This window comes from Pygocentrus nattereri, chromosome 5 (assembly GCF_015220715.1).
Source record: "Pygocentrus nattereri isolate fPygNat1 chromosome 5, fPygNat1.pri, whole genome shotgun sequence".
NCBI classification, from domain to species: domain Eukaryota; kingdom Metazoa; phylum Chordata; class Actinopteri; order Characiformes; family Serrasalmidae; genus Pygocentrus; species Pygocentrus nattereri.
Genome location: NC_051215.1, coordinates 50,516,301 through 50,586,391, shown reverse-complemented (window position 1 = coordinate 50,586,391; position 70,091 = coordinate 50,516,301). Strand labels below are relative to the sequence as shown.

General features: G+C 42.8%; 5 protein-coding genes across 8 annotated transcripts; all 5 read right to left on the bottom strand.

The window, feature by feature from the left end:
* Positions 1–15,866: 15,866 nt before the first annotated feature.
* LOC119263451 lies at positions 15,867–18,393 on the bottom strand. The gene is made up of 2 exons (XM_037538327.1): positions 16,936–18,393; positions 15,867–16,831 (listed from the first exon to the last, which is right to left on the bottom strand). The coding sequence occupies exons 1-2, from the start codon at positions 18,368–18,370 to the stop codon at positions 16,809–16,811; spliced, it is 1,458 nt and encodes a 485-aa protein (XP_037394224.1). The 5' UTR covers positions 18,371–18,393; the 3' UTR covers positions 15,867–16,808.
* LOC119263450 lies at positions 15,867–22,255 on the bottom strand. Of its 4 annotated transcripts, none has more exons than XM_037538326.1 (9): positions 22,173–22,255; positions 21,186–21,326; positions 20,612–20,769; positions 20,307–20,443; positions 20,116–20,209; positions 19,690–20,022; positions 19,436–19,601; positions 19,230–19,354; positions 15,867–18,715 (listed from the first exon to the last, which is right to left on the bottom strand). In XM_037538326.1, exons 3-9 carry the CDS (start codon positions 20,759–20,761, stop codon positions 18,392–18,394), a joined length of 1,329 nt encoding a protein of 442 aa, XP_037394223.1. In that variant the 5' UTR covers positions 20,762–20,769; positions 21,186–21,326; positions 22,173–22,255; the 3' UTR covers positions 15,867–18,391. The 4 variants fall into 4 exon arrangements, with proteins under 4 accessions (XP_037394223.1, XP_037394222.1, XP_037394220.1 ...); XM_037538325.1 differs by having other exon boundaries at positions 21,186–21,549; positions 22,173–22,205; XM_037538323.1 differs by lacking the exon at positions 22,173–22,255 and adding an exon at positions 21,449–21,559.
* Positions 22,256–31,626: 9,371 nt separating this feature from the next.
* On the bottom strand, positions 31,627–32,991 carry LOC108415202 (the record flags this gene model as incomplete). The annotated part of the gene is made up of 5 exons (XM_037538674.1): positions 32,726–32,991; positions 32,309–32,487; positions 32,011–32,132; positions 31,794–31,855; positions 31,627–31,681 (listed from the first exon to the last, which is right to left on the bottom strand). Coding segments are annotated over exons 1-5 (684 nt in total), but the record flags the coding sequence as incomplete, so codon positions are not given.
* A 1,153-nt stretch (positions 32,992–34,144) lies between these two features.
* On the bottom strand, positions 34,145–52,415 carry LOC108416335. Its single transcript, XM_037538673.1, has 47 exons — positions 52,343–52,415; positions 52,159–52,231; positions 51,906–52,060; positions 51,666–51,787; positions 51,177–51,238; positions 50,971–51,071; positions 50,787–50,859; positions 50,535–50,689; positions 48,924–49,045; positions 47,065–47,126; positions 46,859–46,959; positions 46,423–46,563; positions 46,183–46,304; positions 45,694–45,755; positions 45,488–45,588; positions 45,304–45,376; positions 45,052–45,206; positions 44,812–44,933; positions 44,323–44,384; positions 44,117–44,217; positions 43,681–43,821; positions 43,441–43,562; positions 42,952–43,013; positions 42,746–42,846; positions 42,562–42,634; positions 42,310–42,464; positions 42,070–42,191; positions 41,581–41,642; positions 41,375–41,475; positions 41,191–41,263; positions 40,939–41,093; positions 40,699–40,820; positions 40,210–40,271; positions 40,004–40,104; positions 39,568–39,708; positions 39,328–39,449; positions 38,839–38,900; positions 38,633–38,733; positions 38,197–38,337; positions 37,957–38,078; positions 37,468–37,529; positions 35,860–35,994; positions 35,458–35,612; positions 35,218–35,339; positions 34,729–34,790; positions 34,523–34,623; positions 34,145–34,356 (listed from the first exon to the last, which is right to left on the bottom strand). Exons 1-47 carry the CDS (start codon positions 52,413–52,415, stop codon positions 34,145–34,147), a joined length of 5,028 nt encoding a protein of 1,675 aa, XP_037394570.1.
* Positions 52,416–52,422: 7 nt separating this feature from the next.
* LOC119263502 (integumentary mucin A.1-like) lies at positions 52,423–66,395 on the bottom strand. The gene is made up of 6 exons (XM_037538672.1): positions 66,264–66,395; positions 64,062–64,094; positions 63,868–63,883; positions 63,119–63,201; positions 59,123–59,260; positions 52,423–52,443 (listed from the first exon to the last, which is right to left on the bottom strand). Exons 1-6 carry the CDS (start codon positions 66,393–66,395, stop codon positions 52,423–52,425), a joined length of 423 nt encoding a protein of 140 aa, XP_037394569.1.
* Between the last annotated feature and the right edge of the window lie 3,696 nt (positions 66,396–70,091).

Below are 70,091 nucleotides of genomic sequence, written 5' to 3'. Positions count from 1 at the left end.
CCACAAGCCAAAGTAGCACCACCTTTAGGAGCAACCTACCGTTCGATGACCATCAGCCAACAGACTGCAGCAAAGTGAGGATATGCCTACACCCAGTACCATCGTACATCTATTTATGCTAAAGCTAATGCTCACACCTAATTGTATCCACCTGGTGCTTCCATAAAAGGCGGGGGGGGGGGGGGGGGGGGGGGGGGGGAGACAACGCATCACCTTGACTATGGTTGCTGTCACAACACACTCGTAGCCAGGCACGGGCTTCACTGGCTACATTCTACCCCCACACTTTGTGTCAGCGTCCCGCAGACAGACCAATCCCATACGAACACAACTAATCCCATGGTCTAAAATATACCTGTGTCCAATTGCTCAAGCCAGACACCTGAGAAGGTGCAGTCCCATTACCCCCCACTGACACTGGCAAATGATAGAGATTTCGGTGCTGGCCGACAGTGGCCCGAGGTGTCCGTCGCCTGGCCTCCAACTGAGGGCTCCATGCTTCTGTCAGGGACGCAGTGGACCCTACAGCACCAACTCCTATACTGGCCAGGGGGCTTACCTCCGCAGGGTTCTCTACAGTTGTATCAGTGTGGGAAGGCCGAGAAGGTCTAGGCGGATCCTGAGCAGTACTAATGACAACCCACTGCCCTGGATCTTCTCCCCACCTTTGATCACTCTCCACCCCTAAACTTTGGTTTACCACCTGAGGAACCACGTGGCCTTGAAGCTAACAGGTGCCCTAAAGGGGCCCGGGGCCTCACTTGTGGGGGTTTGGCAAGAGTACACCTCTCACATTTCTGACACCATTGTTTAATATCACTAGTTGATGTAAAACCTCCTCCTGTAAACTTTCAGGGAGTAACAGCTGAAAAACCTCTTCTCCCCCTTCTGGTTTGAGTATCCTACGATGCAACAGTCCATCAACAACAACTATTCTCTCCCACTGACAAAAGACCTTGCGTTCGAGCAGGTAACCCTTCCCGGACTAATCGACTGGGCAACCTCTGCTCCTGCCAGAAGAGTAGAAATGCACCAATACCCAAATCAGCCTCTTGTAGTTGCTTCAACTCAGCAGGGGTACGAGAGGGAAAAGCAAAGGTTGCATACTGAGCCACTGGTTGTGCCTCAACTCCCCATAGCCTGCTGTTGAAGAGTGAACAGTAAGGACAACCCTCCTGTGGCTGGTTCCAAAGGCACCGCTAAAGCCGATGAACACTGCCGGGATAATGAGTCTGCATTTTTGTTTGCTCGCCCTGGCCGATACCGAACAGTATAATGAAATGCCGACAACTGAGCCACCCACCGTTGCAGTATCCAAATGACTCAACGGATTGTTGTCTGTCCACACCACACACTGCTGGCCCCACAGGTATTCCCTAAACTTTTCAGTCATGGCCCACTTCAGACCCAGAAACTCAAGCTTCATTGAGCTATACCTTTTCTCATTGGGGTGAAGGCTACGACTAGCATAGGCAATTGGGCGGACTCGACCATCCTGCTCCTGAAACAATACTGCTCCCAACCCCTGATTAGCATCAACTTCCAAAATAAAAGGGAGGGAGAAGTTAGCGAAAGCCAGAATAGGAGCATTAACCAATTTAGACTTCAGCTCCTGAAAGCTAAACTTACATGCTTGGGACCAAGCATCTACTAAACACGGCCCTTGGCCCTTCCGACTCTTAGTCCCACCCACCTCGGCTACTAGATGGTACAAGGGCCCAGCCAGTTTCAAAAACCCTTGAATAAACTGCCGGTAATAACTAGCAAAGCCAAGGAAGGAACGCAACTCAGAGACTGAAGTTGGACATGGCCAATTAGCCACAGCAGATACTTTTTCCGGATCTGTAGACACACCCTGATTTCATACAAGGTGGCCCAAATACCGGGCTTCTTGTTGAAAGAAACAACATTTCTCCAAATTTGCCTTCAAACCTTCTTGCTGCAATCGACTCAACACAAGCTCCAGGCATCCCACATGCTGGTCAATGTCAGAAGAAGAGACAATGTCATCCAGGTACAACAGGGACTGACAATTGTGGTCGCCAAACATTCTTTCCATAAGCCTCTGGAATGTACTTGGGGCATTACACAACTCAAACGGTATATGATTAAACTCGAACAGGCCAAAGGGGGTACAAAAGGTTTTGGGACGGTCCTGTTCAGTCACAGGAATCTGATTATACCCACTGGCCAAGTCCATAGTGGTAAACCACTGAGCCCCTGACAAAGCATCCAGAGTTTCCTCAATACGAGGAAGGGGAAATGCAACCTTCCGGGTTTTATTATTAAGCTGACGGTAGTCAACACACATACAGAGGTTGCCATTTTTTTTCTTCACCAACACAATGGGTGAGGCATAGGGACTACAACTCTCTCGAATAACCTGGCTATCAAGCAACTGTCTAATGTGTGCCTTCACTACATCATAGTCAGACGGAGGAATGCGCCGATAACGTTGCCTCACGGGTGCATCATCAAGCAAAGGGATGTCATGAGAAAGTAGCCCAGTGCAACCAAGATCCCCTTCAAATGCAGAGAATACAGAAGCATACTTCTGTAGCAGAGACTTCACCCGCATCTGCTCTTCAGAAGAAACACTGAACAAATCTAGACCCTCAATCTGCTCTAGAATAGGGCTGACTTGGGCTACTTGGGCCTGGGCTAGAGCTACCACAGTAGGGACTTCACTCACCACTTCAGGAACTCCAGCAGGCAAACTCACAACTTGGGCTTGGGACAGCAAGCCCAAAGGAGAGCGGGGATGTAAGGCTACCCTCACCTGCCCCACATTCACCACTGGAACATACACTGTCCCCCGAGCTACCCTAACCAAGGAGGTGGAGATCAACAGGCCATCTGGTAAAGGAGAAGAATTATTAAAAGGTTCAAACAAAACACCTTCAGTGGCCTCACCTAGCTGGCTACAGCATGTAGCAGCAACCATTTTCAGAGTGCCTGCGGGAATGAATATAGGCCTGCGACACCTCAATCTTGCTACTCTGGCTGTTATTATAACAGACCTACCAGAGGTCTGGTGGCAGTATTGCAAAGCCTGTTGCCAAGGATGTGAAGCATGTACTACTGGAGGAAGACTGAATAATGAGGAACCATGCTGGCCAAACAATTTGTGATAACACTCACAAATGACATTCATGCCCAGAACCCCTGGCACTGCACCTAAACCAGCAGAACCTGGGGGATCCTTCACCACCAATCAACCACGGTCTGGAATAAGTTTGCCAAGCACCTCAACCAGTAACTCCACATAACCCACATAGGGAATCTCCAACCCGTTAGCAGCACGCAAGTGTAACCACCAACAAGACCGCAGCTTACCCTGAAGATGCTGCTGAAAGAAACTTTCCGTGATGGTGGACACCATCGACCCAGTGTCTAGCAGACAATCAACTACTACACCCCCCAACCGAACTGCTACTTTTGGACACTGGCCTATTAAAGATGTTACCTGAGAATGACTCACTGATCTAGGTAGCATAGAGCCTATTTGGTCCCCTCCCAATATGTGGCTCTGCACACTGGAGGGAGCTAGTTTTCCGCTGGCTGAGAATGAGAAGTACCACAGGGCTGACGCATTACACCACCAAGACGCCCAGAAGCGCGCTCATTATCACACTCTCAAGCATAATGCCCAGATTGCTGGCACCGCCTACAAATTACATTAGACCGTATAGACCTAGTAGAGGAAACAGGAACTTGTAGACTAGCAATACTCTGTGTCAACTGATTTATCTGTTCTTGCTGTTTAATAAGCATCGTCTTTAATTCTGACATTTCTGATGAGGTAGTGTTAGCTAAAGAAGGTTGAAGGCCAGGTGACTGTCTAGACAGTTGTAATGCACACATGGAAGGAACGGAGTAACTCCTACCTCTACTATTATCACGCGGCCTACCCTCCTGCTCCCACCGGATAGCCTCGGTACGCACCTGCAACATGGAAAGTGTTGGCATCGACCGGACTAGCCGTTTCAGCTCCCTGCAAAGAGCAGAATCATTAACATGTTCCACAAACTGGTCACGCACCAGCACATCAGCATCGGGCACCATGTTAGGAGCACAGTTCTGAATTATATCCATTAAAGCCAAAAGGGCATGTGAATATTCTTGCAGAGACTCTCCATCCAACTGCTTACGACTAAAGAAACCCTCCTGCAAAGCAACATATGATTTAGAACACCCATACAACTCTCTGAGGATAGATAAAATCTCCTGTGGATCTTCCCTTTCTGCTCTTGGTCTATACTTTATTTCATCTTTGGCTTCACCTTCCAAATGGTCCAACATAAAATAACCCTGGTCAAGGGGCCCTAAATGGCGAGCACGGATGCTGGCCTGCACCTCATCAACCCACTCCTCAATACTGATACCGGACCTGCCTCTAAACACAGGACACTTCCGTTCACGAGGGATATATAGCAACCTTTCCCGAGGTGCATGAATACCTACTGGTTCTAAAGGGTCTGACCTAGCATTACTGGGGCCTTCCGCTGACTGCACTGCAGCTTGTTCTCGTAAAAGACGTTCATTGTCTGCCTGAAGTTGGCGCACAAGATCTCTCAGCTCTTCGAGCTCGCTTGCCATAATTAGAATAAAAAAAAGAGGAAGAAGAAAAAAAAAATTTCCCTTCTATGCCAAGTATCACTCCACCCCAGCAACCCAAATGCACACCAAGACCCTGATGAGCCAACTGCTGTTTTGCTTAGATTGGCAAAAAAAACTAGTAACAAACAAAACTGGGAAGAAAAGAATCAAATCAAACCAAAAAACTCAAAGACACATCTCTGTAATTCAATCCTGCCGACTACGCCACAAATGTGGCCCGTAGTAATATAGCAAACCCGACTACGCCACCTGGGGAATTTCACCCCAGGACATTTGTCAATCTAAGCCAATAAAGGCACCTAGACACACAGGTAAACCTGAATAAATATCCAGAGATGTGGATTGAGGTAATCGGAAAGGTTTATTCGCAACCCACCTATAAAAGCATTTGTTTATTAATATTATTTAAAAATTTAAGAAAGACACAGTACAGAAGAAAACAAATATAAAAAAGAAATATGAAAGCTCCAAAGAACTGGGATACTGGGATACTGCTGTCCAATTACAGGTGGCCTAGCCCTGTCTGTATCCTAAAATCTCCAATACACACACCCGCACACACACAAGCAAAAGTGCAGTGCACGTGAACTCACACCACAGCAACTAAGGTGCCAAACCACGAGTGAACAGACAGAAAGGGGGGCATCCAAATGTCCTATCAAAAGATATGTCCTATCACAATTAGAATTTCACAATTGCTCCGACCACTAGACCCACAGGACACCCCATAGCCAACGATGTTTTCCCAAAAATAACAAATAATAATACTTTAAAAAAAACAATCCCACACTAAACCAAACACTGCTACCAAAGTAAATAAAACAATGAGTCAATTAAAACAGAAAAACACGACATAAGGTCATCAATCGATAACCAAAAGCAAAATATAATCTGTTCAACTAGAACAAAACCACCAAGAAGCAACTTAAACAACAAGCAAAAGTAAATAAAAACAAAAAGAGAATGAAATAGAAAAGCAAAAACACAACCAAGCAGCGTAACAAACGCTGCAAAACAGACACAGCAAAACAGCAGTGGCTCCAATTTCACTATGTAGGTATTAAAATATTTCTTCGTTCCAATCACCAGGCGCCACCTGGACTGGTCACTGGCGACGCTCACACAGGACCTTCAGCTGTTGCTATACACAGCTCACACCCTGTTAGCTGTTGCCCCAATCCACATTACACCTACAATGAACAGACATTAGCGGTATAAGCTACCAGTACCCACCAAACTATACGGAATACCGCGTACCTACCTACGGATAGGTGCTGCTCCAGCACAACCAGATTACAGGAGTGATAAAATGCAGTGAAGCCACAACAAACGGCTACAGCGTTTAAGCTGTTTCTGAGAGCTCTGTGCCAACACGCCATCGACAGAGAATGGGGAGAGAAGCTTGCCTAGACCAGCACACCTGCACAGGGACATTACCCATTAATGTTAAACCACAAGCCAAATTAGCACCACCTTTAGGAGCAACCTACCGTTCGATGACCATCAGCCAACAGACTGCAGCAAAGTGAGGATATGCCTACACCCAGTACCATCGTACATCTATATATGCTAAAGCTAATGCTCACACCTAATTGTATCCACCTGGTGCTTCCATAAAAGGCGGGGGGGGGGGGGGGGTTGGACAACACATCACCTTGACTATGGTTGCTGTCACAACACGCTCGTAGCCAGGCACGGGCTTCACTGGCTACATTCTACCCCACACTTTGTGTCAGCGTCCCACAGACAGAGCAATCCCATACGAACACAACTAATCCCATGGTCTAAAATATACATGTGTCCAATTGCTCAAGCCAGACACCTGAGAAGGTGCAGTCCCATTACCCCCCACTGACACTGGCAAATGATAGAGATTTCGGTGCTGGCCGGCATTGGCCCGAGGTGTCCGTCGCCTGGCCTCCAACTGAGGGCTCCATGCTTCTGTCAGGGACGCAGTGGACCCTACAGCACCAACTCCTATACTGGCCAGGGGGCTTACCTCCGCAGGGTTCTCTACAGTTGTATCAGTGTGGGAAGGCCGAGAAGGTCTAGGCGGATCCTGAGCAGTACTAATGACAACCCACTGCCCTGGATCTTCTCCCCACCTTTGATCACTCTCCACCCCTAAACTTTGGTTTACCACCTGAGGAACCACGTGGCCTTGAAGCTAACAGGTGCCCTAAAGGGGCCCGGGGCCTCACTTGTGGGGGTTTGGCAAGAGTACACCTCTCACATTTCTGACACCATTGTTTAATATCACTAGTTGATGTAAAACCTCCTCCTGTAAACTTTCAGGGAGTAACAGCTGAAAAACCTCTTCTCCCCCTTCTGGTTTGAGTATCCTATGATGCAACAGTCCATCAACAACAACTATTCTCTCCCACTGAAAAAAGACCTTGCGTTCGAGCAGGTAACCGTTCCCGGACTAATCGACTGGGCAACCTCTGCTCCTGCCAGAAGGGTAGAAATGCACCAATACCCAAATCAGCCTCTTGTAGTTGCTTCAACTCAGCAGGGGTACGAGAGGGAAAAGCAAAGGTTGCATACTGAGCCACTGGTTGTGCCTCAACTCCCCATAGCCTGCTGTTGAAGAGTGAACAGTAAGGACAACCCTCCTGTGGCTGGTTCCAAAGGCACCGCTAAAGCCGATGAACACTGCCGGGATAATGAGTCTGCATTTTTGTTTGCTCGCCCTGGCCGATACCGAACAGTATAATGAAATTGGTGGCCCCCAACTTGGCAGTATCCAAATGACTCAATGGATTGTTGTCTGTCCATACCACACACTGCTGGCCCCACAGGTATTCCCTAAACTTTTCAGTCATGGCCCACTTCAGATCCAGAAACTCAAGCTTCATTGAGCTATACCTTTTCTCATTGGGGTGAAGGCTACGACTAGCATAGGCAATTGGGCGGACTCGACCATCCTGCTCCTGAGACAATACTGCTCCCAACCCCTGATTAGCATCAACTTCCAAAATAAAAGGGAGGGAGAAGTTAGCGAAAGCCAGAATAGGAGCATTAACCAATTTAGACTTCAGCTCCTGAAAGCTACACTCACATGCTTGGGACCAAGCATCTACTAAACATGGCCCTTGGCCCTTCCGACTCTTAGTCCCACCCACCTCGGCTACTAGATGGTACAAGGGCCCAGCCAATTTTGAAAACCCTTGAATAAACCGCCGGTAATAACTAGCGAAGCCAAGGAAGGAACGCAACTCAGAGACCGAAGTTGGACATGGCCAATTAGCCACAGCAGATACTTGTAGACACACCCTGATTTGATACAAGTTGGCCCAAATACCGGACTTCTTGTTGAAAGAAACAACATTTCTCCAAATTTGCCTTCAAACCTTCTTGCTGCAATCGACTCAACACAAGCTCCAGGCATCCCACATGCTGGTCAATGTCAGAAGAAGAGACAATAATGTCATCCAGGTACAACAGGGACTGACAATTCTGGTCACCAAACATTCTTTCCATAAGCCTCTGGAATGTACCTGGGGCATTACACAACCCAAACGGCATACGATTAAACTCGAACAGGCCAAATGGGGTACAAAAGGCTGTTATGGGATGGTCCTGTTCAGTCACAGGAATCTGATTATACCCACTGGCCAAGTCCATAGTGGTAAACCACTGAGCCCCTGACAAAGCATCCAGAGTGATAAGGACCGACCGATTCGGGTCCGATCGTGGAAGAGGAACCAGAGAGCGGGTAACACCTGTCCAGTAGAATCTCTCAGTCTCACCGAGCGCGCTCGGTGCAGGAAGACAAAACCACTCTCATAAGCAATCAAAGAGTTTATTAAGTCTTCTGCACACAGAAAGAAGGGCACTCCTTCTTTTATACAAACACGCCCTGCCCTGTTGCTTACAAGCAAACAGGGTGGACCCAAATAAGTTGTCTAACAGTCATAAAATGCTAAGCTGACAGAAACACACTCACGGACCACAGGAACTGCCCAAGGGAGTGGGGCTTCTGCTCTGTGTACGATAATCTTACCTTCAAAAGGGAACAAATGGTTCTGGACGGAACGTTTTCCGGATAAGAGGAGCAAGTTGTTTGTGCAAACTGCCAAGGACAGCAGTTATGCTTGCTGCACAATCTGCTTAGAGCAGAGTTAGAGCAGAGTTAACCCTTTCATTCCCCTCTTTTATGCCTCACCAACATACATATTGTTGGTGCTGGAGATGAGAGGCTGGTATACGGGCCGCGGGGGTCGCATTGCAGAGGCCAGCGCGTAGACCCTTTCCATGAGGCATCTGAAAAGACAAGGACCCAAACACAACAACAGCAAAACCATACAGATAATGGGGACAGCCATGGCAAAATAAGGAGTAAGGAAACCAATGGAACCCCAGCCCCACCCTCCATGTTCGTCTAATTGGAGCTGTGTCGACACTTGTCGCATGCGATCCAGGGCAATAGAAATAGACCCATGAACTTCATCATTCGCGGGGATATACGTGCAACAGGAGTCATTGGTGTACTGCTTAGCTGTCCATTTTTTTTTTTCCTGTCTTGTCTGCCAGATTTGCAATCGGAATTATGGTCAGACTGCGTTACTGTGCCAAACAGATTTACTTTTCCAAAATGAGCACTATAGATTATAGGCTCATCTTGTCAGTGTTTCTTTTTCTTTATTTATTTTTTAAATATTTGATTTCATTTTGTTTATACATTTGATATTTTAATGAAAATGTGTTAGCATCATGCCAGACTTGACAGGCCAGGGGAATCTGTAAAGAAGGGAGAGGAGAGATAAGCGGGGGTGGGGGGGGGGGGTGGGGGGGGGGGGGGGGGGGGGGGGTAAAAAAGGGAAATAACATAAGGGCAGAAAAAAAGAAAAACACAGCGCAAATGCCACGGCGATGGTTCACCAACTGCTGCTCCTGAGAAAAGAAGAAAAGTGTACCTGAGATGTACAGCACTTGGAGATACTACACAAATGACTGTGATGTATGTGTATGTGAGTGTGTGTGTTTGTGAGTGCAGTACAGTATAAATTTGTCACAAGATGCACTCAATATCGAGGGCAGAAAGCTGTGACAACATCCCCCCAGAGGCCAGAGGAAGGCAGAGAAAGACCAGGGAATCCCGCCCGCCGCGGCCCCCCCAGGAGCAGTGGAGACCCTGGGTCGTATCTCCCAGTGACCCCTGCATGCCCACCCCAGCGGAAGGGAGAGGGGGACTCCGGACAGCACCCCCCCCAGCCATGGAGCGCAGGTCCAGGGGAACCAGAGGAACCAGAGCCGCCCCCAGGATGCCCCTCCCCATCACGAGGCAGCAGCAAAGACCCAGCGCCTCATACGCCCGAGAGCCAACCACCACCCAGCAGGGCCCCATCCCCGCCGAGGGGCCTTGAGCCGCCCCGGAGCCCAACCACCCAGGGGAGCGGGCCAACCGTCACGCCGGAGTACCAGGCCAGGCCCTGAAGCCCCAAGGCGCCCCCCATCTGGGGGGGAAGTAGCAACCACAGGGGAGCAGCCGGGAGAGGACCGGGGACAACAATCCCCCGACCCAGAACCAGCTGTCCTCACATACACTCAACCTCATATATACATCTACATACCTTCACTCCCTTATATTCCTCCACCCCTATATATACACCTACGCACACATACCTCCACACCTATATACATTCCTACATACATACATACACCCACATATATACATACACATCACCCCAATATGTACAAACACCCACCCATATATACACCCCCCCGTCCCCCTAGATGAGGTGGGGGCGAATGGAAAGGCCAGCCAGTAACAGTTTGTATATGGATGCATACATGGGACGAACGTGCACACGTGCGGGAGGGCGCACACACGGGAGGAACATGCATGACTGCACACGAGTCCGAGGGCGCACGCCAGGGAAGAATGCGCGAGGGCGCACGCCAGGGAAGAATGCGCGCGGGCGCACAGACGCCCACACCCACCCAACCATACAATGCCACATGGCTGGCACCGCCATACCGGCCACCCTCCGCGGCGGGGGCGGCGGGGGCCTGGGCAGCGACCCCAGAACGCCAGGAATGCCCCCGGCCCAGCCCCTGTTCCGCCGTTCAACACCCCGCCCCGGGAGGGAGCAGGAAACGGGTGAGGGATGACCTTCCCACCCTTCCACCTCCAGTGAAGTGTTGAGTGCAGGAGTTGGTGTATATGAATGTGGGGTAGTGTGTGATACTATGGTGTAGTTAAAATTGGGGGGACAGGTGTGTAGGCAAACATGGGCTAAGCACCGGGCCACTGGTCTGCAGTGTCCATCTACACCGTCCCCTCAAAAGCCCTGAATGTCTAAAGTGCAGTAAAAACTGAGGGACAGACAGTCGTCAGGAGACGAGTGAGGCTATGACAGCGGGTCGACCTCATTGACCCCCGGCAACATGCCTGCCCCCAGGATCCTAAATGTATGAGTACTGTGTGTGTTTGTGTGTGTTTGCTTGGGTGGGGGAGTAATGTATGTATGTGTGTGTGTGTGTGTGTGTGTGTCTGGGGGTGGATGGAGGGGGGGGTATGTAGGTCCAGAGGCAATGATCCTCTGGAAGAGGAGAGCCAGCTGACTAGCTGGCTCATGAGGCTCCGCGTTTCACTGTCCCCCCGCTCGAGGCAGGATGAGGTCGGCCCGGGGAGGTCACAGAGACCCTACGCAGCCACCCCGCCCAAGCCCCCACCTCCCCCACCGCAGAGAGCAGCCCGCCCAGCAACACCAACCACACAGCACCACATGCCCATGCGAACGCGGGCGTCCGCACACCCACACACCCCCCCCCACCGCACACACCCCCGGACCCACACACAGCCCCCCCCCCCGCACACACACACCCCCACACATACACACACCCGTCCCACATATACATCTACCCTCATGTGTACCCACACATTCACTTAGACATATATGTACACCTAGACACATTCATCCTCTATATACACCCACACATCCACCTGCTCTCATATATACACCTACACATAGACCCCCACACCTATATACACCTGTACCGAACCATTCCAGTCAAACAACAACAGACATCAACGAGACAGAAGACAAGCTGGCCTGAGTCAGGAACCCATTGCCCCCAGTCCACCCCACACCCCCCCCACTGGACACCGCCCCACCCCCGCCACTCAGGCACCCCAGAACCCCAAGGCACAGACCCGACGGCCCGACGCAAGGTCAATCCGCCCCACCCGGTGGTGCGCCCGCAGCGACGCAAGCCATCCCCGCACGGGCAGGGACCCAGCATGGGGTCGGGCGGCTCTAAGGCATCGGGCCCCGGGTCCCGCCACTAGCCCCGGAGGGGAGGCTAGCTACCCCACCCAGGGCCTGCACCCGCCCTCCACGCATCCCCGGACCTGCACCCGAGGCAAAACGGCGGCGCCCCCCAAGCCTCCACCCATCCACCACCAACCAGGGCAAGCACACAGACACCCCAGGTCAGCCGCCGAGGCCCCCCAGCTTACTCAGGAAGTTACCGACACAAGCAGTCATCCCAGAGTCAATTCCCAGCCACCAACTAGGCCACCCAGGAGATGAAACCACAGCCAACCACCCCGACTAACTAGTGGAGTTGATCAGTGGGAGCCAAAGAGAGTTAAATTCCTCCAACTGGTTTTTAGAGGAAGCAGACATTCTTTCCAGACTAATGTGATCAAATAATAAATTTTTGTAAAGAGTAATATGTATATCTTTTTTTTGCTTCCAGTTAATGAGGATGGTTTTCTTGGCGATGCATAGGGCAGTGAGAACTATGTGTGATGTATTTGCATCCATAACCAATTCACTGACGTCTCCTAAGATGCACAGTCTGGGTGAGGTTGGGATGCAACATTTAAGCCACGTGGACAAGTCTGTACATATCCTGTGCCAGAACATCTGAACAGGCCTACAATCCCATATAGCATGCAGATAGTTATCGGTTACATTGGCTGTACAGTGGGTGCATATGTTTGATTGTGCTAGGCCCATTTGGAACATCCTTTGTCCTGTATAATGTACTCTATGAAGGACTTTGTATTGTATAAGTTGTAAGTTGGGGCTTTTACTTATTTTGAAGATATTTGAACATATTTCTGTCCAAAAGCTTTGATCTTGATTGATAGAGAGATCACGTTCCCATTTGGCTATCGGGAGGGAGATTGAGTCATCAAATTTTAATAATAATTTGTACAGTTTTGATAATAATTTAGGGGTACATAAATTTAAAAATTCAGTTACCCATGTTGATATTTCCAAATTTAGTTGGTTAGGATTAAATCTCTCTTGAATGATGGATTTCAATTGTTGATATTCAAGAAATTTACTGTTGTTTATTCCATATTCTGATATGAGTTCCTGGAATGTGATAAAGTTTCCCTCTTTAATAACATGTTCTAAATATTTTATTCCCTTTTCACGCCATGATGTGAAATTTAGTACTTTCTTATTCTGACAAATGTCTGGATTGTTCCAAATGGGTGTTAGTTTGCATGGAATAAGTGGAGACTGAGTTAGTTTTAGAAATTCCCACCAGGCTGTCAGTGAGCTATTTATACTGAGGCTTTTAAAAGCGTCGTGGCGCTTAATATTAGAGCTAATGTAAGGTAAGTCTGAGAGTTTTGTTTTTCTACAGAATGCTTGTTCTAGGTCCAACCATGGACTGTCTAGTAAGTCAGGTTTGATCCATTTTGAAATGTATTGTAATCTATTGGCTAAGAAATAATTATAAAAATTTGGTAGTTCTAAACCACCATTGTTTTTTGGCTTTTGTAGAGTTTTCAGACTTATTCTTGATGGCTTATTTTTCCATAAGAATTGTGAGATGTTTGAATCTAAGGACTTAAACCAAGCAGCAGGGGGTTTATTTGGGATTAGTGAGAATAAATAGTTGATTTTTGGTAAAACCATCATTTTAATGGTAGCGACTCTCCCCATGAGTGATATAGGTAAGGCGTTCCAACGTTTGAGATAATCTTCTATTGTTTTCAATAAAGGGATATGATTTAACTGCACTAAGTCTGAAAGCCTAGCAGAGACATGTATGCCTAAATATCTAATATTACCTGATTGTAGTGGAATGGCGGTTGTGTTCTGGAAACTACAGTTTATAGGCAAAACTGTTGATTTTCCCCAGTTGATGGAATAGTCTGATATAGAAGAGAAGCTATCTATTAGTCTAATTGTATTCGGGAGAGAAGCTTGGGAGTTTTCCAGGAAAAGTAATACATCATCTGCATAAAGACTTATCTTGTGGTTTGTAGTTTCTGTGTTAATTCCTTTAATATTTGTATTTTGTCGAATTGCTGCTGCTAATGGCTCAATGAAGATAACGAAAAGTGAGGGTGATAGTGGGCAGCCCTGCCTGGTGCCCCTCTGCAGAGTGAAGCTTTGTGAAGTGATATCGTTTGTCCTAACACGTGCACTAGGCTGTCCAGTTGGCTGTCCAGTTAGCATACTGCCAGAAAACGTTATCCATGGGGGATCCGCCAGCACTTTCCACCAGGCACAGGATTAATATTAGCTGCAACATACTTCTGTAACACAGGACAGGTTAGAGATAGGAAACAAAAATATTTAGACGTCTATCATGTATATACATCACTGTGGGGCTGACTGACATCTGGAGGCATGAATCCACAGTGGGAAAAGATTGGTTAATACCCCCGTGCGTGTGACAGCGAGCACAGTAGTGGGTTCAGAGAAAGGGGGGTCTGAAAAACCCTTTCTCTCAAATTTCTTGACCAATACCTGATCGCCCAGCTTAAAAGCATGGGTTGGGACCTTGGGAGGGTCTGTGATAGTTTGGTTGACCCTCTCCCAGTATTCATTCAGAACAGTTGACAACCCTGCAGTGTACTCGCTGCGACGCACATCCAAGTCCGCCGTTCCCCCCAGAGCCGTTTTCTGACGCCATGGGAGGGGAAATGGCCGTCCCATGACAATTTCGTACGGCGACAGACCACCTAGAGTGTCTGTGCGCGTCATCCGCAGTTCGGCCAGAACTACAGGTAAAACCTTCACCCAATTGGTGGTGTTCTGCATCTGCATGGCTTTTCGTAACCGCCCTTTTGTGGTATGATTAACCCTTTCGACCATACCCGATGATTGAGGGTGATAGGGGATGTGGAAAGCCCAGTCTATGCTCAGGTGCTTCGCGAGCATTTGTGTGACTTTGGAGGTGAACGGTGTGCCTTTGTCGGAGTCTATTCCTAAGGGGACACCAGAACATGGTATGATTTCTTGGCATAGTTTTGTCACGACTGTATTTGCATTTTCTTTATTGCATGGGAACGCCTCTGTCCAACGAGAAAATTTATCTACTAAGACCAGTAAAATTTGTGAGGCCCTACAGTCGTCATGTGTGTAAAATCGATTTGCCATTCTTGGAAAGGTGTTTCCGGTTTAGGTAGAACTTGGTGCAGTCCGGCCGGTTTTGGGTTATTCTGTGCACATGTAAGACAACGGTCTAATATGCGATCAACGGCAGAGTTCAAATTGTGAATGCAAAACAATTCGCACATGTCATGCTTTACCCCTCTTCGTTCCCGATGCGAAATCCCATGAAAATCAGGAACGAGGAACGGAACACAATGTTCGGGCAGGCACAGGCTGCCCGGGCGTTGTGCAGCAGTTTGACGGCTGGATCGTAGCCTGATGACAGCCAATACTTGATATCAGAGTCCGAGGCGGTGGCCTGAATACAGTCAAGATCAAGACCAGGAAGTAAGTCAACCATGAGTGCAGCACAGGAGAAGGAAGCCGAGTTCATAAAAGGGCAAGGGGGGCCATGAAGAGCTCCGCGTTTCGTGACAGAGTCGGCGGTGTTGTTACCAACAGAGTCGGGGTCGCTACTACACTGCAAAATTTCAAGTGTTAAATTAACACTGAGAGTGTTAAATTTAACACCGGACAAGTGTGTATATGTGTCCACACTCGTCAGTGTTAAAACAACATTTACACTAGTGTTACCTTTTTGACACTAAATCAGAGTAAATTTAACTCTCTCTATAGTCAAAAATCAACACTGCCTGTAGTTGAATTTACTCTACACTGGGGTAGGTGTTACAAAAATAGCTCTGGTAGTGTTAAATTTTAACTCTACTATTTTAACACATTTGAGTGTAAACGCAAAAATAACTCCACCAGAGTAAAACTTTAAATCATATATTTCAACACTTTCAGGAGTTAACAGAAAGAAAACCACACTAGAGTAGATTTTAAACTAGTATTTCTGGATTGTACACAAAAAACCCAAAAACTAAGTATATTAAGAACCTTTTATTTAAAATGTTAACTTATTTCATCATCTTCAAACATGAACTGCACTGATGTGCTGAACTGATGGCGTTTCACATAAAGTTGCAGTAAGGTACAATATACATATGGTCATCCATGCTGTAAGAAAATTGGCCATCATAAGGTCTGTAGTACTTCAAATCATCAATACAAATCACTGTAAACAAATCTGTTGTCTCTTCAATACAGAAGGCATTCATGTGGTCATCAAAACGCACTGTAATGACATTTGTTGTTAGAAGGAACGCTTGCTCATCTTTAACAATTATATTGATAATCTTTCTGAAAACAGGCATTTCATTTTTGACATCACTGCAAACAAACATGCCAATCTGATACTCTGTTCCATAATTTTTCACCCAGCAAGTAGTAGAGATGTAACCAGACACATTTAATACATCACTTAAAATTTCACTGCCCTCTAAATAGTCAAGCACAACACTTTTAATTGGACCAAACTGAAATCTTCTAAAACTAAAATTTTCCCAGTGAAATGCCAGCTGACTCTGATGTTTCTTAACAAGTGATTTTGTGATGTTTTTGAAGTTTTTAACAGATTTTTTGAAAAAGTTGTGTTTCCCTTCAAATCTCATGCACCACATATGAATGAGTGGTCCAATTCTCCTAATACATCTTGGATAGTGAATCATTAGATGATGCTTTGGAATCAGGTTTTGTTCTGGATACAGAGACTTAAACAATTTATGATGGTCAGCTATTAAATGCTTCAAGTAGCAAGTCATACCATCACTTACAACTGGTGAAAATACAAGATTCACAATCTGTATCAAATAGAGAATCAAAATCCAGTAGCAATCGTTTCTGTCAATTACATCTCCAAATATTAAGGGAGTGTTACGCAAAAGACACCAAGTCTGAATAGCATTAAGTCCAAGATCTTTGCGACCATCATCCATTTTCAACATGCTTGGTCTGTTTTTTCTCTCTATGTATCCATAATTGAAACTTTGAATCCTTTCAGACAAATTGTTCAGAGTTATGAATTTTTTTACCAAGTACTGAAACAGAAGCTTCAACTCATACTGTGCAACTCCTTCTAGTAAATCATGCATTATATCTACAGCATAGTTATCAGATACATGAAAAAACTGCAATGAATTGAGCAAACAAGTTCTTTTGACACCAAAGGTTGATGCTACAGATGGATTTTGTAGAAGGGTATTACAATGTTCTGAATGAAGTTCTTTTGTGCGAAAAACCAACCCTGTATGATCTTCGCAGAAGACTGACTGCAATTCTGTCTTATCAGTTAAACAAAACCGGCAGGAATAAGCTGCACTGAAAGACTCAACAAAACCAAATATTCCATGTAATGCCAAATTGTCACCAGTAACCTGAATAACAGATCCTTTCAGTGGTGCAGTTGAAAAAGGCACCTGGACTCCTTCAGTCTCCAAAATTCTCAAATCATCAACAAGTGGCTTTAGAATTGGATCAAACCCATATTTCTTCAAGTCTTCTGAGTGAAAGAGGGTAACAAGGTGAATATTCATCAGCACAGAATTAAGCTTAGGTGGCAAATTTCTTAAAATGAAATATATGCAGCCAAGTTTGTGTATGCCCTTCTTCGAGCCTAATGGATTAGCCGTTTCAAAGTCATCGTAATACAGCTGGATCTGAAAAGCATGTTCTTGCTTTGAAAACAAACAATGTTTTTTAAAGTATGACCCATCATTGATGTCTTTATAGATACCCTCTTCTTGCAGTTTTACTTGCTGAAAACTTTGACACAGCTCCTTGTTACTAAACATTGACTTCAGAGTTCCTAATATAGGTACATATGTGAATGTATCATTGACTGGAACCTGGCTGTAAGTACCAGTTTTGTTTTTACGTACATCAAAACGGACACCAAGAATAGGCTCTACAGGTTCAACTATATTCCACTTTTGCTCAAAGTACCTCTGTCTCTTAGTTTCAGTGTTCATGAATGAGAATGGATTTTCAAGCTGATCAAAACAATCCTCAACTTTATCCAGCGCTTGTTTAGGTAAATCAACAGAAAGGCATTTTATCACAGCTTCCTTTGCTTGTGCATGGATGTCATTTACAAGCTCCTCCATTGAACCAACCAAACATTGTACCGTGCCTTCAGGAATTCCAGATGCTTGCACCTGAGCAACAACAGAGCTACACATATCCAACAAATGCTTCTTTTCAATAGCAGGCTGTACTGTGACAGGACGCACCTCATTTACTGATTGCGAACCACAAGCTACAATATTGTCATGAACCTCTAAATGGTCAACTGTATCAGAAACAGGCACTGTATGTACTCGTAACAAGTGCTTTTTAAAACCATAATAAGTGCAAAAACCAGATGAGCACCCAGGTTCTCCACATTTTAAACGCAACGAACGTCCTGGACATAAACCATGCTCAAACTTCAAATGGCGAAATAACAATGAACAGTTTTTTTGGTGTACTTTGCAGACGAAACAGGTCCACATTGTTCAGCAAAATAAATGGCTTCACAGGTCACGTCGAAGAAGCCTCACTCGAATTTCTTTGACCCTTGGACTCTCCTTAGCCTTACCCACATCAATGCCATACACTGTGGTTTGGATGAATGTGAAGAAGTTGTTCAAGGCTTCATCATAGGACACAGCAAACACAAAGTGTGCCTTGAAGAGCTCGTCAAAAGCTGCAACAGCGGTCTTGGCCTCACAAGGAACTGCTCTCTGGTCCAGAATGATGTAGTAGTTGTGGATGCTGTTCTTCTTTTCCCCAACACACAGAAGATAGGGCTGTGCTGATCCACTTTTCTCAAGAAAGGCCACCATGCTCATTCCTACCTAAAAGAAAAGAAGACATACACACAAAGACAGGACTTTAATTTTCATCTGATTTGGTCATTCCAATTATCCAATCAACACATAAGGGACTATCACATACACTCTCTAAACAAGAATGAAGACAAGCAAGACAGGCTTCCTCCAATATAATGTTTTATTTTTTCAGCATGTATGATAAGTCTGTTGCTTATGCATCACCACCAAGCAGCTAAATATACTGAAGAAAGCACCAATTGCTCAGCTCTGATGCATCATCCAATACATCTCTATGGTAACAAGCAGGACACTAGTTGTGATGCTTGGAGGGTGCAATAACTACCTGCCTAAAGAAAGCAACAACAATTGTGCTTCTCTTAGGCTACAGCTGCTAATAAGACAAAGCAGCATGATTCAAACTGCTGATCCTCAAATCATATGGTCGGCACCTTAGCTTGCTGAGCCACTACTTCTTTTATTGAACACAAATGTATACAGCATTTACTTTTAAAATTTTTATCACTTCTAAAACACTTACTCTCATGAACTTCACCAAGCGGTCCTCAGCCTCAGATGCACTGATCTTTCCCATTTTTTTGCCCTTTGATGTTGGGGGTAGGAGATGAAGTAGCAACAGGATACATGCCAGGTCACTGTGCCATCCTAGTGGGGTTCATCAAACATTTTCCATTTTAATTTCAACCATTTACCCAAAATGTCAACACTCATGAAGAATAACATTACCATGATCAGATTCTTGGAATGCTAATGCAAGAAGATCATCCACATGTGAATTAGAGGGTATGGTTTTGCAGTCTGCAATTATCTTTGGCTTGAATATTGTTGGCCACTTCGCAAGGAATCTTCCTGAGACTTCCTCTCCAAACAGCAGAGTGAAATCCTGGGCAACCTGAAATCAAAAGGAAAATCAAATACAAGGTTTTAATACCATTTTTTAACTTTGACATTATGTGATGGAATTTACAAATTATTATTACCAAGCCAGTTGTATCTAGAAATCGAGGGAAGAGGTCTAGGATGACTGAAGTCTTCTCTGGATCATGAACAAGTTTCTGTCTGTGCTTGAATGTTGCTTTCATTTTGTCCTTAACCACTGTTTTGTCAGGTGAGTGGTTCATCAGGGACATTGCCTCTTTGCATTCATCACCAGATAACTGCTCTCCACAAACAGGCATCTCACGATGGGTCTTCGGGCCACCTTTGTAACTGGATGTACTTCCGCTCTTCCCCTCGCTTGCTGAGCTGCGCTGAACTGTTTTCAGTCTCCAGGCCAGGTAACCGGACCCACTTTGAGGATCATAGTAGTGCTCCTGTGAAGCAAAGTTCTTTTTTAAAGCCTGAAAGGAATCAGAGCTCAACCATGCAATAACTACATGTGCATATTTGTTCACTAATATACTTACATAGCCATTTACTGAATCCAAATCCTTTAAGTGAGGGAAAAGTGTTATTATCCCAAGGGCATATGAAATGCGGACATTTACAGGTGGGATCCTCCTTCATTAAAAAACAGAGAAATTTAATAAAAGTGGGCAGGATAATATGCTGACCGATATAAAATGCAGTTAAAATCAATCCTGTGTTGTTCACTCACCCATGGCCTTCCACCATATCTGCTACAAGTATGTTCACCATCTTTCTTCTAGTGCCATCAGAAAGGCCACTTGTTTTGTGATACTCCTGAAATATCTGGTCACCACCTGGCTTTGAGTGAAGCGCTACTTTGACTATCTGAAACATCAACAATTACATATGCTTTAAAATTGAGATTCACATTGTTTATATATCCCCATAAGAGTGTCACAGAAAAATAATAACTTTTTATTGCATACTGACAAATGGTCTAAAAAAACCCACCCCTATTGAATACCACAATGTGATGTTGACCTTCAAACTCACATCTCTTGCTGTAGTGAGATCAACTGGTCCATCGATCAACTGCCGTCGCCGTGCCTTTGTGGATTCCAGAATTAGAGTTGAACCTGATGAAGCTGATTCTTCTGAGCAGAATGAGGATTCAGAAGAGGATTGTCTCTCATCTGAGGACATGCACAAAACTGTATTGAAAGAGTCAGAGAAAAACTTATGACACTGGAGACAATTAAATTTTTTTTTTTTTAATTTAAAATGAGATCTTTGAACACAGAAGAGGTGGTGCAGCACAGAGACTCCCATTCAATGTGTTGTAGAGCTGATTTTTTAAAAATTCCCCTTTTCTTCCCAATTTAGGAAGCTAATTACCCCACCCACCCCCTTACACTAGGAGGGCGAGGACTAGCACATGCTTCCTCCGACACGTGAAGCCAGACTTCACCTCTTTTCCAACTGCTGCAGCACTGCTGTGGAGCTAGCGCGCTTGCGGCTCCGATACCTCAGCTCGCAGATGAGCTGACATCACCATAAGGACATCACCTTAAGAATGATGTAGCGAAATACACAATGCTTTAATTTATTTAATATTTAAGCTACTTACCAGAGCTCTCTTCAGTGGAGACCACAAAAGACACTTGAGATGACTTCACAAGTTCATCAAAGATGTCTGAATCAACATCAATGCCAGACGAATCCTTCAAATCCACATGGGTTTCCTTTGGTAACCCAAATTTGGTTAAAACTGAAAAACACAGTTATACAAGTTATACACAAATAATGAGAAAATAAAACTAAAAACACAATAAGAAAATACGCGCAATTGTGACACTTGGCATCAACTCAAAAGACTGTCTTATGACTGACTTTCTGTAATGAACTCTGAGTAATCGTAGACATCTTCTTTCTTTGACACCCTAACCCATTTGCGAACTTCCTTATACTCCACAGGAACCAGCATCTTCACACTGAAAACAAAGTACATATAGCTGTATTTCAGTCTACAACTGCTCTCAACCCCCCCTCACACACACAACCACCCCCCCCCCCCCCCCCACCTCACACAGAGACCCCGCGCTCTCTCGTCCGTCCGCCGCCCCCACGCTTCTTATACCCTAAACACGACAGTGCATTTTTAAGTCTGTAAACACACAAAATACTTCATATAAAACATGTCCAGTTCAGTTGGTTGTAGAAACCCTCAGTACATGATCTAGGCTACATAACACAGTACACTACGACGGAAACCTAGCATTTGGGATTTATCCAAACCGCTAACGTCAGTTTCAGGTGGACTTGATGATAAATCTATGTATTTTAGTGTACACAGCACTGGTGTAACTCTGTAGGATGTGTGTGTTGTTGGGTGTGCGTCGCTCCAACTGAACTATTCTCATACCCACAGTGACTGTCTCTCGACAACAGGCGGGAGAGATAGCAAACTAGCTAGTTAGCTAGTTTTAAAGTAGCTCTCTGGCGAGCAGGAACAATTCGCTTAATACTTAACACAAACAGAACTACTGCACACCAACCGCTGTTTGTAGTCATTTAAGAGTGTTTCTACTGCAAAACCTGCATTTAAGACTCTTACCTTTGATATATAGAGAGAATTTTCTTCCTCCCAAGTCTTATTTCAGAGAGAACTCTCCTCCTCGCAAAACGGCGCCGATGCAGTTTGAAGAAAATGAAAACGAGGCTTGGGGGCGTGGCTCCGTTCTACACTGTAGATAGTTAATTGGTCTTAACACCTAAATTTTTCACCAACTCTGAATTAAACTAACAACGGACAGTGTAATATTGTGTATGCCCAGAGTTAAAACAACACCAACACTAGTCATTTAACACCAACACCAATTTTTTAACACTCCTGCTTTTGCTGTGTACGTTGGTGAGCGCGAACTTTAACAACGGCCAGTCGGGAGGGCAGGAAGCTAGCCCTGATCAGGTCCTCGATAAGCGACGCATGGGAAATGGGTTTGTTATCAGTAGTAACGAAACCGCATTGATGCCAGATTCCCCCAAAATCATGAACTACGCCAAAAGCGTAACGGCTGTCCGTGTACATAGTGACATCTTGGTCTTGAGCCAAGATGCAGGCACGCGTGATAGCGTACAATTCAGCCGCCTGGGCCGAAGTGAAAGGTAGAGAAAAGGACTCAACGACCGTGTCAGGGGCAGCGCAAACAGCGTATCTGCAGAGAAATACGCCATACGATGGCTTGGAACATGAACCATCAACGTAAAATGCAAGGCCAGAAGACACGTCAGGGCGAATAGAGGTTTCACCGGCCAGACGGGTCACGCAGTCATGCATGTCTAGAGTGGGACTGGAGGCGTCGTGTGGTAACAGAAGTAAACGCATTAAAGCGGAAGAGACAGTATCTAGTGAGGAGTGCGGACGCACAGTGAGGTTTTCGGTGGTCAACAAAATGTTCTCATAGCCTGCACGCCGCTGAGCAGTCAAGTGCTGTGTAGAACAGTTATTTAGGAGCTGACAGACCTGATGAGAGGTGTGTAAGGTCAGGGTATGACCTAGAACAATTTTTTCAGCATCCTGTACCATTATTGTGCACGCCGCGACTGCTCGGAGACAGGACGGAAGGCCTCGGGCCGTAACGTCCAATGTTTTAGAATAATATGCGCAAGGGTGCAAACCTCCCCCGTGGGGCTGAGCCAGAACCGCAGCAGCAGTGCCCCCCAACTCCGACACCCACAGGTGAAATGGCAGAGCGTAGTTGGGCAGGCCCAAGGCTGGTGCAGACTGCAGTGAGGACAGTAGAGCAGAATATGCACAGTTCATGGCTGTAGTCCATGTGAAGTGATGAGTCATGGCCTGTTCGTGAGTGAAGGAGGCACGTAGTGTTTTGTCATGCATGGAGCAGTCAGGAATCCACTGTCTGCAGTAATTGATGAGGCCGAGGAAGGACATCATAGCCTGCTTGGTGGCGGGCTTGGGAAGCTGCGTGATGCATGACATTCGGTCAGCGGAGAGGAGGCGTTGACCTTGAGATAGTTCATGACCCAGATATTGGACTGCAGTTTCTTTAGTGAAACCTTGAAGCCCAGGGTAGCCAAGCGTATGAGGACCAGTTTAGATGCCTCAGTGCATGTGGAGCTGTCAGGGGCCGAGATCAGAAGGTCATCTGCATACTGCAGGAGCACAGCACCCCCGGGGAGGGAGAGGTCGGAAATGAGGTCTCGGAGCGACGCGGCGAACGCCGCAGGCGAGTCGCAGAAACCTTGTGGCAAACGAGACAACGTGTATTGGCGTTGGCAATGAGTGAAAGCGAAAATCGGCTGGGTGTCGGGTTCAACAGGAATGCTGAAAAAAGCAGAGCTAACGTCTAAAACAATAAAAAATGACGACGGCGTCATTAAGGCATCGAAAATCTTGAGTGAATCGCCAAGAACCGTCCGGCTTGGGGACTGGGTTAATCGGTGTGTTATATGCGCTTTGACATGGTACGACCACACCTAGAGAAAGAAGTTTCTGTAGAATAGAGTCTATACCACAGTTTGTGCTCGGGCAAAGGGTATTGTTTAACATAAACAGGAGTGGGGCTTTTTAGAGTAGCCTCATATGGTTTACAGTCAACCCTGCCAACATCATCCCTATGTGCAGCCCAAACAGTGTGTGGTATGGAACGCAGAGGCTCAGGTACCTCTGGGGGGTGTGAGACAGACCACAGAGCGGACACGGGTGATTTAAAGGATTTATTGGCGATGTTGATATCGCGATAGAAATCTCCCGTGGATACGGTCATGCGCGAACCAGAAAAGGACAGGGATAGACCAAGTTTACTCATTAAATCCCGCCCCATAAGGTTAAAGGGACAATCTGGCATGAACACGAAAGAATGAGAAAATCGCACTGCGTCGCATACAACCTGAAGTGGGGGCATATACAGAGATGAGAAGGGCTGTCCTGTAATACCCACAGAGCTAGTGGTTCTAGATGATAAAGGCCCCTCGTAGCTGGGTCCAAGCAAAGAGAGCGTGGCGCCGGTATCAATGAGAAATTTATAATCAACACCAGATACATTGAGAGACACAACAGGAAGGTCATGGTTCAACAGAGAAGTGAAAGTGGTGCTCAGACATGCTGTCTGCAAAGCTTCGTCGTTCAGAGCCAAACTCTGTGGGCAGCCCTAAACATTAGGAGGAGGAGGAGGGGGGGAGACTGGGACTGCCCCCTAGCCCTTTCATCCCTCATGCGTTTCCTACATTCGGGCTTCCAATGACCCTCCTTGCCACAGTAATGGCATTTGCCGGGTTTTCGATCTGTTTTCTGGCCCCTTCTGCGGCTCTGAGTGGGGAAACTCGCACCAACAGCAGGGTAGTTTTGATATTGGAGGAGAGCTGTATTGGCGGCCAAGTCAAACAGGCCATCAGCCTCCATGGTGCGCAGTTTTTTTCCCACATTCTTTATTTTCAAATTATTGTGATCTGTAAGTTGTAGCTTTAACATTTGTTGACAATTAGCACGACAATTGTTCATGAACGTGTTAATCAACATAACATTAGGCTGATCGCTGTCAACTTCCATGTTACCCTGAAACGTCCATACATTGAGAAAACGTTCCCAAAATTTAAAGACGGGCTCCCCATCCTCCTGCTTGCACGAAGTGAGTTGAAATAGGTCCTGTGTGGCTTGTTTACGCCTGACAAGATATTTTGTCAATGTCTCTTGTAAAATGGACAAGGGGTCATGTTCAGCCCAAAAGTAATCCACTTTAGTCGAGACGACGGTCGTGGATTCCGAGTGTGGGTCACCACCAGCAGCTTCAGCTTTAGCTTTTGTATCGCTACGGAGAGTAAGAGTTTTCGTTCGCTTTCTCGTGTTCACAGGGTTGTCATTGCACGGATTTAATATGGGTACGTGTTTGATGAGTTCGAGTTCGTCATATTGTTGGCCCATTGCCAGGCTAAGGATATAGCGTAAATCAGGACCACCCAATTGCTGACATCAAACTAATTTGATCAAAGTTGAGACCCAGCGAATGGGTTCGACATTAATATCTGGCAATAATTTAACAATGTTGGATAGAGTCGTTACATCAGGCGGTGTGTATTCAACTCCACCTGGACCCGCGTGCCAAGCCATAGCTGGGTTGGAGGCATGAGTCAAAGTGGGAGTCCAAGGACCCGGAGGCAGATCCGGACGAGTTCCTGGATCATAATCAGGATCTCGATCCCCATCCGATTCCAAATCCGAACCCGGGCTAGGGAGTTTATCCAAAGCCACGGTTTGGACTTCGGTTTAGTAGCGGAGTCGGGCACGGCAGAAACAGATAACGCAGTAAATCGCCGGTGCGGTGGGTGGAGGTGATCGGTAAGGTGGCGGTAAACTAGAAGTTGTCGCAGGGGCTGTAGGAGTGATCGGGGACGACGTGTCGGTTATAGGACATGTTTTCGAGTCACATGGCGTCGATTTGGGACACTTACGTTGTTCTTTATTAGGTTTAGGAATGGCTTTTAAGACGTTCTTAGGGGTGAAAATTTTCTTCAGTTCATCCCACACCTTTTTCATGTCATACCACGATTTATAGCTTTCATTCATGTAGGATAGGTCCCATCCAGGATCCCCTATGCCCTCATTAATCATGCGATGTGCGGAACCCAAATAGCCCGCATCGAAAGTGCCCTCCCTGGGGTATGTGGGTATTTGCGGATTACTTTCGGTCCAACCAACTAGGTTGGACAAAAATGGATCGACGTAATAGCCCAAAGTACATCTACGCATCCACGCAGCCGGCGTTTCCTCCGTGCAAGAGCCTCAGTTGTGTGTGGTCTGTAAACAGAATAAGGCTAATCAACATACTGAATTAAACTAACAAAATACTAAATCTTCTTAGCATTACTTCGATTACTTAACCATAGCTGAATTAGCATGACTTGCAGTTCTCTTATACAATAAGCCTATAATGCTAGTTTTCTGCTTAGCATGCTAATCCAACACTAGCTGCACATCAACACTACAACATACAAACTCTGAAAACTACCTACTAACTATCTCGACACTTAACAACACTTACTTGGTTGGAATGCACGCACACAACTCCTCACATGCTATCATCTTGAGGCTGAGATCCAGCCAACCTGAAGTGATAACTTGCCTGAAGCAGCAGAACTGAACATCTCCTTTATGCTCCATATAAAACTAAAACTAAACTGCATGTGAAAAGGGGGGCGGGGCTAGGCTTCAATGCCAGAGTCTTTCTTACAGACCTGGAGGGGTGTGATTGGGAGGAATGGCCTCTCTGATCTGAACCCGAGTGGTGTTCAGTTTTTGGACTTCTATGCAAACCACAGTTTGTCCATCACGAACACCATGTTTGAACACAAGGATGTCCATAAGTGCACATGGCGCCAGGACACCCTAGGCCGCAGTTCAATGATTGACTTTGTAGTCGTGTCATCGGACTTGTGGCCATGTGTTTTGGACACTCGGGTAAAGAGAGGAGCTGAGCTGTCAACTGATCAATACCTGTTGGTGAGTTGGATCAGGTGGTGGGGGAAGATGCCGGTCAGACCAGGCAAACCCAAACGTATAGTTAGGGTGTGCTGGGAATGTCTGGCAGAAGAACCTGTCAGATTGATCTTCAATTCACACCTCCGTCAGAACTTTGACCAGATATTGGGGGAGGTGAGGCACTTTGACTCAGAATGGGCCATGTTCTGCTCCTCCATTGTTGAAGCGGCTGACTGTAGCTGTGGTCGCAAGGTAGTTGGTGCCTGTCGAGGCGGTAATCCTTGAACCCGGTGGTGGACACCCCAGGTGAGAGATGCTGTCAAGCTGAAGAAGGAGTCCTACTAAACATGGTTGGCCTGTGGGACACCAGAGGCAGCTGGCAGGTATCGACAGGCCAAGCGATCTGTGGCTTCAGTCATTGCCAAGGCAAAAACCCGGGTGTGGGAGGAGTTTGGTGAGGCCTTGGAAAGTAACTTTAAGTCGGCTCTGAAAAGATTCTGAGTCAGGCGACTCAGAAGGGGAAAGCAGTGTGCCGCTAGCACTGTATATAGTGGAGTCATTGAAGACTGAAGACGTCATTGGGCGGTGGAAGGAATACTTTGAGGACCTTCTCAATCCCACCGACACGTTCTCCAGTGAGGAGGCAGAGTCTGGGGACACAGGAATAGGCTTGTCCATTACTGAGGCCGAAGTTGCTAAGGTACTTAAGAATCTCCTTGGCGGCAAGGCTCCAGGGGTGGATGAGATCCATCCGGAGTTCCTCAAGGCTCTGGATGTTGTGGGGCTGTCTTGGCTGACACGCCTTTTCAACATTGCGTGGACATCGGGGGCAGGGCCACTGGATTGACAGACTGGGGTGGTGGTGCCTCTTTTTAAAAAAGGAGACTGGAGGGTGTGTTCCAACTACAGGGGAATCACACTCCTCAGCCTCCCTGGTAAGGTCTATGCAGGGGTACTGGAGAAGAGAGTCCAGCTTATAGTCGAACCTCGGATTCAGGAGGAGCAGTGGGGGTTCCGCCCTGGTCGTGGAACACTGGACCAAGGTGCTTCGGGCATCTGGACCTGAGGTGGTTCGGGCATCTGGTTAGGATGCCTCCTGGACGCCTCCATTGGGAGGTGTCACAAGCAAGTCCACCCGGGAGGAAACCCCGGGGAAGACCCAGGACATGCTGGCGTGACTATATAGCCCAGCTGGCTTGGGAGCGCCTTGGAATCCCCCCAGGGAGCTAGTGGAAGACCCGCGACCCGAACCCCGGAGAAGCAGAAGATGATGGATGGATGGATGGATGGATGGATGGATGGATGGATGGATGGATGAAATCCAAGAATGTCAAGATAAGGCTGAAGTGATAGAACACCAGTATTTCTGAGGATAATAATGGTCATAAGGCTATAGCTTTTGTTTTTTTACCCAGCATTTGGGTGTTTCTGGTTTTGTGAAAAGAGCCTATAGATAGTATTTGCAATACCTAGAAAAGCCTCAGGTGACCACATTGTGTTGGGCATGTTTTTTAGCAGTCAATATTGGCTACGGCTTCCAAACTAAGATATCAAGAAAAAGTCAGTTTGATCAGAGGTATTGATCCTTACAAAATCTGACAGGTTATCTTTGAGTTCAGATTATGTTATCACTTGTGATTGCATATCCAGACATCTGTAATTAAACACTGCATCAGCTTCCTCACTGCATGAGCTAAAAGCATAAAAATCACTAAAATTCTAATTATTTCGTCTGTGTGAGGGTTGGCGATATATTTTTGTACCATCGGCTGCACCATCAAATGTGATTGTAATCGGAAAGCTGGGGTAATCAGTGTTAGCTTGACGTTACATTACCTTGTATTCATTGTCAAGCTAAAGCATATGATATATAGACATAAGTAGATCGATTGCAGATGCCAGTCATCAAACAGTGTCATTTATCAATCATGAACAATCCTTAACAACTGAAAATGTTCAAAGGTGAAGCTAAAGAATTCATCCTTCACCTAATTGTTTACCTGTGACCGAATGATGAGAGCACGCTTTGGTATAAGAAGATGACTGAAGGTTTTATCTGTTTATTCTCGTGATCCATAGATTTCTCTTTTGCTGGCTCAGCTCTTCAGGCTCTTTTTCCTCTCAGTGTCAGACTGCCAGGATACTGTAAAAGCTTATAGCATTCTGTTTTTCTTTGCTGTTGTTACTGTTGTATGATTCATCTAATACACTATGGCTATTTTTTCAGTCAGGATGCTTCATTAACTGGCGATGTACAAATGGTGGCTCTACGAGTGACTGGTGGTATGATGACAATATGGTAGCTACAACAAGTACAACATCAATCAAATACTGTCTGTTGAATACACTACCCACCCTGCTGCCATTAGGGTTATCTGTGTCATAATAAAAGTCCATAGCTAAACATTACTAAACTGGCTTTCACCTCATACAGTTCTCTGATCACTGCTGAAACTTTTTTAAACTTTTTTTGTGTGTTTACAGATTTCCCAATCACATCTATGAATATTTGGAATTTTAAATGTGTGAGCTCACTACTTACAGTAAAGTAACGGAGGATATAAAAACAGTTGCTGAGCAGTGATTAGAAAAGTAATTAAACAAACTTTCAGGATTGTCAGAATTGTAATTGACTGTAACAAGCTCAAAGTTAGTTAGTCCATATAAGTAAAGTTCCCAATGCAAGTCAGTCAGGACAGCTGTTTAGATTTTGGGGCTCCCAAGTGGAATCATTTCAATTTTGTTATCACAACTGATAACCATCTAAGCTTAAGTGTTCTCCTGATGTAAAACGGGACCACTTCTGCAGTTATCTTGAGGATGGTCCATTGTGGGCCCAGCATTGTATGAGCAAAAGAGGACATTAGGTGTGATGTGGATGAGAATGTGTAGCCAGATGTTGAAGAGCAGGTAGACAAAGCAATAACCGTATCTGCAACTTTTTCATTACTAGATTATGCAAAGGATATTCTTGTTGCTACTACTGTATTTGTTCCTATACAGCAGACAGTACACAATCTTTTCTAGAATATTTGTAAAGTTTTCCTGATGATGTATTCAGGAAATAAAATAAACAATTAGTATGCAAAATGTTTTATTTTCTTTTTTAAGTCTCTACTACATAAAATATTTACAAAGAATGTATCTAACTTCATGCCAACTCTTGTTAGTATATTCTATAAGCCAAAATAGTTGTGTGAGATGTTTCTGCTGTGTTTTGATAATTATAGAGCAATGTGTGCACCAGTTGAACTGATGTGCTAAGCTGCATGTTTCTGCTGAGTTAGTGAATGTTTTAAAAATTGAATTCAAATGAAAAAAAAAATACATGTTATGCTCGATACTTGTAAAATAACTGTAACTGTTGATCATTGTGGCAATTCTTAGTCGTTAAACTTGACAATCTTAAAAAATTGTCAAAATTGACAGTTGATTGGATCATCCATAATTATTTTAAATTTACAAATTAAAAATGGGTGCCAAAATACATACAATACAGAAAATACAAAAAGATCAATGTTAGTGATAAATACTCATTTTAATGATATGAAGAGAATCATTAAATGTAATTTTATAACATAACAGAAAAATAATCAAATTCATTTTTATCGCCATATAGAAAAAGTGCAGTATAAGTAACAGAATTTCAGACATTTCTCTCTGTTTGGAATGAAATGTGTAGTTCACGATTTTGATTTAATTAATAAATTAACATGAAATACTGATACAAGAAATTAATTCAATAAATAACAACTTGTTCATGATTTTATACATTCATTCAATTATATTCCTCTGAAAATGTAATATACATCCTGTATAAATTCAGCAATACAGGCTGCAAAAGCAATTAAATGGATACACCATAAATGATCACACCTAAATATTTAACATTCACCCTTTTACTCCAGATAGTATAGAAGTAAACATGTTGATATTTTCAAAGACCTGGCATTTATTCACCATAACAGGTTTTAAATCAATGTAAGGTGTTATTACATAAAGAACTTGTGCTTTAGAAGAGGCTGTTGTGTATTGGATACTCCAAATTGTATGACCGTCGTCTATGCCAGCGTCTACGAACGGCTCCACAGCAACCAGAAAGCATTATCTGCAGGAAAAGAAACCATAAAAAACAGAAATGTTTAATATTCTGAAATTTCTAACTTTCATGGTTATTATGTAGTAAACAGTGTTATACTCATGTTTCTTTCATTTTCCTGAAACAGAACGTCAGCAAACCAGGTTGAGGGTAACATGGAAAGATGATGTGAATGTCTGGCATGAATTTATGATATATTCAACTAAAACATCTATATATTATTTATTTTTCAGCAGTTTCTTTATATTAAAAGTACTGGTTCCATTGAATTTAATGTAACTTTCAGTTAATAACTGCTTTTATTTAAAATGCAGGCACTCTTGAAGAACTTACGCAGAGTATAATCCAGCAGGGTACGAGAATGATGGCAATACCGCATGGGATAATGATGGCTAGGGCCCATCCTGGAAACCCTCCTCCAGCTAATCCACTAATTTTGAGTATTTCCTTCAGAAATCCACTTGGTGTCTTGATATCTCCTTCCACAAAGATGTATTCTGCATTAGCCTGAATCACAGTGTCGTTACCCCTAGAAAGAACAAAGAAACCAAGTGAAATTAGTCATTTTTTATTGTCTGTGAACTTTCTCAGTTCATGATTGCTGGCAGATTCAAATCAGTAAATGCTGAATCATTGCTTACGTGTAGTTTGCTCGTTGGAAGACGAATGGTGGAGCATTTGGGTCATTTAGGATTTTGTTCAGCTGAAGATGAGAATAAAAATCAGTTATGAGCTATAACGGCAGAAGTATCTTTTGTGTAGATTTCAAACCAGCAAGAAATTCAGAATAGGAACATTTTTAGTTAAGCTCACAAATTTATTCTAGTGGAAGAGTTTATAAGATCATCTGACACTCACTAGGCCATTGATGGTGTTTTGGATTGCATCATATGTTTCATTCCTCAGTTCAATGTTTTTAGACATGTTCACATTGCTGATTTTGAATGCGAAGCTGATAGTGTATGAGTTGCTGCTCGTTTCTAAAAAGAAATGAAGGAGTTAATTAACAGATTATAACATTTCATAAAAAGTCACTACTTCTCATATTAAATTAGCTGTTAGACCAGTTCTTAGCTAAACATGTGGGCTCTCAGCAGAAAAACAACATTTTAAAGTTATTACAAAGTTGACACTCCAGTCCAGAAAGGAAACTCACTCTGATAGGTGACGTTCTGGATGCTCACTGGGTTATTCAGTTTCTGTGTGCTGACATCTCGCTTCATTCTGACACTTGAGTCCAGTAGAGTATTGGCAGCATTAAGAACCTCTGCCTCACTGGGTAGAGTGGTCAGGTTCTTAAACACCAAGCGGATATAAATCAGCACAGTCCCCACTCTGAAAAAGAACCGAAAGTAAGATTTCTAAATTACATAAGTGGAGAATGAGCGATGAAGAGGACTTGAAAAAACACTGAATGATTTCATAATTATATTATATATTATATAGACTTACAGTACATTATATCATTATTGTAATGGGAGGAAGAAAACAGAAGGACATGAGAGAAAACTTTACTTTTACAAAACATAGTGAAGTTTTTTATTTAACTTAACTATTGTAGCATTGCACTTACAAAGTTGGAGCTGCTGTGATCTGCTGAGGTGGAGCTGCTGTGATTTGCTGAGGTGGAGCTGCCGTGATCTGCTGAGGTGGAGCTGCTGTGATCTGCTGAGGTGGAGCTGCTGTGATCTGCTGAGGTGGAGCTGCTGTGATTTGTTGAGGTGGAACTGCTGTGATCTGCTGAGGTGGAACTGCTGTGATCTCCCGAGTTGGAGCTATCGTGTTCTGCTGATGTGGAACTTGTGTAATTTCCAGAGTGGAAGATGTTGTGATCTCCATAATTGTTGATGGAGTTCTCTCTGGAATGTTGAGTATTTCCTTCAGAAATCCACTTGGTGTCTTGATATCTCCTTCCACAAAGACGTATTCTGCATTAGCCTGAATCACAGTGTCGTTACCCCTAGAAAGAACAAAGAAACCAAGTGAAATTAGTCATTTTATATTGTCTGTGAACTTTCTCAGTTCATGATTGCTGGCAGATTCAAATCAGTAAATGCTGAATCATTGCTTACGTGTAGTTTGCTCGTTGGAAGACGAATGGTGGAGCATTTGGGTTACTTAGGATTTTGTTCAGCTGACGATGAGAAAAAAAAGCAGTTATGAGCTATAACGGCAGAAGTATCTTTTGTGTAGATTTCAAACCAGCAAGAAATTCAGAATAGGAACATTTTTAGTTTAGCTCACAAATTTATTCTAGTGGAAGAGTTTATAAGATCGTCTGACACTCACTAGGCCATTGATGGTGTTTTGGATTGCATCATATGTTTCATTCCTCAGTTCAATGTTTTTAGAAATGTTCACATTGCTGATTTTGAATGCGAAGCTGATAGTGTATGAGTTGCTGCCCGTTTCTAAAAAGAAATGATGGAGTTATTTAACAGATTATAACATTTCATAAAAAGTCACTACTTCTCATATTAAATTAGCTGTTAGACCAGTTCTTAGCTAAACATGTGGGCTCTCAGCAGAAAAACAACATTTTAAAGTTATTACAAAGTTGACACTCCAGTCCAGAAAGGAAACTCACTCTGATAGGTGACGTTCTGGATGCTCACTGGGTTATTCAGTTTCTGTGTGCTGACATCTCGCTTCATTCTGACACTTGAGTCCAGCAGGGCACTAGCAGCATTAAGAACCTCTGCCTCACTGGGTAGAGTGGTCAGGTTCTTAAACACCAAGCGGATATAAATCAGCACAGTCCCCACTCTGAAAAAGAACAGAAAGTAAGATTTCTAAATTACATAGAGAAGTGGAGAATGAGCGATGAAGAGGACTTGAAAAAACACTGAATGATTTCATAATTCTATTAGACGTATGATACTTTATATCATTATTGTAATGGGAGGAAGAAAACAGAGCGACATGTGAGAAAACTTACTTTTACAACACATAGTGAAGTTTTTTATTTAACTTAACTGTTGTAGCATTGCACTTACAAAGTTGGAACTGCTGAGATCTGCTGAGGTGGAGCTGCCGTGATCTGCTGAGCTGGAGCTGCCGTGATCTCTGGAGTGGGAGATGTCGTGATCTTCATAATTGTAGATGTAGTTCTATCCAGAACTGAAGTTGTTGAAATCTCTGGAGTTGGAACTGCTGTGCTCTGCAAAGCTGTGATTGCTATTGGGGGCATGGTGGGTGTGTTGCCTATGAACATTTCAAATATATTAATATGAAACAAGCCATGAGTAACAATATCTGTGAATAAGGCAGAAACACATTAAAAATGAGTAACAGGGGAATTCTATAAAATTTTAAATAATAACTAAATATACGAGACCTATTGAGATAACGATATTGTATTTTAACTCACCACTATGTGTCTTCAGCTCATTCAGGAAGCTGATTGGTGTTTTGGCGTCTCCATCTTGGAAGCTGTACTGCATGTTACCATCAACCTGGTTTGCTGACGTTCTATTTCAGGAAAATGAAAGAAACATAAGTTTAACACTGTTTACTACACAATAACCATGAAAGTTAGATATTTCAGAATATTAAACATTTGTGTTGTGAACTAACCTGAAGTCAGAGCTCTGGGGTCCAAACAGTTCTGCTCTAGGTTCATTAAGCAGTGTGTTTAGCTGGAGACAGAAGCAGAGGGTTTGAGTCCCAATGACGCATTTTATTGACCGATAAAAGTTATTTAAATTAACCAGATAACTGTCTAATCAATGTAGCCCAAATCTGAAATAAATTTTCATTTAACTTACATGTAAAATATTGCAGTGCGCAAATCTTGCATTTTTGAAAATGATCATGATTTATTACATGTACCGTCATTGAGTGATGCACAGAGCATGCCACACTGCTCAGTAATACGCCTTAGGAAACTAATTTTTAATATTAAAATGAACACTATAGCTTATAGACGAGTTGAGCCACAAGTCTTCAACGGATCAGTAAAGTATGTCAAAGCAAGAACAAGATCAATCAGAAATAATCTACAGACTCATTCTGAGGCGATTTAGGCCCAACATTGGAAAAATGTGTATAATGATGTAGACTCACAGCGATGTTGACAGAGTTCTTCAGTTGGGTGTAGGTGCCATTCATGAGGACAGGGCTCTCAGGCATGCTGATGTTACTGACGCTGATTGTGAAGATGATGGCATAGGACGTTTCTGAAATTTCTGTAGAAAATATTGACGATTCGTTTTAGTTTGGTAGATCAAAGAAGGGTTTTTAGAACGGTGGTACAATGTTGGACACAGTTGCATCAGTGTAATGAAATCTGAGAGGAAAACATACTCTCATAGGTGAAGTTCAGCACTTGTATAGAATTACTGAGGTTTGCACGTCGAGACTTGAGCAAAGTGTTGGTAGCATTGAGGACCAAACTCTCACTGGGGACAGGAGAGGGGGACTTGAACACCAGCCTGCTGTAGACCACTGCAGAAGTAGGACTGGAAGGGAAAAGTCATCATATTCACAAATTTTGAATGACAATACATGGAAATTTTTTATTGTACCCTAAACATATTTGTTACGTATGTAACGTACATTTTGGAATGAGTTGCTGCAGATGTCACAATCAGCCTGCTTGTAGTCATTGGAGAAACTGTTGTAGGTGAGGCTACAAGAAAGAACAATAATTGGTTAAAGAACCATTACATTAACGTGGAATAAAACTAACAATTAAAAGGAATAGACCACCTATGATACACAGTACTGTGACTGAACGTACCAGTCTGTGTCTTCAGCTCATTCAGGAAGCTGATTGGTGTTTTGGCGTCTCCCTCTTGGAAGCTGTACTGCATGTTACCATCAACCTGGTTTGCTGACGTTCTGTTTCAGGAAAATGAAAGAAACAAGTTTAACACTGTTTACTACAAAATAACCATGAAAGTTAGAAATTTCAGAATATTAAGCATTTGTGTTGTGAACTAACCTGAAGTCAGAGCTCTGGGGTTCAAACAGTTCTGCTCTAGGTTCATTAAGCAGTGTGTTTAGCTGGAGACAGAAGCAGAGGGTTTGAGTCCCAATGACGCCTTTTATTGATTGATAAAAGTTAATTAAATTAACCAGATGACTGTCTAATCAATGTTGCCCAAATCTGAAATAAATTTTCAATTAACTTACATGTAAAATATTGCAGTGCGCAAATCTTGCATTTTTGAAAATGATCATGATTTATTACATGTACCGTCATTGAGTGATGCACAGAGCATGCCACACTGCTCAGTAATACGCCTTAGGAAACTAATTTTAATATTAAAATGAACACTATAGCTTATAGACGAGTTGAGCCACAAGTCTTCAACGGATCAGTAAAGTATGTCAAAGCAAGAACAAGATCAATCAGAAATAATCTACAGACTCATTCTGAGGCGATTTAGGCCCAACATTGGAAAAATGTGTATAATGATGTAGACTCACAGCGATGTTGACAGAGTTCTTCAGTTGGGTGTAGGTGCCGTTCATGAGGACAGGGCTCTCAGGCGTGCTGATGTTACTGACCCTGATTGTGAAGATGACGGCATAGGACGTTTCTGAAATTTCTGTAGAAAATTTTGACGATTCGTTTTAGTTTGGTGGATCAAACAAGGGTTTTTAGAACGGTGGTACAATGTTGGACACAGTTGCATCAGTGTAATGAAATCTGAGAGGAAAACATACTCTCATAGGTGACGTTCAGCACTTGTGTAGAATTACTGAGGTTTGCACGTCGAGACTTGAGCAAAGTGTTGGTAGCATTGAGGACCAAACTCTCACTGGGGACAGGAGAGGGGGACTTGAACACCAGCCTGCTGTAGACCACTGCAGACGTAGGACTGGAAGGGAAAAGTCATCATATTCACAAATTTTGAATGACAATGCATGGAAATGTTTGATTGTACCCTAAACATATTTGTTACGTATGTAACGTACATTTTGGAATGAGTTGCTGCAGATGTCACAATCAGCCTGCTTGTAGTCATTGGAGAAACTGTTGTAGGTGAGGCTACAAGAAAGAACAATAATTGGATAAAGAACCATTACATTAACGTGGAATAAAACTAACAATTAAAAGGAATAGACCACCTATGATACACAGTACTGTGACTGAACGTACCAGTCTGTGTCTTCAGCTCATTCAGGAAGCTGATTGGTGTTTTGGTGTCTCCCTCTTGGAAGCTGTACTGCATGTTACCATCAAACTGGTTTGCTGACGTTCTGTTTCAGGAAAATGAAAGAAACATAAGTTTAACACTGTTTACTACAAAATAACCATGAAAGTTAGAAATTTCAGAATATTAAACATTTGTGTTGTGAACTAACCTGAAGTCAGAGCTCTGGGGTTCAAACAGTTCTGCTCTAGGTTCATTAAGCAGTGTGTTTAGCTGGAGACAGAAGCAGAGGGTTTGAGTCCCAATGACGCATTTTATTGACCGATAAAAGTTATTTAAATTAACCAGATGACTGTCTAATCAATGTTGCCCAAATCTGAAATAAATTTTCAATTAACTTACATGTAAAATATTGCAGTGCGCAAATCTTGCATTTTTGAAAATGATCATGATTTATTACATGTACCGTCATTGAGTGATACACAGAGCATGCCACACTGCTCAGTAATACGCCTTAGGAAACTAATTTTTAATATTAAAATGAACACTATAGCTTATAGACGAGTTAAGCCACAAGTCTTCAACGGATCAGTAAAGTATGTCAAAGCAAGAACAAGATCAATCAGAAATAATCTACAGACTCATTCTGAGGCGATTTAGGCCCAACATTGGAAAAATGTGTATAATGATGTAGACTCACAGCGATGTTGACAGAGTTCTTCAGTTGGGTGTAGGTGCCGTTCTTGAAGACAGGGCTCTCAGGCATGCTGATGTTACTGACCCTGATTGTGAAGATGACGGCATAGGACGTTTCTGAAATTTCTGTAGAAAATTTTGACGATTCGTTTTAGTTTGGTGGATCAAACAAGGGTTTTTAGAACGGTGGTACAATGTTGGACACAGTTGCATCAGTGTAATGAAATCTGAGAGGAAAACATACTCTCATAGGTGACGTTCAGCACTTGTGTAGAATTACTGAGGTTTGCACGTCGAGACTTGAGCAAAGTGTTGGTAGCATTGAGGACCAAACTCTCACTGGGGACAGGAGAGGGGGACTTGAACACCAGCCTGCTGTAGACCACTGCAGACGTAGGACTGGAAGGGAAAAGTCATCATATTCACAAATTTTGAATGACAATGCATGGAAATTTTTTATTGTACCCTAAACATATTTGTTACGTATGTAACGTACATTTTGGAATGAGTTGCTGCAGATGTCACAATCAGCCTGCTTGTAGTCATTGGAGAAACTGTTGTAGGTGAGGCTACAAGAAAGAACAATAATTGGATAAAGAACCATTACATTAACGTGGAATAAAACTAACAATTAAAAGGAATAGACCACCTATGATACACAGTACTGTGACTGAACGTACCAGTCTGTGTCTTCAGCTCATTCAGGAAGCTGATTGGTGTTTTGGCGTCTCCCTCTTGGAAGCTGTACTGCATGTTACCATCAACCTGGTTTGCTGACGTTCTGTTTCAGGAAAATGAAAGAAACATAAGTTTAACACTGTTTACTACAAAATAACCATGAAAGTTAGAAATTTCAGAATATTAAACATTTGTGTTGTGAACTAACCTGAAGTCAGAGCTCTGGGGTCCAAACAGTTCTGCTCTAGGTTCATTAAGCAGTGTGTTTAGCTGGAGACAGAAGCAGAGGGTTTGAGTCCCAATGACGCATTTTATTGACCGATAAAAGTTATTTAAATTAACCAGATGACTGTCTAATCAATGTTGCCCAAATCTGAAATAAATCTTCATTTAACTTACATGTAAAATATTGCAGTGCGCAAATCTTGCATTTTTGAAAATGATCATGATTTATTACATGTACCGTCATTGAGTGATGCACAGAGCATGCCACACTGCTCAGTAATACGCCTTAGGAAACTAATTTTTAATATTAAAATGAACACTATAGCTTATAGACGAGTTAAGCCACAAGTCTTCAACGGATCAGTAAAGTATGTCAAAGCAAGAACAAGATCAATCAGAAATAATCTACAGACTCATTCTGAGGCGATTTAGGCCCAACATTGGAAAAATGTGTATAATGATGTAGACTCACAGCGATGTTGACAGAGTTCTTCAGTTGGGTGTAGGTGCCGTTCATGAGGACAGGGCTCTCAGGCATGCTGATGTTACTGACGCTGATTGTGAAGATGATGGCATAGGACGTTTCTGAAATTTCTGTAGAAAATTTTGACGAGTCGATTTAGTTTGGTGGATCAAAGAAGGGTTTTTAGAACGGTGGTACAATGTTGGACACAGTTGCATCAGTGTAATGAAATCTGAGAGGAAAACATACTCTCATAGGTGACGTTCAGCACTTGTGTAGAATTACTGAGGTTTGCACGTCGAGACTTGAGCAAAGTGTTGGTAGCATTGAGGACCAAACTCTCACTGGGGACAGGAGAGGGGGACTTGAACACCAGCCTGCTGTAGACCACTGCAGACGTAGGACTGGAAGGGAAAAGTCATCATATTCACAAATTTTGAATGACAATGCATGGAAATGTTTGATTGTACCCTAAACATATTTGTTACGTATGTAACGTACATTTTGGAATGAGTTGCTGCAGATGTCACAATCAGCCTGCTTGTAGTCATTGGAGAAACTGTTGTAGGTGAGGCTACAAGAAAGAACAATAATTGGATAAAGAACCATTACATTAACGTGGAATAAAACTAACAATTAAAAGGAATAGACCACCTATGATACACAGTACTGTGACTGAACGTACCAGTCTGTGTCTTCAGCTCATTCAGGAAGCTGATTGGTGTTTTGGCGTCTCCCTCTTGGAAGCTGTACTGCATGTTACCATCAACCTGGTTTGCTGACGTTCTGTTTCAGGAAAATGAAAGAAACATAAGTTTAACACTGTTTACTACAAAATAACCATGAAAGTTAGAAATTTCAGAATATTAAACATTTGTGTTGTGAACTAACCTGAAGTCAGAGCTCTGGGGTTCAAACAGTTCTGCTCTAGGTTCATTAAGCAGTGTGTTTAGCTGGAGACAGAAGCAGAGGGTTTGAGTCCCAATGACGCATTTTATTGACCGATAAAAGTTATTTAAATTAACCAGATGACTGTCTAATCAATGTTGCCCAAATCTGAAATAAATTTTCAATTAACTTACATGTAAAATATTGCAGTGCGCAAATCTTGCATTTTTGAAAATGATCATGATTTATTACATGTACCGTCATTGAGTGATACACAGAGCATGCCACACTGCTCAGTAATACGCCTTAGGAAACTAATTTTTAATATTAAAATGAACACTATAGCTTATAGACGAGTTAAGCCACAAGTCTTCAACGGATCAGTAAAGTATGTCAAAGCAAGAACAAGATCAATCAGAAATAATCTACAGACTCATTCTGAGGCGATTTAGGCCCAACATTGGAAAAATGTGTATAATGATGTAGACTCACAGCGATGTTGACAGAGTTCTTCAGTTGGGTGTAGGTGCCATTCATGAGGACAGGGCTCTCAGGCATGCTGATGTTACTGACCCTGATTGTGAAGATGACGGCATAGGACGTTTCTGAAATTTCTGTAGAAAATTTTGACGATTCGTTTTAGTTTGGTGGATCAAAGAAGTGTTTTTAGAACGGTGGTACAATGTTGGACACAGTTGCATCAGTGTAATGAAATCTGAGAGGAAAACATACTCTCATAGGTGACGTTCAGCACTTGTGTAGAATTACTGAGGTTTGCACGTCGAGACTTGAGCAAAGTGTTGGTAGCATTGAGGACCAAACTCTCACTGGGGACAGGAGAGGGGGACTTGAACACCAGCCTGCTGTAGACCACTGCAGAAGAAGGACTGGAAGGGAAAAGTCATCATATTCACAAATTTTGAATGACAATACATGGAAATTTTTTATTGTACCCTAAACATATTTGTTACGTACGTAACGTACATTTTGGAATGAGTTGCTGCAGATGTCACAATCAGCCTGCTTGTAGTCATTGGAGAAACTGTTGTAGGTGAGGCTACAAGAAAGAACAATAATTGGATAAAGAACCATTACATTAACGTGGAATAAAACTAACAATTAAAAGGAATAGACCACCTATGATACACAGTACTGTGACTGAACGTACCAGTCTGTGTCTTCAGCTCATTCAGGAAGCTGATTGGTGTTTTGGCGTCTCCATCTTGGAAGCTGTACTGCATGTTACCATCAACCTGGTTTGCTGACGTTCTGTTTCAGGAAAATGAAAGAAACATAAGTTTAACACTGTTTACTACAAAATAACCATGAAAGTTAGAAATTTCAGAATATTAAACATTTGTGTTGTGAACTAACCTGAAGTCAGAGCTCTGGGGTTCAAACAGTTCTGCTCTAGGTTCATTAAGCAGTGTGTTTAGCTGGAGACAGAAGCAGAGGGTTTGAGTCCCAATGACGCATTTTATTGACCGATAAAAGTTATTTAAATTAACCAGATGACTGTCTAATCAATGTTGCCCAAATCTGAAATAAATCTTCATTTAACTTACATGTAAAATATTGCAGTGCGCAAATCTTGCATTTTTGAAAATGATCATGATTTATTACATGTACCATCATTGAGTGATGCACAGAGCATGCCACACTGCTCAGTAATACGCCTTAGGAAACTAATTTTTAATATTAAAATGAACACTATAGCTTATAGACGAGTTGAGCCACAAGTCTTCAACGGATCAGTAAAGTATGTCAAAGCAAGAACAAGATCAATCAGAAATAATCTACAGACTCATTCTGAGGCGATTTAGGCCCAACATTGGAAAAATGTGTATAATGATGTAGACTCACAGCGATGTTGACAGAGTTCTTCAGTTGGGTGTAGGTGCCGTTCATGAGGACAGGGCTCTCAGGCATGCTGATGTTACTGACCCTGATTGTGAAGATGACGGCATAGGACGTTTCTGAAATTTCTGTAGAAAATTTTGACGATTCGTTTTAGTTTGGTGGATCAAAGAAGGGTTTTTAGAACGGTGGTACAATGTTGAACACAGTTGCATCAGTGTAATGAAATCTGAGAGGAAAACATACTCTCATAGGTGACGTTCAGCACTTGTGTAGAATTACTGAGGTTTGCACGTCGAGACTTGAGCAAAGTGTTGGTAGCATTGAGGACCAAACTCTCACTGGGGACAGGAGAGGGGGACTTGAACACCAGCCTGCTGTAGACCACTGCAGAAGAAGGACTGGAAGGGAAAAGTCATCATATTCACAAATTTTGAATGACAATGCATGGAAATGTTTGATTGTACCCTAAACATATTTGTTACGTATGTAACGTACATTTTGGAATGAGTTGCTGCAGATGTCACAATCAGCCTGCTTGTAGTCATTGGAGAAACTGTTGTAGGTGAGGCTACAAGAAAGAACAATAATTGGATAAAGAACCATTACATTAACGTGGAATAAAACTAACAATTAAAAGGAATAGACCACCTATGATACACAGTACTGTGACTGAACGTACCAGTCTGTGTCTTCAGCTCATTCAGGAAGCTGATTGGTGTTTTGGCGTCTCCCTCTTGGAAGCTGTACTGCATGTTACCATCAACCTGGTTTGCTGACGTTCTGTTTCAGGAAAATGAAAGAAACATAAGTTTAACACTGTTTACTACAAAATAACCATGAAAGTTAGAAATTTCAGAATATTAAACATTTGTGTTGTGAACTAACCTGAAGTCAGAGCTCTGGGGTTCAAACAGTTCTGCTCTAGGTTCATTAAGCAGTGTGTTTAGCTGGAGACAGAAGCAGAGGGTTTGAGTCCCAATGACGCATTTTATTGACCGATAAAAGTTATTTAAATTAACCAGATGACTGTCTAATCAATGTTGCCCAAATCTGAAATAAATTTTCAATTAACTTACATGTAAAATATTGCAGTGCGCAAATCTTGCATTTTTGAAAATGATCATGATTTATTACATGTACCGTCATTGAGTGATACACAGAGCATGCCACACTGCTCAGTAATACGCCTTAGGAAACTAATTTTTAATATTAAAATGAACATTATAGCTTATAGACGAGTTGAGCCACAAGTCTTCAACGGATCAGTAAAGTATGTCAAAGCAAGAACAAGATCAATCAGAAATAATCTACAGACTCATTCTGAGGCGATTTAGGCCCAACATTGGAAAAATGTGTATAATGATGTAGACTCACAGCGATGTTGACAGAGTTCTTCAGTTGGGTGTAGGTGCCATTCATGAGGACAGGGCTCTCAGGCATGCTGATGTTACTGACCCTGATTGTGAAGATGACGGCATAGGACGTTTCTGAAATTTCTGTAGAAAATTTTGACGATTCGTTTTAGTTTGGTGGATCAAAGAAGTGTTTTTAGAACGGTGGTACAATGTTGGACACAGTTGCATCAGTGTAATGAAATCTGAGAGGAAAACATACTCTCATAGGTGACGTTCAGCACTTGTGTAGAATTACTGAGGTTTGCACGTCGAGACTTGAGCAAAGTGTTGGTAGCATTGAGGACCAAACTCTCACTGGGGACAGGAGAGGAGGACTTGAACACCAGCCTGCTGTAGACCACTGCAGAAGAAGGACTGGAAGGGAAAAGTCATCATATTCACAAATTTTGAATGACAATACATGGAAATTTTTTATTGTACCCTAAACATATTTGTTACGTACGTAACGTACATTTTGGAATGAGTTGCTGCAGATGTCACAATCAGCCTGCTTGTAGTCATTGGAGAAACTGTTGTAGGTGAGGCTACAAGAAAGAACAATAATTGGATAAAGAACCATTACATTAACGTGGAATAAAACTAACAATTAAAAGGAATAGACCACCTATGATACACAGTACTGTGACTGAACGTACCAGTCTGTGTCTTCAGCTCATTCAGGAAGCTGATTGGTGTTTTGGCGTCTCCCTCTTGGAAGCTGTACTGCATGTTACCATCAACCTGGTTTGCTGACGTTCTGTTTCAGGAAAATGAAAGAAACATAAGTTTAACACTGTTTACTACAAAATAACCATGAAAGTTAGAAATTTCAGAATATTAAACATTTGTGTTGTGAACTAACCTGAAGTCAGAGCTCTGGGGTCCAAACAGTTCTGCTCTAGGTTCATTAAGCAGTGTGTTTAGCTGGAGACAGAAGCAGAGGGTTTGAGTCCCAATGACGCATTTTATTGACCGATAAAAGTTATTTAAATTAACCAGATGACTGTCTAATCAATGTTGCCCAAATCTGAAATAAATCTTCATTTAACTTACATGTAAAATATTGCAGTGCGCAAATCTTGCATTTTTGAAAATGATCATGATTTATTACATGTACCATCATTGAGTGATGCACAGAGCATGCCACACTGCTCAGTAATACGCCTTAGGAAACTAATTTTTAATATTAAAATGAACACTATAGCTTATAGACGAGTTGAGCCACAAGTCTTCAACGGATCAGTAAAGTATGTCAAAGCAAGAACAAGATCAATCAGAAATAATCTACAGACTCATTCTGAGGCGATTTAGGCCCAACATTGGAAAAATGTGTATAATGATGTAGACTCACAGCGATGTTGACAGAGTTCTTCAGTTGGGTGTAGGTGCCGTTCATGAGGACAGGGCTCTCAGGCATGCTGATGTTACTGACCCTGATTGTGAAGATGACGGCATAGGACGTTTCTGAAATTTCTGTAGAAAATTTTGACGATTCGTTTTAGTTTGGTGGATCAAACAAGGGTTTTTAGAACGGTGGTACAATGTTGGACACAGTTGCATCAGTGTAATGAAATCTGAGAGGAAAACATACTCTCATAGGTGACGTTCAGCACTTGTGTAGAATTACTGAGGTTTGCACGTCGAGACTTGAGCAAAGTGTTGGTAGCATTGAGGACCAAACTCTCACTGGGGACAGGAGAGGGGGACTTGAACACCAGCCTGCTGTAGACCACTGCAGAAGAAGGACTGGAAGGGAAAAGTCATCATATTCACAAATTTTGAATGACAATACATGGAAATTTTTTATTGTACCCTAAACATATTTGTTACGTATGTAACGTACATTTTGGAATGAGTTGCTGCAGATGTCACAATCAGCCTGCTTGTAGTCATTGGAGAAACTGTTGTAGGTGAGGCTACAAGAAAGAACAATAATTGGATAAAGAACCATTACATTAACGTGGAATAAAACTAACAATTAAAAGGAATAGACCACCTATGATACACAGTACTGTGACTGAACGTACCAGTCTGTGTCTTCAGCTCATTCAGGAAGCTGATTGGTGTTTTGGCGTCTCCCTCTTGGAAGCTGTACTGCATGTTACCATCAACCTGGTTTGCTGACGTTCTGTTTCAGGAAAATGAAAGAAACATAAGTTTAACACTGTTTACTACAAAATAACCATGAAAGTTAGAAATTTCAGAATATTAAACATTTGTGTTGTGAACTAACCTGAAGTCAGAGCTCTGGGGTTCAAACAGTTCTGCTCTAGGTTCATTAAGCAGTGTGTTTAGCTGGAGACAGAAGCAGAGGGTTTGAGTCCCAATGACGCATTTTATTGACCGATAAAAGTTATTTAAATTAACCAGATGACTGTCTAATCAATGTTGCCCAAATCTGAAATAAATCTTCATTTAACTTACATGTAAAATATTGCAGTAAGCAAATCTTGCATTTTTGAAAATGATCATGATTTATTACATGTACCATCATTGAGTGATGCACAGAGCATGCCACACTGCTCAGTAATACGCCTTAGGAAACTAATTTTTAATATTAAAATGAACACTATAGCTTATAGACGAGTTGAGCCACAAGTCTTCAACGGATCAGTAAAGTATGTCAAAGCAAGAACAAGATCAATCAGAAATAATCTACAGACTCATTCTGAGGCGATTTAGGCCCAACATTGGAAAAATGTGTATAATGATGTAGACTCACAGCGATGTTGACAGAGTTCTTCAGTTGGGTGTAGGTGCCGCTCATGAGGACAGGGCTCTCAGGCGTGCTGATGTTACTGACCCTGATTGTGAAGATGACGGCATAGGACGTTTCTGAAATTTCTGTAGAAAATATTGACGATTCGTTTTAGTTTGGTGGATCAAAGAAGGGTTTTTAGAACGGTGGTACAATGTTGGACACAGTTGCATCAGTGTAATGAAATCTGAGAGGAAAACATACTCTCATAGGTGAAGTTCAGCACTTGTGTAGAATTACTGAGGTTTGCACGTCGAGACTTGAGCAAAGTGTTGGTAGCATTGAGGACCAAACTCTCACTGGGGACAGGAGAGGGGGACTTGAACACCAGCCTGCTGTAGACCACTGCAGAAGAAGGACTGGAAGGGAAAAGTCATCATATTCACAAATTTTGAATGACAATACATGGAAATTTTTTATTGTACCCTAAACATATTTGTTACGTATGTAACGTACATTTTGGAATGAGTTGCTGCAGATGTCACAATCAGCCTGCTTGTAGTCATTGGAGAAACTGTTGTAGGTGAGGCTACAAGAAAGAACAATAATTGGATAAAGAACCATTACATTAACGTGGAATAAAACTAACAATTAAAAGGAATAGACCACCTATGATACACAGTACTGTGACTGAACGTACCAGTCTGTGTCTTCAGCTCATTCAGGAAGCTGATTGGTGTTTTGGCGTCTCCCTCTTGGAAGCTGTACTGCATGTTACCATCAACCTGGTTTGCTGACGTTCTGTTTCAGGAAAATGAAAGAAACATAAGTTTAACACTGTTTACTACAAAATAACCATGAAAGTTAGAAATTTCAGAATATTAAACATTTGTGTTGTGAACTAACCTGAAGTCAGAGCTCTGGGGTTCAAACAGTTCTGCTCTAGGTTCATTAAGCAGTGTGTTTAGCTGGAGACAGAAGCAGAGGGTTTGAGTCCCAATGACGCATTTTATTGACCGATAAAAGTTATTTAAATTAACCAGATGACTGTCTAATCAATGTTGCCCAAATCTGAAATAAATCTTCATTTAACTTACATGTAAATTATTGCAGTAAGCAAATCTTGCATTTTTGAAAATGATCATGATTTATTACATGTACCATCATTGAGTGATGCACAGAGCATGCCACACTGCTCAGTAATACGCCTTAGGAAACTAATTTTTAATATTAAAATGAACACTATAGCTTATAGACGAGTTGAGCCACAAGTCTTCAACGGATCAGTAAAGTATGTCAAAGCAAGAACAAGATCAATCAGTAATAATCTACAGACTCATTCTGAGGCGATTTAGGCCCAACATTGGAAAAATGTGTATAATGATGTAGACTCACAGCGATGTTGACAGAGTTCTTCAGTTGGGTGTAGGTGCCGTTCATGAGGACAGGGCTCTCAGGTGTGCTGATGTTACTGACCCTGATTGTGAAGATGACGGCATAGGACGTTTCTGAAATTTCTGTAGAAAATATTGACGATTCGTTTTAGTTTGGTGGATCAAAGAAGGGTTTTTAGAACGGTGGTACAATGTTGAACACAGTTGCATCAGTGTAATGAAATCTGAGAGGAAAACATACTCTCATAGGTGAAGTTCAGCACTTGTGTAGAATTACTGAGGTTTGCACGTCGAGACTTGAGCAAAGTGTTGGTAGCATTGAGGACCAAACTCTCACTGGGGACAGGAGAGGGGGACTTGAACACCAGCCTGCTGTAGACCACTGCAGAAGAAGGACTGGAAGGGAAAAGTCATCATATTCACAAATTTTAAATGACAATACATGGAATTTTTTTATTGTACCCTAAACATATTTGTTACGTATGTAACATACATTTTGGAATGAGTTGCTGCAGATGTCACAATCAGCCTGCTTGTAGTCATTGGAGAAACTGTTGTAGGTGAGGCTACAAGAAAGAACAATAATTGGATAAAGAACCATTACATTAACGTGGAATAAAACTAACAATTAAAAGGAATAGACCACCTATGATACACAGTACTGTGACTGAACGTACCAGTCTGTGTCTTCAGCTCATTCAGGAAGCTGATTGGTGTTTTGGCGTCTCCCTCTTGGAAGCTGTACTGCATGTTACCATCAACCTGGTTTGCTGACGTTCTGTTTCAGGAAAATGAAAGAAACATAAGTTTAACACTGTTTACTACAAAATAACCATGAAAGTTAGAAATTTCAGAATATTAAACATTTGTGTTGTGAACTAACCTGAAGTCAGAGCTCTGGGGTCCAAACAGTTCTGCTCTAGGTTCATTAAGCAGTGTGTTTAGCTGGAGACAGAAGCATAGGGTTTGAGTCCCAATGACGCATTTTATTGACCGATAAAAGTTATTTAAATTAACCAGATGACTGTCTAATCAATGTTGCCCAAATCTGAAATAAATCTTCATTTAACTTACATGTAAAATATTGCAGTGCGCAAATCTTGCATTTTTGAAAATGATCATGATTTATTACATGTACCGTCATTGAGTGATGCACAGAGCATGCCACACTGCTCAGTAATACGCCTTAGGAAACTAATTTTAATATTAAAATGAACACTATAGCTTATAGACGAGTTGAGCCACAAGTCTTAAACGGATCAGTAAAATATGTCAAAGCAAGAACAAGATCAATCAGAAATAATCTACAGATTCATTCTGAGGCGATTTAGGCCCAACATTGGAAAAATGTGTATAATGATGTAGACTCACAGCGATGTTGACAGAGTTCTTCAGTTGGGTGTAGGTGCCGTTCATGAGGACAGGGCTCTCAGGCATGCTGATGTTACTGACGCTGATTGTGAAGATGACGGCATAGGACGTTTCTGAAATTTCTGTAGAAAATTTTGACGATTCGTTTTAGTTTGGTGGATCAAAGAAGGGTTTTTAGAACGGTGGTACAATGTTGGACACAGTTGCATCAGTGTAATGAAATCTGAGAGGAAAACATACTCTCATAGGTGAAGTTCAGCACTTGTGTAGAATTACTGAGGTTTGCACGTCGAGACTTGAGCAAAGTGTTGGTAGCATTGAGGACCAAACTCTCACTGGGGACAGGAGAGGGGGACTTGAACACCAGCCTGCTGTAGACCACTGCAGAAGAAGGACTGGAAGGGAAAAGTCATCATATTCACAAATTTTGAATGACAATACATGGAAATTTTTTATTGTACCCTAAACATATTTGTTACGTATGTAACGTACATTTTGGAATGAGTTGCTGCAGATGTCACAATCAGCCTGCTTGTAGTCATTGGAGAAACTGTTGTAGGTGAGGCTACAAGAAAGAACAATAATTGGATAAAGAACCATTACATTAACGTGGAATAAAACTAACAATTAAAAGGAATAGACCACCTATGATACACAGTACTGTGACTGAACGTACCAGTCTGTGTCTTCAGCTCATTCAGGAAGCTGATTGGTGTTTTGGCGTCTCCCTCTTGGAAGCTGTACTGCATGTTACCATCAACCTGGTTTGCTGACGTTCTGTTTCAGGAAAATGAAAGAAACATAAGTTTAACACTGTTTACTACAAAATAACCATGAAAGTTAGAAATTTCAGAATATTAAACATTTGTGTTGTGAACTAACCTGAAGTCAGAGCTCTGGGGTTCAAACAGTTCTGCTCTAGGTTCATTAAGCAGTGTGTTTAGCTGGAGACAGAAGCAGAGGTTTTGAGTCCCAATGACGCATTTTATTGACCGATAAAAGTTATTTAAATTAACCAGATGACTGTCTAATCAATGTTGCCCAAATCTGAAATAAATTTTCATTTAACTTACATGTAAAATATTGCAGTGAGCAAATCTTGCATTTTTGAAAATGATCATGATTTATTACATGTACCATCATTGAGTGATGCACAGAGCATGCCACACTGCTCAGTAATACGCCTTAGGAAACTAATTTTTAATATTAAAATGAACACTATAGCTTATAGACGAGTTGAGCCACAAGTCTTCAACGGATCAGTAAAGTATGTCAAAGCAAGAACAAGATCAATCAGAAATAATCTACAGACTCATTCTGAGGCGATTTAGGCCCAACATTGGAAAAATGTGTATAATGATGTAGACTCACAGCGATGTTGACAGAGTTCTTCAGTTGGGTGTAGGTGCCGTTCATGAGGACAGGGCTCTCAGGCGTGCTGATGTTACTGACCCTGATTGTGAAGATGACGGCATAGGACGTTTCTGAAATTTCTGTAGAAAATTTTGACGATTCGTTTTAGTTTGGTGGATCAAACAAGGGTTTTTAGAACGGTGGTACAATGTTGAACACAGTTGCATCAGTGTAATGAAATCTGAGAGGAAAACATACTCTCATAGGTGACGTTCAGCACTTGTGTAGAATTACTGAGGTTTGCACGTCGAGACTTGAGCAAAGTGTTGGTAGCATTGAGGACCAAACTCTCACTGGGGACAGGAGAGGGGGACTTGAACACCAGCCTGCTGTAGACCACTGCAGAAGAAGGACTGGAAGGGAAAAGTCATCATATTCACAAATTTTGAATGACAATACATGGAAATGTTTGATTGTACCCTAAACATATTTGTTACGTATGTAACGTACATTTTGGAATGAGTTGCTGCAGATGTCACAATCAGCCTGCTTGTAGTCATTGGAGAAACTGTTGTAGGTGAGGCTACAAGAAAGAACAATAATTGGATAAAGAACCATTACATTAACGTGGAATAAAACTAACAATTAAAAGGAATAGACCACCTATGATACACAGTACTGTGACTGAACGTACCAGTCTGTGTCTTCAGCTCATTCAGGAAGCTGATTGGTGTTTTGGCGTCTCCCTCTTGGAAGCTGTACTGCATGTTACCATCAACCTGGTTTGCTGACGTTCTGTTTCAGGAAAATGAAAGAAACATAAGTTTAACACTGTTTACTACAAAATAACCATGAAAGTTAGAAATTTCAGAATATTAAACATTTGTGTTGTGAACTAACCTGAAGTCAGAGCTCTGGGGTTCAAACAGTTCTGCACTAGGTTCATTAAGCAGTGTGTTTAGCTGGAGACAGAAGCAGAGGGTTTGAGTCCCAATGACGCATTTTATTGACCGATAAAAGTTATTTAAATTAACCAGATGACTGTCTAATCAATGTTGCCCAAATCTGAAATAAATCTTCATTTAACTTACATGTAAAATATTGCAGTAAGCAAATCTTGCATTTTTGAAAATGATCATGATTTATTACATGTACCATCATTGAGTGATGCACAGAGCATGCCACACTGCTCAGTAATACGCCTTAGGAAACTAATTTTTAATATTAAAATGAACACTATAGCTTATAGACGAGTTGAGCCACAAGTCTTCAACGGATCAGTAAAGTATGTCAAAGCAAGAACAAGATCAATCAGTAATAATCTACAGACTCATTCTGAGGCGATTTAGGCCCAACATTGGAAAAATGTGTATAATGATGTAGACTCACAGCGATGTTGACAGAGTTCTTCAGTTGGGTGTAGGTGCCGTTCATGAGGACAGGGCTCTCAGGCGTGCTGATGTTACTGACCCTGATTGTGAAGATGACGGCATAGGACGTTTCTGAAATTTCTGTAGAAAATTTTGACGATTCGTTTTAGTTTGGTGGATCAAAGAAGGGTTTTTAGAACGGTGGTACAATGTTGGACACAGTTGCATCAGTGTAATGAAATCTGAGAGGAAAACATACTCTCATAGGTGACGTTCAGCACTTGTGTAGAATTACTGAGGTTTGCACGTCGAGACTTGAGCAAAGTGTTGGTAGCATTGAGGACCAAACTCTCACTGGGGACAGGAGAGGGGGACTTGAACACCAGCCTGCTGTAGACCACTGCAGAAGAAGGACTGGAAGGGAAAAGTCATCATATTCACAAATTTTGAATGACAATACATGGAAATGTTTTTATTGTACCCTGAACATATTTGTTACGTATGTAACGTACATTTTGGAATGAGTTGCTGCAGATGTCACAATCAGCCTGCTTGTAGTCATTGGAGAAACTGTTGTAGGTGAGGCTACAAGAAAGAACAATAATTGGATAAAGAACCATTACATTAACGTGGAATAAAACTAACAATAAAAAGGAATAGACCACCTATGATACACAGTACTGTGACTGAACGTACCAGTCTGTGTCTTCAGCTCATTCAGGAAGCTGATTGGTGTTTTGGCGTCTCCCTCTTGGAAGCTGTACTGCATGTTACCTTCAATCTGATTTTCTAACATTCTGTTTCAGGAAAATGAAACATTATAGGAATACTATTCACAGTAGAATAACCATCAAAGTTACAAATTTCATCACATAAATTAACTCTGTCAAGGACCAACCTGAAATTAGATGTCTGAGGTTCAAATAGTTCAGCACTAGGTTCATTAAGCAGTGTGTTTAGCTGGAAATAGAAACAGACACTTAAATTCTAATGAATCATTTAAATGTTTATGAAAATTAATCCTTAAAAGAAATTAAAAAAAATAGTCACATAAAAAAGTCAAAATAATTGACTCCATAAACACTGTGGCCCAGATTTGAATGCCATGTCTGACATTTAAAACATTTTACAATTATAAATTCTTTTTCATAATGTATTCTACATACCATTGTTGAATGGTACATGGAGCATTTAAAATAACTTTTGAAATGTATATTTCAAAGACAAATTAATGTTAATTTTACTTATATTTTTCTGATTTTTTGAGGTACAATACTTCAAAAGATCAGTAAAACCAGTCTAAGTTAGGCCAAAGTAAAGGACAACATCTACATCTTTATTTTATGCACACTTATGAAACAATTTTAGAAAAACATTTACAGTCATATAGACTTACAGCAATGTTAATTGAGTTCTTCACTTGGATGTATGTGTCATTCATGAGGACACTGCTTTCGGGCATGCTGATGTTTGTCACATTGAATATGAAGGTGATTGCATAGGAAGCTTCTGATATGTCTGTGGACAAAGTAGAATGGTTTGCAGTTTCAATCTACAAATTTTTGAACAGTGTTGTGGATATGAGTAACTAAATTAAAAAAGTAAAGACAACATACTGTCATAGGTGATATTCAGTATTTCAGTTGATTCACTGAGGTTTGTGCGTCGAGAGCTGAGCAGAGTTCTGGAAGCATAGAGGACTAAACTCTCGCTAGGGCCTGGAGAGGAGGAGTTGAACACCAGCCTGCTGTAGACCACTGCAAAACTAAAATTAGAAGAGGAATTTTGTTAAATACCTTCTATATTTGTCATGTCTTATGATGTAAGGCTATATATTATGTCATTAAAAAATTACATTTTTCTATTTTGTCTCATTCCTCCCGATGTTAGTAGATAGGTCGTTGTAGTATTGATGATTGACAAATTGTATGGCTCTCCATTATCTGGTATAGTAACTTCAGCAATGGGGATTGTTATTAAATTGGCTGTGGAACTGACTGAATTGGTTGTGTTACTTTCTGAGCTTAATGTGCTTGGTGACACAGTTGAACCCACAGTTGCTGGCCTTGTAGTAAACTCAAAGGTGGCTTCAACAACAGTGTAAAAACTTGTTATTAGCATTTCAGTTGTTTGTTCTATGGCTTTAGTTGTGGGCATTTCAGTAGTTGTGTTTGTAATTGGTGAAGCAGTTGTAATGTACTGAAATGGGAATGCAGTAGCAGCTACTGAATCCAATTTCAATGGCGTAGCTGTTGGTGCAGTGATTGAAGTTGGGGGTACTTCAGGTGTGGAAATAGGAGAAGTCAAAAAATCAGCTGTTGATATGGTGCTTTTTGTAGACTCCACTGTGAAAACACTTGTAAAGTGAATATCTGTTATTGTTGCAGTTGCAGATGGTGCAGTATACATGACTGGCGGTGTTGTTTCAGCAGTTGCTGGTGCTGTGCTTGTAGTAGGCTCGGGTGTGTACGTAGTAGTTGTATTTGAACCGGTTGTTATGATTGTAGTTGTTGGTGTTTCATTGGTTGTTGGGGCTACATTAGTAGTAACTCTTGTTGTTTCAAGGGCACTTGTCTCCACAGTTGTCTGTTTTGTGAATGTAGAAGACTCAACGGGGGATACAGGAAGAGTGGGAATATCTGTTGTTATTGTTGTAGTTGGGGTAACCTCATTAATCACTACTGGAACAATTGTTATTTTAGCACTTTCTTGTGTGCTAGTTGAAGACTCAGTTGTGGAGGCCGAATTTGTACTTACATCAGTTGTTATGACTGTACTTGTTGGAGTTTCATTGACTGTTGATACTTCAGTGTTAATCGTTGTCATTGGTAGAGCAAGTGTCTGTCTTGTATTTGCAGTAGATGCCACTGTGGATGAACCAGTAGTTGAAATATCTTTTAATGTTGGAGTGAAGGGTACCTCAGTAGTCATGGCTGAAGCTGTTGTTATTTCAGCATTTGCATGGGCTGTGCTTGTAATAAGTATGTTTGTGGAGGCTGATGTTGTAGTTACATCTGTTGTTATGACTGTACTGGTTGGAGTGGCGTTGGTTGTAGGTACGTCAGTGTTAATCATTGTCATTGCGAGAGTAGTTGTCTCAGCAATTGTCTGTGCTGTTTTTGTAGTAGTTGCCACTGTGGATGTAGTTGGAGATGGCATAGCTGTTAATGTTGTAGCCAAGGGTACCTCAATAGTCATGGCTAGAGACGTTCTTCTGTCAGCAGTTGCATGTGCTGGGCTTGTAGTTGATACAGGTGTGGAGGCCATAGTTGTAGTTGCATCTGTTGTTATGATGGTACTTGTTGGAAACTCATTGGTTGTGAATGCTTCAGTGTTGGTTGTTATCATTGTTGAAGCAGTTTTCTCAGCCATTGTCTGTGGTGTTATTGTAGTAGAAGCCACTGTGGATACACTTGTGCTTGGAATATCTGTTGTTGTATTTGAGGTTACCTCAGTATGCATGGCCATAGGCGTTGTTATTTCTGTAATTTCTAGTGCTGTGCTTGTAACAGGCATGGTAGTTGTGACTGATGTCGTAGCTAAATCTGTTGTTACGATTGTTCTTGGTGGAGTTTCAATGGTTGTGGGTACCTCACTGGTAATATTTGTTTTTGCTGGAGCACTTGACTCAGCAAATGTCTGTGTTGTGATAGCAGTAGATGCCACTGTGGATTCACTAGTAGCTGGAATATCTGTTAAGTATGTAGTTGTGGGTTCGTCAGTAGTCATGGCTGTAGCCGTTGTAGTTTCGGCAGTTGTCGGTGCTGTGCCTGTTGTAGCCTCAGTCGTGGAGGCCATAGTCGTAGTTGCATCTGTTGTTATGGTTGTAGTTGTTGGAGTTTCATTGGTTGTGGGTAATTCAGTGTTAATCGTTGTCATTTCTAGAGCAGTTGTCTCAGCAACTGTCTGTGTTGTGATTGCAGTAGATGCCACTGTGGATTCACTAGTAGTTGGCATATCTGTTAGGGATGTAGTTGTGGGTTCGTCAGTAGTCATGGCTGAAGCCGTTGTAGTTTTGGCAGTTGTCGGTGCTGTGCTTGTTGTAGCCTCAGTCGTGGAGGCCATAGTCGTAGTTGCATCTGTTGTTATGGTTGTAGTTGTTGGAGTTTCATTGGTTGTGGGTAATTCAGTGTTAATCGTTGTCATTTCTAGAGCAGTTGTCTCAGCCATTGTCTGTGTTGTGATTGCAGTAGATGCCACTGTGGATTCAGTAGTAGTTGGCATATCTTTTAGGGATGTAGTTGTGGGTTTGTCAGTAGTCATGGCTGTAGCTGTTGTTATTTCGGCAGTTGTTGGTGCTGTGCTTGTTGTAGGCTCAGTCGTGGAGGCCATAGTCGTAGTTCCATCTGTTCTTAAGATTGTAATTGTTGGAGTTTCATTGGTTGTGGGTAATTCAGTGTTAATCGCTGTCATTTCTAGAGCAGTTGTCTCAGCAATTGTCTGTGTTGTGATTGCAGTAGATGCCACTGTGGATTCACTAGTAGGTGGCATACCTGTTAGGGATGTAGTTGTGGGTTCGTCAGTAGTCATGGCTGTAGCTGTTGTTATTTCGGCAGTTGTCGCTGCTGTGCTTGTTGTAGGCTCAGTTGTGGAGGCCATAGTCGTAGGTCCATCTGGTATTATGATTGTACTTGTTGGAGTTTCAATGGTTGTGGGTAATTCAGTGTTAATCGTTGTCATTTCTAGAGCAGTTTTCTCAGCCATTCTGTGTGTTGTAATTGCAGTAGAGGCCACTGTGGATTCACTAGTAGTTGACATATCTGTTAGGGATGTAGTTGTGGGTTCGTCAGTAGACATGGCTGTAGCTGTTGTTATTTCAGCAGTGTTCGGTGCTGTGCTTGTTGTAGGCTCAGTTGTGGAGGCCATAGTCGTAGGTACATCTGTTAGTATGATTGTACTTGTTGGAGTTTCATTGGTTGTGGGTAATTCAGTGTTAATCGTTGTCATTTCTAGAGCAGTTTTCTCAGCCATTCTGTGTGTTGTAATTGCAGTAGAGGCCACTGTGGATTCACTAGTAGTTGGCATATCTGTTAGGGATGTAGTTGTGGGTTCGTCAGTAGTCATGGCTGTAGCCGTTGTAGTTTCGGCAGTTGTCGGTGCTGTGCTTGTTGTAGCCTCAGTCGTGGAGGCCATAGTCGTAGTTGCATCTGTTGTTATGGTTGTAGTTGTTGGAGTTTCATTGGTTGTGGGTAATTCAGTGTTAATCGTTGTCATTTCTAGAGCAGTTGTCTCAGCCATTGTCTGTGTTGTGATTGCAGTAGATGCCACTGTGGATTCACTAGTAGATGGCATATCTATTAGGGATGTAGTTGTGGGTTCATCAGTAGTCATGGCTGTAGCCGTTGTAGTTTCAGCAGTTGTCGGTGCTGTGCTTGTCTTAGCCTCAGTCGTGGAGGCCATAGTCATAGTTGCATCTGTTGTTATGGTTGTAGTTGTTGGAGTTTCATTGGTTGTGGGTAATTCAGTGTTAATCGTTGTCATTTCTAGAGCAGTTTTCTCAGCCATTGTCTGTGTTGTGTTTGCAGAAGATGCCACTGTGGATTCACTAATAGTTGGCATATCTGTTAGGGATGTAGTTGTGGGTTCGTCAGTAGTCATGGCTGTAGCCGTTGTAGTTTCGGCAGTTGTCGGTGCTGTGCTTGTTGTAGCCTCAGTCGTGGAGGCCATAGTCGTAGTTGCATCTGTTGTTATGGATGTAGTTGTTGGAGTTTCATTGGTTGTGGGTAATTCATTGTTAATCGTTGTCATTTCTAGAGCATTTGTCTCAGCCATTGTGTGTGTTGTGATTGCAGTAGATGCCACTGTGGATTCACTAGTAGTTGGCATATCTTTTAGGGATGTAGTTGTGGGTTTGTCAGTAGTCATGGCTGTAGCTGTTGTTATTTCGGCAGTTGTTGGTGCTGTGCTTGTTGTAGGCTCAGTCGTGGAGGCCATAGTCGTAGTTCCATCTGTTCTTAAGATTGTAATTGTTGGAGTTTCATTGGTTGTGGGTAATTCAGTGTTAATCGTTGTCATTTCTAGAGCAGTTTTCTCAGCCATTCTGTGTGTTGTAATTGCAGTAGAGGCCACTGTGGATTCACTAGTAGTTGGCATATCTGTTAGGGATGTAGTTGTGGGTTCGTCAGTAGTCATAGCTGTAGCCGTTGTAGTTTCGGCAGTTGTCGGTGCTGTGCTTGTTGTAGCCTCAGTCGTGGAGGCCATAGTCGTAGTTGCATCTGTTGTTATTGTTGTAGTTGTTGGAGTTTCATTGGTTGTGGGTAATTCAGTGTTAATCGTTGTCATTTCTAGAGCAGTTGTCTCAGCCATTGTCTGTGTTGTGATTGCAGTAGATGCCACTGTGGATTCACTAGTAGATGGCATATCTATTAGGGATGTAGTTGTGGGTTCGTCAGTAGTCATGGCTGTAGCCGTTGTAGTTTCAGCAGTTGTCGGTGCTGTGCTTGTCTTAGCCTCAGTCGTGGAGGCCATAGTCATAGTTGCATCTGTTGTTATGGTTGTAGTTGTTGGAGTTTCATTGGTTGTGGGTAATTCAGTGTTAATCGTTGTCATTTCTAGAGCAGTTTTCTCAGCCATTGTCTGTGTTATGTTTGCAGAAGATGCCACTGTGGATTCACTAGTAGTTGGCATATCTGTTAGGGATGTAGTTGTGGGTTCGTCAGTATTCATGGCTGTAGCCGTTGTAGTTTCGGCAGTTGTCGGTGCTGTGCTTGTTGTAGCCTCAGTCGTGGAGGCCATAGTAGTAGTTGCATCTGTTGTTATGGTTGTAGTTGTTGGAGTTTCATTGGTTGTGGGTAATTCAGTGTTAATCGTTGTCATTTCTAGAGCAGTTGTCTCAGCCATTGTGTGTGTTGTGATTGCAGTAGATGCCACTGTGGATTCACTAGTAGTTGGCATATCTTTTAGGGATGTAGTTGTGGGTTTGTCAGTAGTCATGGCTATAGCTGTTGGTATTTCGGCAGTTGTTGGTGCTGTGCTTGTTGTAGGCTCAGTCGTGGAGGCCATAGTCGTAGTTCCATCTGTTCTTAAGATTGTAATTGTTGGAGTTTCATTGGTTGTGGGTAATTCAGTGTTAATCGCTGTCATTTCTAGAGCAGTTGTCTCAGCAATTGTCTGTGTTGTGATTGCAGTAGATGCCACTGTGGATTCACTAGTAGGTGGCATACCTGTTAGGGATGTAGTTGTGGGTTCGTCAGTAGTCATGGCTGTAGCTGTTGTTATTTCGGCAGTTGTCGCTGCTGTGCTTGTTGTAGCCTCAGTCGTGGAGGCCATAGTCGTAGGTCCATCTGGTATTATGATTGTACTTGTTGGAGTTTCATTGGTTGTGGGTAATTCAGTGTTAATCGTTGTCATTTCTAGAGCAGTTTTCTCAGCCATTCTGTGTGTTGTAATTGCAGTAGAGGCCATTGTGGATTCACTAGTAGTTGGCATATCTGTTAGGGATGTAGTTGTGGGTGTGTCAGTAGTCATGGCTGTAGCCGTTGTAGTTTCGGCAGTTGTCGGTGCTGTGCTTGTTGTAGCCTCAGTCGTGGAGGCCATAGTCGTAGTTGCATCTGTTGTTATGGTTGTAGTTGTTGGAGTTTCATTGGTTGTGGGTAATTCAGTGTTAATCGTTGTCATTTCTAGAGCAGTTGTCTCAGCCATTGTCTGTGTTGTGATTGCAGTAGATGCCACTGTGGATTCACTAGTAGATGGCATATCTATTAGGGATGTAGTTGTGGGTTCGTCAGTAGTCATGGCTGTAGCCGTTGTAGTTTCAGCAGTTGTCGGTGCTGTGCTTGTCTTAGCCTCAGTCGTGGAGGCCATAGTCATAGTTGCATCTGTTGTTATGGTTGTAGTTGTTGGAGTTTCATTGGTTGTGGGTAATTCAGTGTTAATCGTTGTCATTTCTAGAGCAGTTTTCTCAGCCATTGTCTGTGTTGTGTTTGCAGAAGATGCCACTGTGGATTCACTAGTAGTTGGCATATCTGTTAGGGATGTAGTTGTGGGTTCGTCAGTAGTCATGGCTGTAGCCGTTGTAGTTTCGGCAGTTGTCGGTGCTGTGCTTGTTGTAGGCTCAGTCGTGGAGGCCATAGTCGTAGGTCCGTCTGTTGTTATGATTGTAGTTGTTGGAGTTTCATTGGTTGTGGGTAATTCAGTGTTAATCGTTGTCATTTCTAGAGCAGTTGTCTCAGCCATTGTCTGTGTTGTGATTGCAGTAGATGCCACTGTGGATTCACTAGTAGTTGGCATATCTGTTAGGGATGTAGTTGTGGGTTCGTCAGTAGTCATGGCTGTAGCTGTTGTTATTTCGGCAGTTGTTGGTGCTGTGCTTGTTGTAGGCTCAGTCGTGGAGGCCATAGTCGTAGTTCCATCTGTTGTTATGATTGTACTTGTTGGAGTTTCATTGGTTGTGGGTAATTCAGTGTTAATCGTTGTCATTTCTAGAGCAGTTGTCTCAGCCATTGTCTGTGTTGTGATTGCAGTAGATGCCACTGTGGATTCACTAGTAGTTGGCATATCTGTTAGGGATGTAGTTGTGGGTTCGTCAGTAGTCATGGCTGTAGCTGTTGTTATTTCGGCAGTTGTCGGTGCTGTGCTTGTTGTAGCCTCAGTGCTGGAGGCCATAGTCGTAGTTCCATCTGTTGTTATGATTGTAGTTGTTGGAGTTTCATTGGTTGTGGGTAATTCAGTGTTAATCGTTGTCATTTCTAGAGCAGTTGTCTCAGCTACTGTCTGTGTTGTGAATGCAGTAGATGCCACTGTGGATTCACTAGTAGTTGGAAAATCTGTCACTGTAGCTGTTGAGGGAACCTCAGTAGTCATGACTGCTTTCGTTGTTATTTCAGCAGTTGCTGGTGGTGTGCTCGTATTAGGCTCAGTTGTGCTGGCAGCAGTCGTAGTTCCATCTGTTGTTATGAATGTACTTGTTGGAGTTTCATTGGTTGTGGGTAATTCAGTGTTAATCGTTGTCATTTCTAGAGCAGTTGTCTCAGCAATTATCTGTGTTGTGATTGCAGTAGATGCCACTGTGGATTCACTAGTACCTGGCATATCTGTTAGGGATGTAGTTGTGGGTTCGTCAGTAGTCATGGCTGTAGCTGTTGTTATTTCGGCAGTTGTCGGTGCTGTGCTTGTTGTAGGCTCAGTCGTGGAGGCCATAGTCGTAGGTCCATCTGTTGTTATGATTGTAGTTGTTGGAGTTTCATTGGTTGTGGGTAATTCAGTGTTAATCGTTGTCATTTCTAGAGCAGTTGTCTCAGCCATTGTCTGTGTTGTGATTGCAGTAGATGCCACTGTGGATTCACTAGTAGTTGGCATATCTGTTAGGGATGTAGTTGTGGGTTCGTCAGTAGTCATGGCTGTAGCTGTTGTTATTTCGGCAGTTGTCGGTGCTGTGCTTGTTGTAGGCTCAGTCGTGGAGGCCATAGTCGTAGTTCCATCTGTTGTTATGATTGTAGTTGTTGGAGTTTCATTGGTTGTGGGTAATTCAGTGTTAATCGTTGTCATTTCTAGAGCAGTTGTCTCAGCCATTGTCTGTGTTGTGATTGCAGTAGATGCCACTGTGGATTCACTAGTAGTTGGCATACCTGTTAGGGATGTAGTTGTGGGTTCGTCAGTAGTCATGGCTGTAGCTGTTGTTATTTCGGCAGTTGTCGGTGCTGTGCTTGTTGTAGGCTCAGTCGTGGAGGCCATAGTCGTAGTTCCATCTGTTGTTATGATTGTAGTTGTTGGAGTTTCATTGGTTGTGGGTAATTCAGTGTTAATCGTTGTCATTTCTAGAGCAGTTGTCTCAGCTACTGTCTGTGTTGTGAATGCAGTAGATGCCACTGTGGATTCACTAGTAGTTGGAAAATCTGTCACTGTAGCTGTTGAGGGAACCTCAGTAGTCATGACTGCTTTCGTTGTTATTTCAGCAGTTGCTGGTGGTGTGCTCGTATTAGGCTCAGTTGTGCTGGCAGCAGTCGTAGTTCCATCTGTTGTTATGAATGTACTTGTTGGAGTTTCATTGGTTGTGGGTAATTCAGTGTTAATCGTTGTCATTTCTAGAGCAGTTGTCTCAGCCATTGTCTGTGTTGTGATTGCAGTAGATGCCACTGTGGATTCACTAGTAGTTGGCATATCTGTTAGGGATGTAGTTGTGGGTTCGTCAGTAGTCATGGCTGTAGCTGTTGTTATTTCGGCAGTTGTCGGTGCTGTGCTTGTTGTAGGCTCAGTCGTGGAGGCCATAGTCGTAGTTCCATCTGTTGTTATGATTGTAGTTGTTGGAGTTTCATTGGTTGTGGGTAATTCAGTGTTAATCGTTGTCATTTCTAGAGCAGTTGTCTCAGCCATTGTCTGTGTTGTGATTGCAGTAGATGCCACTGTGGATTCACTAGTAGTTGGCATATCTGTTAGGGATGTAGTTGTGGGTTCGTCAGTAGTCATGGCTGTAGCCATTGTAGTTTCAGCAGTTGTTCTTGCTGTGCTTGTTGTAGGCTCAGTCGTGGAGGCCATAGTCGTAGTTCCATCTGTTGTTATGAATGTACTTGTTGGAGTTTCATTGGTTGTGGGTAATTCAGTGTTAATCGTTGTCATTTCTAGAGCAGTTGTCTCAGCCATTGTCTGTGTTGTGATTGCAGTAGATGCCACTGTGGATTCACTAGTAGTTGGCATATCTGTGAGGGATGTAGTTGTGGGTTCGTCAGTAGTCATGGCTGTAGCTGTTGTTATTTCGGCAGTTGTCGGTGCTGTGCTTGTTGTAGGCTCAGTCGTGGAGGCCATAGTCGTAGTTCCATCTGTTGTTATGATTGTAGTTGTTGGAGTTTCATTGGTTGTGGGTAATTCAGTGTTAATCATTGTGATTTCTAGAGCAGTTGTCTCAGCTACTGTCTGTGTTGTGAATGCAGTAGATGCCACTGTGGATTCACTAGTAGTTGGAAAATCTGTCACTGTAGCTGTTGAGGGAACCTCAGTAGTCATGACTGCTTTCGTTGTTATTTCAACAGTTGCTGGTGGTGTGCTCGTATTAGGCTCAGTTGTGCTGGCAGCAGTCGTAGTTCCATCTGTTGTTATGAATGTACTTGTTGGAGTTTCATTGGTTGTGGGTAATTCAGTGTTAATCGTTGTCATTTCTAGAGCAGTTGTCTCAGCAATTATCTGTGTTGTGATTGCAGTAGATGCCACTGTGGATTCACTAGTACCTGGCATATCTGTTAGGGATGTAGTTGTGGGTTCGTCAGTAGTCATGGCTGTAGCTGTCTTTATTTCGGCAGTTGTCGGTGCTGTGCTTGTTATAGGCTCAGTCGTGGAGGACATAGTCGTAGGTCCATCTGTTGTTATGATTGTAGTTGTTGGAGTTTCATTGGTTGTGGGTAATTCAGTGTTAATCGTTGTCATTTCTAGAGCAGTTGTCTCAGCCATTGTCTGTGTTGTGATTGCAGTAGATGCCACTGTGGATTCACTAGTAGTTGGCATACCTGTTAGGGATGTAGTTGTGGGTTCGTCAGTAGTCATGGCTGTAGCTGTTGTTATTTCGGCAGTTGTCGGTGCTGTGCTTGTTGTAGGCTCAGTCGTGGAGGCCATAGTCGTAGTTCCATCTGTTGTTATGATTGTACTTGTTGGAGTTTCATTGGTTGTGGGTAATTCAGTGTTAATCGTTGTCATTTCTAGAGCAGTTGTCTCAGCTTCTGTCTGTGTTGTGAATGCAGTAGATGCCACTGTGGATTCACTAGTAGTTGGCATATCTGTCAGGGATGTAGTTGTGGGTTCGTCAGTAGTCATGGCTGTAGCTGTTGTTATTTCAGCAGTTGTCTGTGCTGTGCTTGTTGTAGCCTCAGTGCTGGAGGCCATAGTCGTAGTTCCATCTGTTGTTATGATTGTAGTTGTTGGAGTTTCATTGGTTGTGGGTAATTCAGTGTTAATCGTTGTCATTTCTAGAGCAGTTGTCTCAGCCATTGTCTGTGTTGTGATTGCAGTAGATGCCACTGTGGATTCACTAGTAGTTGGCATACCTGTTAGGGATGTAGTTGTGGGTTCGTCAGTAGTCATGGCTGTAGCTGTTGTTATTTCGGCAGTTGTCGGTGCTGTGCTTGTTGTAGGCTCAGTCGTGGAGGCCATAGTCGTAGTTCCATCTGTTGTTATGATTGTAGTTGTTGGAGTTTCATTGGTTGTGGGTAATTCAGTGTTAATCGTTGTCATTTCTAGAGCAGTTGTCTCAGCAATTGTCTGTGTTGTGAATGCAGTAGATGCCACTGTGGATTCACTAGTAGTTGGCATAATCTGTCAGGATGTAGCTTGTGGGTTACGTCAGTAGTCATGACTGCTTAGCTGTTGTTATTTCAGCAGTTGCTGGTGCTGTGCTCGTATTAGGCTCAGTTGTGATGGCATCAGTCGTAGTTCCATCTGTTGTTATGAATGTACTTGTTGGAGTTTCATTGGTTGTGGGTAATTCAGTGTTAACCGTTGTCATTTCTAGAGCAGTTGTCTCAGCTTCTGTCTGTGTTGTGAATGCAGTAGATGCCACTGTGGATTCACTAGTAGTTGGCATACCTGTTAGGGATGTAGTTGTGGGTTCGTCAGTAGTCATGGCTGTAGCTGTTGTTATTTCGGCAGTTGTCGGTGCTGTGCTTGTTGTAGCCTCAGTCGTGGAGGCCATAGTCGTAGTTCCATCTGTTGTTATGATTGTAGTTGTTGGAGTTTCATTGGTTGTGGGTAATTCAGTGTTAATCATTGTCATTTCTAGAGCAGTTGTCTCAGCTACTGTCTGTGTTGTGAATGCAGTAGATGCCACTGTGGATTCACTAGTAGTTGGAAAATCTGTCACTGTAGCTGTTGAGGGAACCTCAGTAGTCATGACTGCTTTCGTTGTTATTTCAACAGTTGCTGGTGGTGTGCTCGTATTAGGCTCAGTTGTGCTGGCAGCAGTCGTAGTTCCATCTGTTGTTATGAATGTACTTGTTGGAGTTTCATTGGTTGTGGGTAATTCAGTGTTAATCGTTGTCATTTCTAGAGCAGTTGTCTCAGCTTCTGTCTGTGTTGTGATTGCAGTAGATGCCACTGTGGATTCACTAGTGCCTGGCATATCTGTTAGGGATGTAGTTGTGGGTTCGTCAGTAGTCATGGCTGTAGCTGTTGTTATTTCGGCAGTTGTCGGTGCTGTGCTTGTTGTAGGCTCAGTCGTGGAGGCCATAGTCGTAGTTCCATCTGTTGTTATGATTGTACTTGTTGGAGTTTCATTGGTTGTGGGTAATTCAGTGTTAATCGTTGTCATTTCTAGAGCAGTTGTCTCAGCCATTGTCTGTGTTGTGATTGCAGTAGATGCCACTGTGGATTCACTAGTAGTTGGCATACCTGTTAGGGATGTAGTTGTGGGTTCGTCAGTAGTCATGGCTGTAGCTGTTGTTATTTCGGCAGTTGTCGGTGCTGTGCTTGTTGTAGGCTCAGTCGTGGAGGCCATAGTCGTAGTTCCATCTGTTGTTATGATTGTACTTGTTGGAGTTTCATTGGTTGTGGGTAATTCAGTGTTAATCGTTGTCATTTCTAGAGCAGTTGTCTCAGCTTCTGTCTGTGTTGTGAATGCAGTAGATGCCACTGTGGATTCACTAGTAGTTGGCATATCTGTCAGGGATGTAGTTGTGGGTTCGTCAGTAGTCATGGCTGTAGCTGTTGTTATTTCGGCAGTTGTCGGTGCTGTGCTTGTTGTAGCCTCAGTGCTGGAGGCCATAGTCGTAGTTCCATCTGTTGTTATGATTGTAGTTGTTGGAGTTTCATTGGTTGTGGGTAATTCAGTGTTAATCGTTGTCATTTCTAGAGCAGTTGTCTCAGCTACTGTCTGTGTTGTGAATGCAGTAGATGCCACTGTGGATTCACTAGTAGTTGGAAAATCTGTCACTGTAGCTGTTGAGGGAACCTCAGTAGTCATGACTGCTTTCGTTGTTATTTCAACAGTTGCTGGTGGTGTGCTCGTATTAGGCTCAGTTGTGCTGGCAGCAGTCGTAGTTCCATCTGTTGTTATGAATGTACTTGTTGGAGTTTCATTGGTTGTGGGTAATTCAGTGTTAATCGTTGTCATTTCTAGAGCAGTTGTCTCAACTTCTGTCTGTGTTGTGATTGCAGTAGATGCCACTGTGGATTCACTAGTAGTTGGCATATCTGTTAGGGATGTAGTTGTGGGTTCGTCAGTAGTCATGGCTGTAGCTGTCTTTATTTCGGCAGTTGTCGGTGCTGTGCTTGTTATAGGCTCAGTCGTGGAGGACATAGTCGTAGTTCCATCTGTTGTTATGATTGTAGTTGTTGGAGTTTCATTGGTTGTGGGTAATTCAGTGTTAATCGTTGTCATTTCTAGAGCAGTTGTCTCAGCCATTGTCTGTGTTGTGATTGCAGTAGATGCCACTGTGGATTCACTAGTAGTTGGCATATCTGTTAGGGATGTAGTTGTGGGTTCGTCAGTAGTCATGGCTGTAGCTGTTGTTATTTCGGCAGTTGTCGGTGCTGTGCTTGTTGTAGGCTCAGTCGTGGAGGCCATAGTCGTAGTTCCATCTGTTGTTATGATTGTAGTTGTTGGAGTTTCATTGGTTGTGGGTAATTCAGTGTTAATCGTTGTCATTTCTAGAGCAGTTGTCTCAGCCATTGTCTGTGTTGTGATTGCAGTAGATGCCACTGTGGATTCACTAGTGCCTGGCATATCTGTTAGGGATGTAGTTGTGGGTTCGTCAGTAGTCATGGCTGTAGCCATTGTAGTTTCAGCAGTTGTTCTTGCTGTGCTTGTTGTAGGCTCAGTCGTGGAGGCCATAGTCGTAGTTCCATCTGTTGTTATGATTGTAGTTGTTGGAGTTTCATTGGTTGTGGGTAATTCAGTGTTAATCGTTGTCATTTCTAGAGCAGTTGTCTCAGCCATTGTCTGTGTTGTGATTGCAGTAGATGCCACTGTGGATTCACTAGTAGTTGGCATACCTTTTAAGGATGTAGTTGTGGGTTCGTCAGTAGTCATGGCTGTAGCTGTTGTTATTTCGGCAGTTGTCGGTGCTGTGCTTGTTGTAGCCTCAGTGCTGGAGGCCATAGTCGTAGTTCCATCTGTTGTTATGATTGTAGTTGTTGGAGTTTCATTGGTTGTGGGTAATTCAGTGTTAATCGTTGTCATTTCTAGAGCAGTTGTCTCAGCTACTGTCTGTGTTGTGAATGCAGTAGATGCCACTGTGGATTCACTAGTAGTTGGAAAATCTGTCACTGTAGCTGTTGAGGGAACCTCAGTAGTCATGACTGCTTTCGTTGTTATTTCAACAGTTGCTGGTGGTGTGCTCGTATTAGGCTCAGTTGTGCTGGCAGCAGTCGTAGTTCCATCTGTTGTTATGAATGTACTTGTTGGAGTTTCATTGGTTGTGGGTAATTCAGTGTTAATCGTTGTCATTTCTAGAGCAGTTGTCTCAGCAATTGTCTGTGTTGTGATTGCAGTAGATGCCACTGTGGATTCACTAGTAGTTGGCATATCCTGTTAGGGATGTAGTTGTGGGTTCGTCAGTAGTCATGGCTGTAGCTGTTGTTATTTCGGCAGTTGTCGGTGCTGTGCTTGTTGTAGGCTCAGTCGTGGAGGCCATAGTCGTAGTTCCATCTGTTGTTATGATTGTAGTTGTTGGAGTTTCATTGGTTGTGGGTAATTCAGTGTTAATCGTTGTCATTTCTAGAGCAGTTGTCTCAGCTACTGTCTGTGTTGTGAATGCAGTAGATGCCACTGTGGATTCACTAGTAGTTGGAAAATCTGTCACTGTAGCTGTTGAGGGAACCTCAGTAGTCATGACTGCTTTCGTTGTTATTTCAGCAGTTGCTGGTGGTGTGCTTGTATTAGGCTCAGTTGTGCTGGCAGCAGTCGTAGTTCCATCTGTTGTTATGAATGTAGTTGTTGGAGTTTCATTGGTTGTGGGTAATTCAGTGTTAATCGTTGTCATTTCTAGAGCAGTTGTCTCAGCAATTGTCTGTGTTGTGATTGCAGTAGATGCCACTGTGGATTCACTAGTAGTTGGCATATCTGTTAGGGATGTAGTTGTGGGTTCGTCAGTAGTCATGGCTGTAGCTGTTGTTATTTCGGCAGTTGTCGGTGCTGTGCTTGTTGTAGGCTCAGTCGTGGAGGCCATAGTCGTAGTTCCATCTGTTGTTATGATTGTACTTGTTGGAGTTTCATTGGTTGTGGGTAATTCAGTGTTAATCGTTGTCATTTCTAGAGCAGTTGTCTCAGCATTTGTCTGTGTTGTGATTGCAGTAGATGCCACTGTGGATTCACTAGTAGTTGGCATATCTGTTAGGGATGTAGTTGTGGGTTCGTCAGTAGTCATGGCTGTAGCTGTTGTTATTTCGGCAGTTGTCGGTGCTGTGCTTGTTGTAGGCTCAGTTGTGGAGGCCATAGTCGTAGTTCCATCTGTTGTTATGATTGTAGTTGTTGGAGTTTCATTGGTTGTGGGTAATTCAGTGTTAATCGTTGTCATTTCTAGAGCAGTTGTCTCAGCTACTGTCTGTGTTGTGAATGCAGTAGATGCCACTGTGGATTCACTAGTAGTTGGAAAATCTGTCACTGTAGCTGTTGAGGGAACCTCAGTAGTCATGACTGCTTTCGTTGTTATTTCAACAGTTGCTGGTGGTGTGCTCGTATTAGGCTCAGTTGTGCTGGCAGCAGTCGTAGTTCCATCTGTTGTTATGAATGTACTTGTTGGAGTTTCATTGGTTGTGGGTAATTCAGTGTTAATCGTTGTCATTTCTAGAGCAGTTGTCTCAGCAATTATCTGTGTTGTGATTGCAGTAGATGCCACTGTGGATTCACTAGTACCTGGCATATCTGTTAGGGATGTAGTTGTGGGTTCGTCAGTAGTCATGGCTGTAGCTGTCTTTATTTCGGCAGTTGTCGGTGCTGTGCTTGTTATAGGCTCAGTCGTGGAGGACATAGTCGTAGGTCCATCTGTTGTTATGATTGTAGTTGTTGGAGTTTCATTGGTTGTGGGTAATTCAGTGTTAATCGTTGTCATTTCTAGAGCAGTTGTCTCAGCCATTGTCTGTGTTGTGATTGCAGTAGATGCCACTGTGGATTCACTAGTAGTTGGCATATCCATCAGGGATGTAGTTGTGGGTTCGTCAGTAGTCATGGCTGTAGCTGTTGTTATTTCGGCAGTTGTCGGTGCTGTGCTTGTTGTAGGCTCAGTGCTGGAGGCCATAGTCGTAGTTCCATCTGTTGTTATGATTGTAGTTGTTGGAGTTTCATTGGTTGTGGGTAATTCAGTGTTAATCGTTGTCATTTCTAGAGCAGTTGTCTCAGCTACTGTCTGTGTTGTGAATGCAGTAGATGCCACTGTGGATTCACTAGTAGTTGGAAAATCTGTCACTGTAGCTGTTGAGGGAACCTCAGTAGTCATGACTGCTTTCGTTGTTATTTCAACAGTTGCTGGTGGTGTGCTCGTATTAGGCTCAGTTGTGCTGGCAGCAGTCGTAGTTCCATCTGTTGTTATGAATGTACTTGTTGGAGTTTCATTGGTTGTGGGTAATTCAGTGTTAATCGTTGTCATTTCTAGAGCAGTTGTCTCAGCATTTTCTGTGTTGTGATTGCAGTAGATGCCACTGTGGATTCACTAGTAGTTGGCATATCTGTTAGGGATGTAGTTGTGGGTTCGTCAGTGGTCATGGCTGTAGCTGTCTTTATTTCGGCAGTTGTCGGTGCTGTGCTTGTTGTAGGCTCAGTCGTGGAGGCCATAGTCGTAGTTCCATCTGTTGTTATGATTGTAGTTGTTGGAGTTTCATTGGTTGTGGGTAATTCAGTGTTAATCGTTGTCATTTCTAGAGCAGTTGTCTCAGCAATTGTCTGTGTTGTGATTGCAGTAGATGCCACTGTGGATTCACTAGTACCTGGCATATCTGTTAGGGATGTAGTTGTGGGTTCGTCAGTAGTCATGGCTGTAGCCATTGTAGTTTCGGCAGTTGCTGTTGCTGTGCTTGTTGTAGGCTCAGTCGTGGAGGCCATAGTCGTAGTTGCATCTGTTGTTATGATTGTCGTTCTTGGAGTTTCATTGGTTGTGGGTAATTCAGTGTTAATCGTTGTCATTTCTAGAGCAGTTGTCTCAGCCATTGTCTGTGTTGTGATTGCAGTAGATGCCACTGTGGATTCACTAGTAGTTGGCATATCTGTTAGGGATGTAGTTGTGGGTTCGTCAGTAGTCATGGCTGTAGCTGTTGTTATTTCGGCAGTTGTCGGTGCTGTGCTTGTTGTAGGCTCAGTCGTGGAGGCCATAGTCGTAGTTCCATCTGTTGTTATGATTGTAGTTGTTGGAGTTTCATTGGTTGTGGGTAATTCAGTGTTAATCGTTGTCATTTCTAGAGCAGTTGTCTCAGCTACTGTCTGTGTTGTGAATGCAGTAGATGCCACTGTGGATTCACTAGTAGTTGGAAATCTGTCAATGTAGCTGTTGAGGGAACCTCAGTAGTCATGACTGCTTCGTTGTTATTTCAGGCAGTT

Coding starts and splice junctions, on each gene's coding strand:
- LOC119263451 (XM_037538327.1), bottom strand. CDS start 18,370: ATGTGGACCTGTTTCGTCTGCAAAGTACACCAAAAAAACTGTTCATTG. Junction 16,832..16,935: donor AGGAGTTGCACAGTATGAGT/TGAAGCTTCTGT, acceptor AGAAAAAACAGA/CCAAGCATGTTGAAAATGGA.
- LOC119263450 (XM_037538323.1), bottom strand. CDS start 21,542: ATGCTGGTTCCTGTGGAGTATAAGGAAGTTCGCAAATGGGTTAGGGTG. Junction 21,327..21,448: donor CTCAGAGTTCATTACAGAAA/GTCAGTCATAAG, acceptor TGTGTTTTTCAG/TTTTAACCAAATTTGGGTTA. Junction 20,770..21,185: donor CTCCACTGAAGAGAGCTCTG/GTAAGTAGCTTA, acceptor CTTTCAATACAG/TTTTGTGCATGTCCTCAGAT.
- LOC108416335 (XM_037538673.1), bottom strand. CDS start 52,415: ATGCAGTACAGCTTCCAAGAGGGAGACGCCAAAACACCAATCAGCTTC. Junction 46,960..47,064: donor CCCCAGAGCTCTGACTTCAG/GTTAGTTCACAA, acceptor TTCCTGAAACAG/AACGTCAGCAAACCAGGTTG. Junction 43,014..43,440: donor AGAACTCTGTCAACATCGCT/GTGAGTCTACAT, acceptor TTCTGTCTCCAG/CTAAACACACTGCTTAATGA.
- LOC119263502 (XM_037538672.1), bottom strand. CDS start 66,395: ATGGCCTCCACGACTGAGCCTACAACAAGCACAGCAAGAACAACTGCT. Junction 64,095..66,263: donor CAGGCACTAGTGAATCCACA/GTGGCATCTACT, acceptor ACACAGACAGAA/GCTGAGACAACTGCTCTAGA. Junction 59,261..63,118: donor AAATAACAACAGCTACAGCC/ATGACTACTGAC, acceptor GCTCTAGAAATG/ACAACGATTAACACTGAATT.